The 72,089-nt window shown below is 38.4% G+C and overlaps 2 protein-coding genes and 1 pseudogene across 2 annotated transcripts; all 3 read left to right on the forward strand.

The window, feature by feature from the left end:
• The first annotated feature begins 22,489 nt into the window (after positions 1 to 22,489).
• Positions 22,490 to 23,671, forward strand: LOC149223350 (phenylalanine ammonia-lyase-like). The gene has a single exon (XM_089387878.1). It carries the CDS (start codon positions 22,691 to 22,693, stop codon positions 23,669 to 23,671), a length of 981 nt encoding a protein of 326 aa, XP_089244004.1. The 5' UTR covers positions 22,490 to 22,690.
• Positions 23,672 to 23,811: 140 nt separating this feature from the next.
• On the forward strand, positions 23,812 to 25,007 carry LOC149223351 (phenylalanine ammonia-lyase-like). Its single transcript, XM_089387879.1, has one exon. It carries the CDS (start codon positions 24,027 to 24,029, stop codon positions 25,005 to 25,007), a length of 981 nt encoding a protein of 326 aa, XP_089244005.1. The 5' UTR covers positions 23,812 to 24,026.
• A 48-nt stretch (positions 25,008 to 25,055) lies between these two features.
• On the forward strand, positions 25,056 to 27,098 carry LOC149223352 (phenylalanine ammonia-lyase pseudogene; annotated as a pseudogene).
• The last annotated feature ends 44,991 nt before the right edge of the window (positions 27,099 to 72,089 follow it).

A 72,089-nucleotide genomic window follows, 5' to 3' on the forward strand; every position in this document is an offset into this window, starting at 1 on the left:
CTAGGGCTGCAGCAGCTGCGGAGGTAGCTCAGAAATCGGGTACATCTTCTTCTTCCCCTTTGATATCTCCTACATTCTCTAATTCCGTTGATGCTCCTTCGGTAGCTTTTGTTTCTCTGGTTACTTGTTCCATTTCTCCCCCCTGCCCATCATTGCTCCATCCTCTCCTTCGGTCCATTCCACTTCACTTCCTTCTGAGGTAGAGGCCTCGTCATACCAGATACTGCCTCACCCTTACAACCTGCGGTCAAGGCCCTCACAGGGTTCCGACTCTCAATCTGGGCTGGGGGTGGTCTACCCGGGACCCCCTGCCCTTACAACCCGGGGTCGCAAATCTAATCTATCCAAAGCTATTCAGAAAGCTGGAGTTGAGGTAGTAACTGGCAAACAATCCACTATGGAAGGGGTCCTTAGAGCACTGAAAGCCCCAGAAGGGGTTCCACCATGAAGTGCCTTTCCTTTAACTGCAGAGGTTTGGCTAGTACCTCCAAGAAACTAGCCATGCGGAGGTTGATTGAAAATGAACCTATTGATATCCTTATGTTGCAAGAGACCTTGGGCAGTGCTGAAGCCATTAAGCACTCCCTCGCCGGCCTGCGACCTAGATGGCATCACCATGCGCTGGATGCCATTGGTAGGGCTGGAGGATTAGCCATCGGATACAATCCTCGGACAATAAATGTATCTGCCACCTGGGGGGGAGTGGGATACATAGGCATGGATTTCTTCTCGGCGGAGTTAGGGGAGACCTTGAGGATCATCAATGTATATGGTCCATGCCAGAGGAGGGAGGAATTCTGGCAGAATTTTCTTGGTACAAACTTGACATCTATTGACCAGCTAATCATCGGGGGTGATCTCAACTTCTCAATAGGATTCGGGGAATCCTGGGGTTCGCTCGCACAGATAGACCCCTTGTCCAATTTCTTTAAAGACATCCTGGAACAGCATCATTTGGCTGATATTCCCATGAACAAGCCGATGCCTACTTGGAGGAACCGGAGGATAGGAGAGGCTGCCCTGGCTAGGAGACTTGACAGATTCATGATCAAGATCCCCCTTCTCCAGAGACTGTCCAGATACAGACAATGGGTAGGGGCAGGGGGTAAATCCGACCACTCCCCTATATATTTGGAAATTATGGGACCTGAAGCCAAGCCAAGGGCTCCATTTAAATTCAATCATGTTTGGCTACAAGATGAAGAATATATTAAGCTGATCAAAGACTACTGGGTGTCCCATCCTATAACGAATCACAGGACGACAGTAGAGGGTTTCTGTCATAATCTTTCAAAGCTTAAACAAATAACCATGACTTGGGCCAAAGAGAAGAAGGTCAAAGATGATCGGAAGATTCTGGACATAGAATCAGAGCTGGAAACCCTGATGGATGATAGGAATCTTGGATTTTCCTCAGCTGAAGGAAAAAACAGATTGATAGAGCTTGAGATGCAGAAAGACAAGATCCTTAAGGAAAGGGAGGAAGCATGGAGATTGAAGAGCAGGGCCGTATGGTTGAAGGCAGGAGATGACAATACCAGATTTTTCCAGAATTATGCCAAAGGAAGGAAGGTCACCAATACGATCTGGAAGCTGCCCCTTCCCAATGGTGAATCGACAGACAATTTCCAAAAACTCTCCAGACTGGGTACATCACATTTTCGGAATTTATTCAAAGTTCCCCAAGAAGCCAACCTAGCAGATATTATTGATGTGGTTGGACTCTTTCCCTGGTTTGTAAGTGAAGAAGAAGCAAATGAATTAAGCGCACCAGTTACCCTGGAGGAGCTGGAGGGTGTATTTAAGTGGTTCAAGAAGGATAAAAGCCCAGGACCAGATGGGTGGTCTATTGAATTTTATTTGGCTTTCTATGACATAATGGCCTCGGATCTCCTCCAGGTCATGGAGGAATGTCGCTCATCTGGAAGGATGTACAATGCTATCAATACCACCTTCATAGCCCTTATTCCTAAGAATGATTCCCCTGGCTCTTTTGATGAGTTCCGTCCCATATCTCTCTGCAATTGCCTCTATAAGATTATTTCAAAAATCATTGCCAATCGTATCAAACCTATTCTTTCTTAGCACATACTCCCTGAACAATTTGCTTTTCTCGAAGATCACCAAATTCATGAAGCGATTGGTACTGCACAAGAAGCCATACATTCTATCTGAGCTCGTCGTCTAAAAGGTATCATTCTCAAGATTGACTTAGCGAAGGCTTTTGATCGGGTGGACTGGACTTATATTAAAATGTTGCTTATCCATCTGGGCTTTCCTCTGCCCTTCACAAACTGGATAATGGCATGTATAACCTCTCCCACTTACAGTCTGCTCATTAATGGTTCTGCCTCCCCTTTTTTCCATGCCGAAAGGGGTCTCAGACAGGGATGCCCTCTCTCTCCGCTTCTTTTCCTTCTTGTAATGGAAGGGCTGAGCAGACTCATCTATCATGAAAAGCAGAATGGTAGATTATCAGGGTTGAAGATTACTGATCAGTGTTTCTTAACACACCTACTATTTGTAGATGATGTTATCATATTTTTGGATGGGAGTGTTCGGGATTCGACTACTTTTGACAAGATTCTTGCCTCTTTCTTCAAGGCAACAGGCATGATGGCCAACCACACAAAATCAACTATTTCCCAGGTCTTCACATCAGCTCAAGAATCCGAACTAGCCTTGCAGTGTTTCCCGTATAATCCTCGACCGTTGGATTAGGGGTTCAAATATTTGGGTTATTGGATCAAACCGACGGGTCACAAGATTGCAGATTGGACTTGGCTGATCACAAAATTAGAAAATCGGATATCGCACTGGAGCCACCACTTCCTATCAAGAGCAGGGAGGTTAGTTCTCATTAAATCAATCTTGGAGGCCACACCTGTTTTCTGGATGGCTTTAGCCTGGATACCCAGAGGTATTCTTTCTCGTCTCAGGAAAATTTGTTGTAGATATCTCTGGAATGGGAAACAGGACAAAATAGTTTTTGCTTGGATCAGTTGGGATAACATCTCTCTGCCAAAAAAGTGGGGAGGATGGGGCCTAAAGGACCTCACACACTTTGCTCACGCTCTGGCTGCGAAATTGGGATGGACTTTGCTTACGAAGCAAAATCTCTGGACAACAATCTCATACCACAAGTACATATGGCCACTACATCTCATGGATTGGATCTGATTACCTGGTTGGAATAGAACAGGTATATCTACAGTATGGAAAGCTTTATTGTACTCCCTTCCTCTCATTCGCAGCCATCTAACTTGGAGAATAAATGATGGATCCAGGGCTCGTATTGGTATGGATCCATGGACAGGAGGTGGCGGGAGGTGTTATCTCCCACATGAGCTCGTTCAAATACTTGAGCAGCAGAATACTAGAGTTATAGCCCACATAGCAGATCAGGAGAACTCTTCCATATTTACACAGGCATGGAAATCAGCAACACAGCTAAATCTGCCTCCGGAATGGCATCAAAATTGGGAGGATTACACTAATGCATTAAGTGAGTCTCATATCCGCATTAAAGACGGTCCAGACGAGCTTATGTGGGATAAGGCAGAATCTGGATTTTATACCCCCAAGGAAGGGTACCTGTGTTTGATTAGGAACAAAAAGCCGGAAATAGTGCAGAGCTGGTGGAAGATCATCTGGCAATTAAAGACCCCTCCCAGAACTAAACTCTTTTTCTGGTGCTTACTCCGGAACAAGATCCCCACTGGGGAAGCGCTCATGCACAGATCTGTGCATGGCCCCACTTGGTGCATTCTCTGTAAGCAGCAGTCAGAATCGACCACTCATCTTTTTCTTGCATGTGGAATTACTAAACAGATATGGAAGATGGTGACAGAGGAGCTCGGTATTGTGAGTAACTGGGAGAGTGAAAACATCACTATAGCATGGGAGAATTGGTATCATGCACACTCCGGAACAAACCGTGCGTGTCTTCCCCTTATCATTAGCTGGGCAATTTGGTTGGCAAGGAACAAAATGATTTTCGAAAATGGCTCGATTCGCTGGCAAACTGTCACCGCCAAAATCATCGCAGCATACCATGAACTGCCGGCAATTACCCCTCCTCGCACCCGCAGACCAACCGCCCCGGACCCCATTGACCAATCTATACCATGGGCCTTTTTCGATGGAGCTGCACAACAGCATGGATGTGGCGGGGGGTTCATTCTATATTTAACAGCGAATCATCATTTCAAAGTGAAGATGGGCTTAGGCATGGGAACAAACAATTTCGTTGAACTCATAACCATCAGACACCTTATGCATTTTGCATTAAATCATGACTGCAAAGATTTACAGATTTTTGGGGATTCAAACATTATCATTAACTGGATCAATCTGAAATCTAGATTCCATGCACACACACTCTTAAATATATTGGATGAAGTGATGCACCTCAAAGCACAATTTAACATCATCATTGTTCGTCATATTTACAGGGAACACAATCACTGTGCCGACGGATTATCCAAGGAAGCCACGCACATACCAGGAGGACAGTGGATAATCAACGAACAGAGGGGCAACACTCAGTATCAATACTACCACAGGCCCTACATAGATCAAGTCTACCCTCGGGTGGACGACCATTGATTTTGCTATGTATATAAGCTGATAAAAAGAAATCTAGTAACTTATGAGCAGCATCCTGCGAGATGCAAGTATATATTTTGCTTACTATACATACATCCTGCGTGGTGTTTATTTTTGACATTTTGATACAGTATCATCCTGCGTGATGATTTTTTGATTATGATATAGACATGTACAGGAAGGACCATAGACTTTTAAGTCATGAAGGAATCCGCATATGCTGAATAGCATTTACTACATGTAATTTTTCACCATATAATGAAAGATTACGATTTTTCCTTTGGAAAAAAAATATTATTATTTGAATTGGTAAATAAATTATTTTTAATATTATCACTAACTAATTCTTTACATACCCGGATGCGGGTGATTAAGACAAGCAAGAGTGGCACGGGCCATCACGTGGCCGGTGTCAAGACCTCAAGGTGGGACGGTACCACGTTGCAAGAAATTCAAGGGGAGTAAATAAGGCGGAGGCTGGCAAGGGGATGGCATTAATGCCAGTCCTCTCGGCTCGAGGGAAGCAGGTAAGCATGCGAGGGAGGAAGGAGGTTAAGTGGAAGAGTATGGCGGGTTTGCAGGTTACAAGCGCGTCTGGTTCTGTGACCCTCCTCTGTGCTCGCCGCAAGGTGAAAGCATAGCCGAGGTGGGAACCTGGCAAAGGTGAGACGGCGGAGAGCACAGGGAAAACGACGGTGAGTTCTCTGTTGAACGTTTGGTTGACATTCCTTGCTGTTAGCGAGGTGAATTTGCAGGGTCATTGGGTACGCCAGATGCATTTGCTTTGTCACTGGGTTGGTAAGGTCTGTGAGGAAGATTTAGGAATTAGGAGTGCGTTCTGGCAAGGGGCACTGGTCGCCCGCTCGTGGAACGAGCCCTCAGGACTGGTTCTGGTTCCTGAGCGAGATCGGAGGCCGCATTCGGACCTGCCACTGGGAGCAGCGTTGATTTGGGCGACTATCCAGAGCATTGACGGTGACAGCATGCCGCGAGACAGGCTGCGAATGGGTAGCAGGAGAGGAGGAATTCAGGGACGCGCTCCGCCGAGAGATGACCATCACTCCCCCTCTTCCTCAATTGAGGTCACCTCCCATCCTCGTTGGTTTCAGGACAGCAACGACGAAGTGGGAGGGCAGAGGGAGAGTAGCCCAGCTGAGGGAGACAGTCGCAGGGAGCTTCCAATTCTCAGGTATCGCCTCCCCTGTCCGCATGTTAATTCCTCTCTGATTGTGACAATTGAAGTTGAACATGATTTGGAGCCTCAGCAACAAAAGCAGCACAACAGCAGGGATGAATCCCCTATTGCCTGCCTGCCCATGGGTGGAGAGAGCGGAGGAGTTCAGCCTGTGCTTGTACCGGGGATGGGATGGTCTGTTCCGTATACTGCAGGAGAGAGGAAACTGGAAAGACCAGGCCTCCATATGAATCCAGACGCAGGCCCCTCGGTTCCCGTAAACCTTCATCCGCCGGATTTGAGCAAAGGAAAACAGAAAATGGAGGACTTAGATTTCAATTTGGATTATGTTGCTGATTCCCTGGTGCATGCGGCTCCCTGGCCAGGTCCAAGGGAACTTGCCAGAAATGACAGTCCTCACAAAATCATCCAGCTCTCGGATTCTGAGAACACGCTTCACTTCGGATGCCGAATTAAAGAGCAGCTCCAGTCTACGAATGAAGAATGATGTTGCTATGGTATTTTTGGATTTTTGTCTCAATTTCCATATGTCGGCCTTCCTGTCCAAGTGTCCAATGTATGTGTTCAGTGTTATATGTCTGTGTCCAAGTGTCAATATGTTTATGTGTTTCTTCTGTTCAGTCCAGCCATGGACAGTTTATCAGTGTCATGTAATAGAGCTCGCGGGTGCTGCAATGTGGGCAAGGCCAAAGAGACTGAGAAATCTTAAACCTTGCCCTATGTAATCTTTTTGTATATATGTTTTACACAGTTAATAGAAGTAGTCATATTCAGAAAAAAAAAAACTAATTCTTTACATAACAACTAATCTTCAACCAAATATTATTTTAGTTTTTAATAGTATTAATAGTATATCTTAGATAATATTAGCAATTTAATATATTACTTAACTTTAAGATTATTATATCATGACAATTGCTAATCTTCTACCTAACTCTCATCTTATAGGTCAACCCTAATAATATTATATAAGTTAAATTATTTTATTTTCTAAAATGATAAATTATTTACATATTCGATATTAAATAATTAATTATTACATAACAACTATTTTCTAACTAAATTTTAGTTAATGTAATAAACTTCTTATCACATATTCCTAAATAATTTTATTTCACCCACGGCTAATTTTGAATGGCTTACCCTGAACATTGATGCATCCCTGCTATTTATTTTCTCAGATAGATTGATTTCTCACCTTGTCCTGAGGATGAACCACATTAGTTGGTTCGAAACGTTGACCCAATCCTTACAATGTAATTAATCTTAAAAAACTATTCTCTACCTCATAGATCACAAAAGTCTTAAATCTAACAAAATTAACTTCAAAAATATTATAAAAAAATAATATGAAAAGCACAATTTTGTCACAAAGTAACCCCATGTTAATTTCTAAAACCCTGAAGGACTAGCATCAGTGAACTGTGGTAATACCGTGGCAAGTAGAAAATAATATGGAGGATGTTGCAACCTTTTGGAGTAAAAGAAATAACAAATTCAAAACCCTTCCTCCGTTTTGATATGAAAACAAAGAAAATTATTAATGTGGTTTCGATATCTCCTAAATATAGTCTCATTTTTATATAGTAAAGGTAATGACAGTTACAATGAGGTGAGAAAAGAAACCACATGCCATGAATAAAGTCGAAGTGTTGAAGTTTGATGCGTAGAACATTACAAGGAGACTAGTTAACATTAGATAAATATACCATAATGTTGGCATACCAACAAATGCTTTATTATATTTTTGTGATGTAGGGGGCTAAAACATGTATTTGGTAAACGAATAATGAATTGTTCAATATAGCTTTAAAACTAGTTTTCTTAATAAAATTAAGAGGGAATTATGATAGAGACTTTTGTATTATCAATAACATGAATGCAATAAGAGTAAATTATCAAGCATTTGGACCATTCATTATTAATTAAGAGAGATGGTGGAAATTTATTAAAACAAAAAATGGTATTATGAGGATCTTTATAGTGAATATGAGCATAATATGGGAAAGAAAAAAAAATATATATGATTTTTCATTTCATGGGTCATAGTCGAGGAATATGGTATAATGACCCCTGGCTCCTAACAATTCTATTTCATGGGAATTAGCAAGGGTAAATAATCAATGCTTATATACAAAGTTGCCTGCCATCAATTTTTCTTGTATATATGTACATGTTTTAGATATATATGAATTCTCTATCAACTAAATGTTCAGAAGAATCAAATCCTTCAAAGTGCATAAATTATGATATTCTTCAATATGTATAAGTAAATAGATGTGAAGTCTTAATATAGAAATTTGTCTGTGAAATTGATACTTTTAAAGACTTAAATAATCGACGAAGATTGATTATGAAATGAGATCTACTAACCATTTCATTCAAAGTTATAAAATTGCATTTTCCACATGTTTTTTGCAACTTTTGCCTAGGTAAAAACCTTGAATTAAACATTCCAAAGGTTTAAAAAATAATTTATTCAACATGCTTTATACATCAACATATCATATTGTATTGTATGCAGAGATAAAACAAAGTGAAACTTTACTATGACCAAATATTATTATATAAAATAAAATGTGTTTACGCTCAAGAGAATCTATTTCAACCTTCACAATTATGTTCAATATAGTCCTTTAATGTGTATAATTTTCCTTCAAGCATGACTCTAAGATCTCGTCAATTTTCATTCTTTTAGTGAAAATCATTATCTATGTTGTTTTCTAATTAGTGAAATTCCTTTCATGCGGATAACTCTCTCTCAAGCATGGTTTTAAGGTTCTAGAACCTTGATCACTTTTCTAGACACTACTCTTAGTAGTTGTGATGCTTCTATATCCTTGCAATCTACTTAAGTTTATCTATGCACCAAATATTAACTACAAAAATGATATAAAAAGTTGGTAAAAATGTATACCTTCCTAATTTAGGGTCTCATGATATTGAATGTAAACATAGAGTAACATTTCAAAATAACAACACAACATAATGAATTTGATACAAGTTTGCCACTTCAACACCAAAAAGATACAAGTATGCCACTTTGAATTTATTTTGATTGTCACAATCTTGTAAACAAATTTCAAGGTTTTTATAACAACCTCCAAGGAAATCAGAAACTATGTAAAATAAATTATTCTATCAAACTATATTTGTAAAAAATTATATCTTGGAGTCTTAATGAGAGCAATACTTGAGTCAGGGTCTCATAAACAACGTAGAATCAGAAACTATAATCAACAAAGATTGGAGGCCTTCACTTTTAAATTTAACCAAAAAATTAGAAGTGCGATAACAATAATAATGACAAGCATCTAACAAAAAAAAAAATTGGCATAAACCGAATTCCTTCACACTCAGAGATGGGAACAAGTGGAAAAGGGCACCCTATCTCAAACAAAAATTGGTAGATATGCACAATTCTACTGAACAAGGAAACTTTCGCTTAAAATGATAGTAAGACCAAGCCTTAATCAAGAGCTCATTTTCCCTGCACTAGTTTATGTTTTCAATAGGTGACTAACTATCAAGTTTAGATGAATCACAGTAGATATCACTGGTTAAAGAAAACAAGGTTTAGCAATGGTCTGCATCCCTACTTACGGTTTGAATCTATCTGCATTCTTGTTTAACATGAAATGACCAATCTTCTTTGCAAAACCATGCACATTAAAAAGGAAGTTGGTCTTGATTCACTAGATGCAAAATTGGTTTTATTGTTATCACCTTGTCTAATTCCATTTCTTTCCCTTTTCCATGCTTCCCGGTCTAGTAGACCAATGTTCAAATAACTCTTACATACGTAGCAGTTGGTGCAAACTTCTTGCTTTGATGGGTGAGAGAAACAATGATAACTATACTCAAAAATATCGATATTTATCGTAGAGAATAACTCCTTGGCATGTGGAACAAGATGAGATTCTTAATATGCTTCTTCAACCGGACCGATCAAAACTAGTGTTACCTTAGTGGCTTGCTTAGATGCTTTATTGCTTCCTTGTGAAGTGTTGTGCGGGAGGTGCCGAAGGTGTAGAAGTGCAGATGTCTCTTCCACATGTTCCTCCTTATGCACATATCCCCACTTCTGCACCGATCCATGATTTAACGTCAATAATTGTATTGAACATGGAAACTTTTGCTTAAAATGATAGTAAGATCAACCCTTAATCAAGAGCTCATTTACCCCATGCTAGTTTATGTTTTCAATAGGTGACTAGCTTAAATGAATCACAACTGACATCACTGGTTAAAGCTAGCAAGGTTTAGTAATGGTCATTTCCCCTACTTACCATCTGAATCTATATGCAGTATAGTTTAATAGGAAATGAATTATCTTCCTTGCAAAACTATGCACATTAAGAAGGAACCTGGTCTGGATCCACTATATGTAGAACCGATTTGATAGCTATCACATTGTCTAATTCCATTTCTTTCCTTTTCCATTCTTCTCCATCTAGTAGACCAATGTTCACATAACTCTTACATACATAATGACTTACACAAATTGCTTGCTTTGATGAGTGACAACAATTATGATAACTAGACTCAACAATATCAGTATCTTTCGCAGAGAAGAACTCCTTGGCATGTGGAATAAGATGAGATGCTTACTTTTCTTCTTCAACCGGACCAATAAAAAATGGTGCTACCTTAGTAGCTTTCTTAGATGTTTTTTTGCTTTCTTGTGAAGTGTTGTGCGAGAGGTGTGAAAGGTTTGGAAGTGCAAATGTCTCTTTCGTATGTTCCTCCTTTTGCACACATCCCCACTTCCACATCAATATTTGATTTAACGTAAATTTCAAGTCTTGGATTGACATGAATAGTTGATCCAATAACTACCAAAAGAGATGGGGACTATGTTGCTTTGCAACTATCCCACTTGTTTTATTTATTGACATTATATTTTATACTTCATAGTGAACATAATGATCTTGCATGTCATTTCATACTTCTCTTTTATTCAGTGACATACTGCTATTATATTGCATGCTTCAAAGTGTACATAATGATAATTCATGTCATGCTTTTGAATGACTCTAAATTATAATTAAAGGGCTAACCTAATTTTTATAATAAAATTGTTAAAAAAAACTATGTGAAAAGTTATTTTTTCTTATTTTTTTTAATTATATATATATATATATATGAGATTTTATCCACCAAGGAGGGTGTTCAGGAGTGGGCGTCTCCCCTTCCCTCCATCTTGTTATGATGCTACCTCACACAAAAGGGGGTTGTGGTTCACACTATGTTATGCTTCTTATCCTGCAAAGCGAGACCCAGACATAGAAATAGCGAAGAAAAGATACCGAGACACAAAATATGCGAAGAAAATATACCCAGAGCACAGAATAGCAAAGATTTTATTATCCAGAGAGAAATGTTCACAGGCCTCTTCGAGGGGGCAACCTCCAATAGAGCAGAGCTCGATTACCAAACAAGACACAATACTCCTCGCAGGGAGTCTCTATCCTTTATATATGACTCATACATGCAATACCACGAGCCAATATCGTGGATTTTATTAATACCACCTATCTAATACTACCGCCTATTTACCATCTAACTAATACTTCCGCCCATTTGCAACTAACTGTGGTCCCGTCACTAATTGCGGGTTAACCACTTACAATTATTAATATGGGCTTTATTGACTCTTGACTATGACGTGATCCCATGGCATAAATAAGGGGGTTAGGGTGGGACCCTAACATGCCCTCCCCCTTAAGACTAGCCTTGTCCTCAAGGCTGAAGCTGTGGAAACTGCTGAAGAATAGCGGCTGGTTCCCAAGTTGCATCTTCTGGCGAGGTGTCTTTCCATTTGACTAGGACCTCCTTAATCACGCGGCCACGCAGGTGCTTGTCTCGTGTGTCTAGAACTTGTTCAGGTTGAAGCCAGATTGATCCTTCTTCATCCAATTCAGGTAGACTGGTTTGAACTCGGCAATTGGTCCCAATCACTTTCTTGAGGCACGATACATGGAAAACTGGGTGGATTTTTGCTGTAGGTGGTAAAGCCAGCTTGTAAGCCACTTCTCCAATGCGCTGCAGTACTTGATATGGTCCGTAGAATTTTGGAGAGAGCTTTTGACAGCCCTTGTCTTTGAGTGATGTTTGCTTATATGGTTGCAGCTTCAAAAAGACCTGATCCCCTTCTTGAAATTGGCGCTCTGAGCGATGTTGGTCAGCCTGTTGCTTCATACGGTTCTGAGCTTGATGAAGATTCTCGCGCAAGTGGGCCATCATGGTTGCACGGTGTTGTAAGAGTTGATCCACTGCTTGTACTTTGGAGCACCCCGTGAGATAAGAAGTAGGGGACGGCGGAAGTTGTCCATAGACTGCTTCATAGGGAGTCATTTTGGTGGTGGCATGATAGTTGGTGTTATACCACCATTCCGCTAGAGGTAACCACTGTGCCCAAAGGTGTTGTTTTTCTGAAGTGAAACACCTAAGGTAAGTTTCTAGGCATTTGTTGACGGCTTCGGTTTGACCATCTGTTTGCGGATGATATGAAGTACTGAGTTTGAGTTGAGTGCCTTGTATTCTGAAGAGTTCCTGCCAAAAATTACTGGTGAAGATTGGGTCGCGGTCGGACACAATCGAAGTGGGCATGCCATGCAATTTGAAGATTTGATCCATGAAAGTTTGAGCAACCAAGGTAGGTGTGAATGGTTGTGGTAGAGCGCAGAAATGAGCATACTTTGATAGTCGGTCCACCACCACCATGATGACGGATTTGTTCCCAGATTTCGGAAGACCTGTAATGAAATCCATGGAGACCTCCATCCAAATTGACGCCGGAATGGGCAATGGTTGTAATGTACCTGGTGTGTTGACTGTTTCCCCCTTGTGGCGTTGACAGACGTCACATTCTGCTACAAAAGTAAGGATGTCCTGTTTCATGCCAGTCCAAAAAAATGATCTTCTGGTGCGAGCGTATGTCTTCTGAAAGCCCGAATGTCCTGCAATGGGAGAGGAGTGCAATTCTGCCAAAATGCGAGTTTTGAGGGTGGATGTTGGTGAGATGACCACTCTGTCCTTGTAGCGAAGAATATCATTCTGCCATGAGTAGCCCTTGCTGGAATTAGGATCTGCCTGTAATTGAGAGATGAGTTGAGAGAGCTCAGGATGTGAAAACCATTCCCTGCGAACCTCTTCAATCCAGTCTGGAATGGGGAGGGATATTGCAAGCAGAGTACTTTCCTCCTCAAATTGGCGTGACAAGGCATCTGCTACCCTGTTGTCTTTCCCTTTCTTGTAAATGATCTCATAATCATAACCCAACATTTTGGCTAACCATCTATTTTGTTGGGGGGAAGAGAGGCGTTGCTCCAAAAAATATTTAAGACTGTGATGATCTGTGCAGATTTGGAAGCGTCGCCCCAACAAGTAAGGTCGCCAGGTCTCAACTGCATGTAAGATGGCCATCATTTCCTTCTCATAGGTGGATAGGCCCAAGTTCTTCCCACTTAGTTGTTGGCTAGTGAAGGCCAATGGTCGCCCTTCCTGCATTAAGACTGCTCCAATACCTGTTCCCGAAGCATCAGATTCAATGACAAATGTTTTTGTGAAGTCCGGTAGTGCTAAGACCGGAGTGGAACACATGGCGGTTTTGAGAGCAGTAAATGCCTGTTGTGCTGCTTCGTTCCAGAAGAAGGAATTTTTCTTGAGAAGTTGTGTCAGGGGCTTCGCTATGCGGCCATAGTTGCGGACAAATTTACGATAGTAGCCTGTAAGGCCCAAAAATCCTCTCAAGCTTTTCAAGGTCTTAGGTTGAGGCCATTCTTGCATTGCCTGGATCTTTTTGGGATCAACCTTGACACCTTCCCGGCCCACAATGTGGCCTAAATACTCCACGTCTTCCCTGCCAAACGCACACTTAGACATTTTGACAAATAGTTTATGCTTGCTGAGCAGTTGCAAGAGGATATCTACATGCTTAAGATGTGCCGCCCAATTGCCACTATAGATGAGGATGTCATCGAAGAAGACCAGGACAAATTTTCTGAGATATGGTTTGAGGAGGTGATTCATAAGGCTCTGAAAAGTAGAGGGGGCATTACAGAGACCAAATGGCATGACCAAGAACTCATAATGGCCTTCATGAGTTCTGAAAGCTGTCTTGGGGATGTCAACTTCCTTCATGCGAATTTGGTGGTAGCCTGAGCGAAGATCTAATTTGGTGAAGAACTGGGCCCCATTGAGTTCGTCCAGCAAATCGTCCACCACTGGAATGGGGAATTTATCCTTGACTGTTAACTTATTGAGGGCCCTGAAGTCGGGACACATTCGCCACTCCCCATCTTTCTTGAGGACCATGACGACTGGAGATGAGTAAGGACTAATACTAGGACGAATGACACCTGCTTCCAGCAATTCCTTGATGATTTTTTCGATTTCATTCTTTTGGGTGAACGGATGTCTGTACGGCCGCACATTTGGGGGTTGGGCCCCTGGGACCAATGTGATGCTATGGTCATGTTCCCCTCGCGAGGGTGGAAGTTCATGAGGTTTGTCGAAGATCGTCCGATGTTTATTCAAAATCTGTTGCATCTCTGGATGAATTGGTGAAGACATGGTATCTACCACCTGGATGGCATTAAATTGAGCTACTACTCCATGATGGCCCTTTTTTAACAATTTTTCCATACGATGTGAGCTTATGATCGAAGGGTCTCCCGCTTGTAGCCCACGGAGAGTATGTGTGTAGTCGTTCTGCTTAAAACTCATATATAACTCCTTGAAATCCATTGTGATTGGCCCAAGAGTGCGGAGCCATTCCGCACCTAGGACAATGTCGCAACCCCCCATGTGTATTGCAAACAAGTGGGTTTTCAAGTGATAATCCCCCATTTGAATTTTGACATTGTCACAGCGACCTGCACATTTCATTGTGCCTCCATCTGCAATCTGGACTTGAAAGTTAGAAACTGCTCGGACATAACAATGTGCTGCTTCAGCGATCTTTTGGTGGATGAAATTATGGGTGCTTCCACTATCAATCAAAACTATTAGTGGCCGATGTTTAAGATAACCCCTGATTTTGAGAGTTTGAGGTGAAGAAATTCCTGCCAGTGCATGTAGCGAAATCATGGGTTCATCAGATACCATCTCCTGTTGGTTATCTTCGTCGGTCTCCTCTGGTTCCTCAAGTGGTGGATCTTCCTCGGTTTGGCTGGAGTCAGTGGCATCTATTTGAAAAAACTTGTGCTCTTTGCATTTATGACCCGGGAATATTTTTCATCACAGTAGTAACATAGTCCCTGCTTCCTTCTTTCGGCCATTTCTGCAGGTGTCACCTTTTGAATCTTGAGTGTTTGGGTCATATTGGGGGCTTGTAGGGAACGCCCTTTAGCGGGAAAGTTGGGGCGGCTGGATTGAGCAGCTAAGGATCGTTCCACTTTACGGGCTACCTGGCAAGCCTCGTTCCATGTGGGGGGGTGGTGGAGTAAAACCTGAGCTTTGATGGCTTCTTTAAGACCACTGACAAAGCATTCCATGTAGAATTCATCTGTGAGACCCTTAGTGCGGAAAGCTAATGCTTCAAAAGCTGTAATATATTCATCCACTGAACCTGTTTGTCGGAGCTTAGTGAGACGACCCAAAAAAGAGTCTTCCTGTTCAAAGCGATTTCGAAGAGCTTTGGTAAATTGGCCCCAATTCTTAAATTGTCCATTGCAACGCTCATACCATTCCTTCCATTGCCAACGTTCACTGTCCAAGTACATGGTGCCCACCATAAGTTTAGTCCCCTCCTCTATGATATGATTCAAAAAAAAATACTGCTCCATTTGTGCTAGCCATGCAGACGTGTGAGATCCGTCAAATTTAGGCATATCCAACTTGGGAGGTCTCTGATTGGGTGGTGGATGGGTGTGCCAGAGGTGAGGAGAGTGGCTAGACTCCCCCTCATGGTATTCATGACCCTTATACGCCTCATCGTGTGCTGGCTCCTTGTCCTTCAGATCGTTCATCATGCCTTCGAATCCTCTAAGATGCTTTTCGAGGGTTGCCACTGTAGAGTGTAGGTGGTCCAGCTTTGCTTCTAGTTGGTCTATCTTTTCATTGGCCATTGCTTGAGCACGAGTTTCTACCATACACCCGTCTGATGAAAATTTGGGACCGCCGAAAAATTTCACTTAAAATTGAATGGTACCACCTTGCTCAGCTCGTCGTCCCGATTCTGATGGGCTAGGTTACCAATAAGCGCCCTGGAAGATCTCAGACTTTTTTTTTTTTTTTTTTTTTTTTTTTTTTTTTTTTTTTTTTTTTTTTGGAAAACTCCTAACGGAGTTTTACTCCTTTCTGATCAATACTGCAGTCACCAAATCCTCAAAATGTCAATGCCACCAAAAGTCCTGCGAAAATCATATGCAGGTACAGGAACCCTTCGCAACTACTCCGATCTGATGGATCTGAGATATCTGAATGGTGGAACACTGCTGCTGCTGATCTGAAATATCCGATCTAAGAGATCTGAATGGTTGAACAACTGCCGCTCCTGACTGTAATAGATAATGTGTGATCCCCCAATAGAAAATGGAACTATGGTCTTGGGGAGTGTCAGGTGCTACAGATCGCAATATACATAAGGGTCTGACAGTAGTACTCGGCCCAATGTTTCAGGGCTCTAACTAAGGAGGATCGACCGTACCCTTAGCCGTACCACCCGACTACCCTATCGTACGGGCGAGTAATCTCTCCGAGTGCTGTTCTCGGTGTACTGTAGCAACAAGACGGCCGAAGGATTATCTAAGGCGAGGTTTCAAGGGAGCTAGGGGGCTTCCTATATACCCAGAGGGTACGTGGAAGACAGTCCGTGCGCGGTTCTGTCTAATGCGCTACTACTCGAAGGGGTACCCACAGGGGTTACAAGGGAGTCCAACAGACGTGACCACCTCTTGTATTTCCTGCGTGCATGCCTCCCCAAATCCGCAGGTTTATGCGCTTAACGACAGATCCCGTGGTTTAAAGACGCCGGAACACGTCTCTAGCCTAAAAAAATTTGCTAAAATTTGGCGATCCCACCGAGCCCTGGAAAGTGCTCTGATACCACTTGTTATGCTTCTTATCCTGCAAAGCGAGACCCAGACATAGAAATAGCGAAGAAAAGATACCGAGACACAAAATATGCGAAGAAAATATACCCAGAGCACAGAATAGCAAAGATTTTATTATCCAGAGAGAAATGTTCACAGGCCTCTTCGAGGGGGCAACCTCCAATAGAGCAGAGCTCGATTACCAAACAAGACACAATACTCCTCGCAGGGAGTCTCTATCCTTTATATATGACTCATACATGCAATACCACGAGCCAATATCGTGGATTTTATTAATACCACCTATCTAATACTACCGCCTATTTACCATCTAACTAATACTTCCGCCCATTTGCAACTAACTGTGGTCCCGTCACTAATTGCGGGTTAACCACTTACAATTATTAATATGGGCTTTATTGACTCTTGACTATGACGTGATCCCATGGCATAAATAAGGGGGTTAGGGTGGGACCCTAACACACTATACTTGGTACATTGCAGGTGCTCTCGTCACTTTATCAATCATGGCACAAAGTTGATACAAGGTTAAATGGCATTTGAATATTGCATGCGGCTTAGGAAGGTACAAGGGGACTCAATTCGAGAATTTTATCATATTGGTAGAGTTGGAGGAAAAAATTGACACTATAAACCGCAAACTGGCCATTCTAGCTAGGAGATCACCCAACATCTCCTTCTCCTTGGATGAGGATAGTGACTAGCCACTGTGGATGCCTGGAGATTCTATGATGCAGGAGCATGTGACTCAGAGGGAAAAAGTCTTCCAACTTATTCCAAAAATCCAAAAAAATCTACAGGCAAGGGAGTGGGGTCCTTTAGCCTGCAATTTCCATGTTTTTTAGTTAAAGATAGAATAAAATCTAGAAATAAAACATGCTAATATTATCACAGATGGATAGGATGTAGTAAAGCTTTTACGCTTTAAATCATTCTTGTAAAGCATGCTTTTTTAACGGATAAGGACCGAGAAGGCCTATCCTTTAATTATAAATAAAGAGGCAGCGATACTCTCAACAGAGAAGAGAAGAGCGGTGCCGAAGCATTATTACTTAAAACTTTTCTCTCGGTCTAATGGCCTTCTGTTAATTGAATGGTGTATGCATCTGTTTACTGTGTATCGGAATTGATGGTTCTGTTAAATATGCGTGCATATATCAGATAGTTTATTTCACTGTGTATTAAAAGTGTTGAATTTCCTTATTGTACCCCGCATGATGCTTGATTGAAGATTTTATGGCCGATTCCTTTTTAGTTCAGCGTATGCAGGCTTCATGAGCTATCTTATAAAATATTGTGGCTACTCTGTTTACACAGAGGATTCACGACTTTTCCTTTAAGCGGGCGGACGTGAAAGATTATTAATATTGGTTCTTACCCTTATCGGGTCCGAACCAATATCGCATCGCATCGAGAGGGGCCTTTAAACTCTTAACTGTATGAGCTCCGATATCCCGGAGCCGAGGTATTATAAAGTGCAGCATATAAAAGTGTCGGGTCCGAAAGGAGCCTTTAGTACGACTAAGTGGGAGAGCTCCGACTGACCGGAGCCGAAATATTATACAGAGTTTCATAAGGGGCGTCGGGTCCGCAAGACTTAGAACTGTACGTTCCGATAACCGAACCCGAAATATTATAGAGAACAGTTTGAAGGGGGCGTCGGGTCCGCAGAACCATTACATTGCAAAACCGCCGATAGAGTACCGCCGATAGGCCAGACCCGAAATCCATATAGACAGGAGTATAAAGTACGTCGGGTCTGCGGGTTATCGCATATCGGAGGCATTGAAGTTTGGAGATCCGCCGATAGCGATTGCGATATCGCATCGGGGAATAGGGAAAGGGAAGCATAAGGCCGCAATAGTATTCCAAAGTAATTCTTTTGAATTACTGCCCGATAGCATAAAGCCGTCGATAGAGTGTTGGGCGTATTATCCCTATAAAAGCCTCCGATAGTGTTTTAAAGTAATTCCTTTGGAATTGCTGCCCGATGGAAGAGTAAAGCACTGTTTGTCAATTAAACAAGGTTTGTGGGTTCGGAGAGCAAATGAGGATATCAGTTTAATGACTGATACGCCTGAAGAAGTAGAAAGGGAAATTGAGGCTGATATAGAAGAACTTGTTGCCAGATTGGGGAAGTTATCCCTAACGCCTGCACATGCCTCCATTTCTTTAATGCCTGCACCACTGTGTAGAACTCCTTATCATAAGAAGAATACTTCTTTTTTGCATCAGTTAGCTTTTCACTAAAATATGCTATTGGTCTATCTTCTTGGCTTAAAACTCCTCCAATTGCTTCTGCGCTGGCATCACACTCAAAAACACTTTTGGGTGAAGGCCACTCCATAATTGCTTTGATCTTCTCTGGATCCATCTTCAACCCTTCAGCAATAGTTTTTCTTGCTGTAGCTTCTGTAAGACATAATTTAAATGCCTCAAGTGCTCCTCCTTGGACCTGCTATAGACTAATATATCGTCCAAATATACTATTACAAATTTGCCAATGAACTCTTTAAGAACTTCATTAAATCCCAATAATCCATCGGATCAGATTGATTGTGTTTAAAATCGTATTGCACAGAGAATCATTCCATATCACTATAAATAAATGATGAAAATGGATCTTGGTATAAGCCCAAAATCCCTTTTCATGTAAAAATCTCGAACATGGCCTGTGGGTTATGGGCCCACAAGTCTCGACGGAAGCGTTCTAAATAACTTTAAACCTTTTAATTTTTAAACCGTGGATCTCTTTAAATATCGATCATCCCTGCAAGCATGCAATATAAGTCTAAAACCTCACGACCACATGGTAATACAATACATAGCCATAGATGGATTTTAAAATATAATATGGACACCTCTATATACGTCGGCAGATCTGCCGGTCCACCCAAGTCCGATCCAACGCCGATGTAATTCTCCACTGCTCCGATCTGAAGTTCCCGGATCCGACTTGATTTCCAACCTGGCTTATAGAAATTTGCGTCCGATTTATTGTGGTATGGGTTACCTTTGGGTTTCGATGCGAAGTTCGACTGAGGCAATTCGACATTAAACCTAACCGCATTATACACACACAATTATATTTGGCCAACATATATATAACAGTTACGCAATAATTCATATTGCCATTGATCCTGTAAGTGATCAATGTCGATCAACAAACTCGCACACAGAAATTAACTCATAGATTTAAACTACAAAATCCATAGCTCAACACACAGGAAATCAACAGAATGTATTATTTTGATTATATACAAAAATCACTTACATCTAAGGCATTGCAGCCTTAGAACAAGCTCGCTCTCGGTTACATCCTGCCCACTCACAAATGCCTCACAAATCAGATATCTCACACCCTATCACATTACATTTATATAAGACACATTAGATAGGAAGGATCGATCAGATCCTCTCCTTATCTTTCTCCAACGAAAGCTCTCCAAAAAGTGTGCATGGTTGTTAACAATAGGAAGTCTATTGAGACATATCCGCTTTAAATCCACTTTAAATCTGTTTTTTTGCTTTAAAACAGAGTTTCCTCTGTTTTGCTCCCATGGCCCACGTTTGCTTGCTTTGGATTCCTCCCTTTGTACAAGGGTGCTGGATGCTCCTGCATCAGACTCCCGAGGCACAAAAGTTTATGACCTCCTGGTCATATGCTTCTCCTTGTCCTTAGCAATTCTACCCACTTCATATCTTCAGTGGAACTGCCTTCATGGTCTTCTGTGAGCTGCAATCAACCTCTGCAGTAACAGTCTCCTCTGTTACACGATACCTCACCAAGCCCTCCGCACTCGGTCTTTTGGCATCCTTCTGGTTCTCTTTTCTGGAACCAATTGAGCACACCTTGCTCTAGGTTGCTGCAAATCTTCTCACCTTCCGCTACCGCCATCTGCACGACAGTAAGACCACAACCTCTCCAGCTTTAACACAACTGTACCTCTTTCCCCTTCTACTTGCATTCTTCTTCCTCTCTGGAATCCTTCTCCTCGCAGGAGACTTTCCCTGCTCTGATACCAAAATAATGAAAATGGATCTTGGTATAAGCCCAAAAATCCCTTTTCATGTAAAAATCTCGAACATGGCCTGTGGGTTATGGGTCCACAAGTCTCGACGGAAGCGTTCTAAATAACTTTAAACCTTTTAATTTTAAACCGTGGATCTCTTTAAATATCGATCATCCCTGTAAGCATGCAATATAAGTCTAAAACCTCACGACCACATGGTAATACAATACATAGCAATAGATGGATTTTAAAATATAATATGGACGCCTCTATATACATCGGCAGATCCGCCGGTCCACCCAAGTCCGATCCAACGCCGATGTAATTCTCCACTGCTCTGATCCGAAGTTCCTGGATCCGACTTGATTTCCAACCTGACTTATAGCAATTTGCGTCCGATCTATTGTGATATGGGTTACCTTTGGGTTCCGATGCGAAGTTCGACTGAGGCAATTCGACATTAAACCGAACCGCATTATACACACACAATTATATTCAGCCAACATATATATAACAGTTACGCAATAATTCAGATTGCCATTGATCCTGTAAGTGATCAATGTCGATCAACAAACTCGCACACAGAAATTAACTCATAGATTTAAACTACAAAATCCATAGCTCAACACGCAGGAAATCAACAGAATGTATTATTTTGATTATATACAAAAATCGCTTACATCTAAGGCATTGCAGCCTTAGAACAAGCTCGCTCTCGGTTACATCCTGCCCACTCACAAATGCCTCACAAATCAGAGATCTCACGCCCTATCACATTACATTTATATAAGACGCATTAGATAGGAAGGATCGATCAGATCCTCTCCTTATCTTTCTCCAACAAAAGCTCTCCAAAAAGCGTGCATGGTTGTTAACAATAGGAAGTCTATCGAGACATATCCGCTTTAAATCCACTTTAAATCTGTTTTTCTGCTTTAAAACAGACTTTCCTCTGTTTTGCTCCCGTGATCCACGTTCGCTTGCTTTGGATTCCTCCCTTTGTACAAGGGTGTTGGATGCTCCTGCATCATTCTACCCAATAGTTATTATGACTCACTGATTCTTTGCTTGCGGCACTAGTAGTATTTGTGTCTTCTCATGTCGATATATGTCAAGGTCTAGCACAACCAACCTATTTTTATAAGTTTTCATTTACAATATGCTCTAGTCAGACAAGGCCTTAGCAAACTCAAGAATTTGAACTTATGATACTATTTTGGTTTACCTTCGGGCATACTAGTAGCCAAAAAAATTAGTCTATGTAATCCTCATTTAACATAATGCAAAGTGCCCAACTTCAAAAAGAAAAATTAATATTGGAGATTTTAGTATAATTACGCCGTAAGGCGTTCCCTCTGAGAGGAACTCCCCTCTTTGCCGCGGTGTCTCGTTATGGGCCCTTAGATCAATTGTTAGACGATGGAATAAACTCCCACCATTAAATCATCGGTCTTTTTAGAAACCAAGCGTCAGCGAAGAGAGGCCAACCGTCTGTGGATGGATGAGAGAGGACAGCGCCTCGATCCCCTTCAATCTGAACATCAGGGAGCTATATGAAGCCGATCATGTCCCTTGACGAAGATGGCAGGGTGTGGTGAGGAAAGCCGTCCATCCATTCGGCGGTGAAGAAGGTGACAGAAAAGCCATGGTACACAGTCAGCCGAATATTCACACCCTTCGAGCTTAACCGTAAAGAAGGGCTGGCTCTTGTTAATGGAACATCTGTAGGGTCTGCAGTTGCCTGCACTGTGTGCTATGATGCCAATGTTTTGGCTGTGTTTGCAGAAATTGGGTCTGCGTTTTTCTGCGAGGTGATGCAAGGAAAGCCAGAATTTACAGACCCATTAACTCACAGGCTCAAGCACCATCCTGGTCAGATGGAAGCTGGGGCAGTCATGGAGTGGCTTCTGGATGGGAGTTCCTATAGTTTTTTGAAATTGGCAGAAACAGATCCCTTGAAAAAACCCAAACAGGATCGGTATACACTGAGGACTTCTCCACAGTGGTTAGGTCCCCAGATTGAAGTAATCCGCATGTCAACACATGCAATTTCCAGAGAAATCAATTCTGTCAACGACAATCCACTGATAGATGTCGTTAGAGATAGGGCTCTGCATGGAGGCAATTTTCAAGGGACCCCCATAGGGGTATACATGGACAATATTCGTCTAGCTCTGGCTGCCATAGCCAAGCTCATATTTGCTCAGTTTTCTGAGCTTGTCAATGAGTATTACAACAATGGGTTGCCTTCCAATCTCTCTGGAGGGGCTGATCCCAGTCTGGACTATGGTCTCAAGGGTGCAGAGATAGCCATGGCGTCCTATACTTCAGAAATTCTGTTTCTGGCAAATCCTGTGACTAATCATGTTCAGAGTGCAGAGCAACATAATCAGGATGTGAATTCTTTGGGATTGATCTCTGCTCGGAAGACTGCAGAGGCTGTTGATATTCTCAAGCTTATGGTTGCCACTTATCTGATTGCTCTGTGCCAGGCAGTGGATCTTCGTCATCTGGAAGAGAATTTCCATGGTGCTGTTAAACAAATTGTCTGCCAGGCAGTCAGAAGGATTTTGTATTCAACAACAGAACAGGGAATATTGGTATTGCCATTCGGATTCTATGAGAATAAACTCCTGCAGGTTGTTGATTGCCTGCCAGTTTTTAGTTACATAGAAAACCCAACGGGCCCTTCTTCTCCATTGACATGTCCTTGCCGCGGTGTCTCGTTATGGGCCCTTAGATCAATTGTTAGACGATGGAATAAACTCCCACCATTAGATCATCGGTCTTTTTAGAAACCAACCGTCAGCGAAGAGAGGCCAACCGTCTGTGGATGGATGAGAGAGGACAGCGCCTCGATCCCCTTCAATCTGAACATCAGGGAGCTATATGAAGCCGATCATGTCCCTTGACGAAGATGGCAGGGTGTGGTGAGGAAAGCCGTCCATCCATTCGGCGGTGAAGAAGGTGACAGAAAAGCCATGGTACACAGTCAGCCGAATATTCACACCCTTCGAGCTTAACCGTAAAGAAGGGCTGGCTCTTGTTAATGGAACAGCTGTAGGGTCTGCAGTTGCCTGCACTGTGTGCTATGATGCCAATGTTTTGGCTGTGTTTGCAGAAATTGGGTCTGCGTTTTTCTGCGAGGTGATGCAAGGAAAGCCAGAATTTACAGACCCATTAACTCACAGGCTCAAGCACCATCCTGGTCAGATGGAAGCTGGGGCAGTCATGGAGTGGCTTCTGGATGGGAGTTCCTATAGTTTTTTGAAATTGGCAGAAACAGATCCCTTGAAAAAACCCAAACAGGATCGGTATACACTGAGGACTTCTCCACAGTGGTTAGGTCCCCAGATTGAAGTAATCCGCATGTCAACACATGCAATTTCCAGAGAAATCAATTCTGTCAACGACAATCCACTGATAGATGTCGTTAGAGATAGGGCTCTGCATGGAGGCAATTTTCAAGGGACCCCCATAGGGGTATACATGGACAATATTCGTCTAGCTCTGGCTGCCATAGCCAAGCTCATATTTGCTCAGTTTTCTGAGCTTGTCAATGAGTATTACAACAATGGGTTGCCTTCCAATCTCTCTGGAGGGGCTGATCCCAGTCTGGACTATGGTCTCAAGGGTGCAGAGATAGCCATGGCGTCCTATACTTCAGAAATTCTGTTTCTGGCAAATCCTGTGACTAATCATGTTCAGAGTGCAGAGCAACATAATCAGGATGTGAATTCTTTGGGATTGATCTCTGCTCGGAAGACTGCAGAGGCTGTTGATATTCTCAAGCTTATGGTTGCCACTTATCTGATTGCTCTGTGCCAGGCAGTGGATCTTCGTCATCTGGAAGAGAATTTCCATGGTGCTGTTAAACAAATTGTCTGCCAGGCAGTCAGAAGGATTTTGTATTCAACAACAGAACAGGGAATATTGGTATTGCCATTCGGATTCTATGAGAATAAACTCCTGCAGGTTGTTGATTGCCTGCCAGTTTTTAGTTACATAGAAAACCCAACGGGCCCTTCTTCTCCATTGACATGTCCTTGCCGCGGTGTCTCGTTATGGGCCCTTAGATCAATTGTTAGACGATGGAATAAACTCCCACCATTAGATCATCGGTCTTTTTAGAAACCAACCGTCAGCGAAGAGAGGCCAACCGTCTGTGGATGGATGAGAGAGGACAGCGCCTCGATCCCCTTCAATCTGAACATCAGGGAGCTATATGAAGCCGATCATGTCCCTTGACGAAGATGGCAGGGTGTGGTGAGGAAAGCCGTCCATCCATTCGGCGGTGAAGAAGGTGACAGAAAAGCCATGGTACACAGTCAGCCGAATATTCACACCCTTCGAGCTTAACCGTAAAGAAGGGCTGGCTCTTGTTAATGGAACAGCTGTAGGGTCTGCAGTTGCCTGCACTGTGTGCTATGATGCCAATGTTTTGGCTGTGTTTGCAGAAATTGGGTCTGCGTTTTTCTGCGAGGTGATGCAAGGAAAGCCAGAATTTACAGACCCATTAACTCACAGGCTCAAGCACCATCCTGGTCAGATGGAAGCTGGGGCAGTCATGGAGTGGCTTCTGGATGGGAGTTCCTATAGTTTTTTGAAATTGGCAGAAACAGATCCCTTGAAAAAACCCAAACAGGATCGGTATACACTGAGGACTTCTCCACAGTGGTTAGGTCCCCAGATTGAAGTAATCCGCATGTCAACACATGCAATTTCCAGAGAAATCAATTCTGTCAACGACAATCCACTGATAGATGTCGTTAGAGATAGGGCTCTGCATGGAGGCAATTTTCAAGGGACCCCCATAGGGGTATACATGGACAATATTCGTCTAGCTCTGGCTGCCATAGCCAAGCTCATATTTGCTCAGTTTTCTGAGCTTGTCAATGAGTATTACAACAATGGGTTGCCTTCCAATCTCTCTGGAGGGGCTGATCCCAGTCTGGACTATGGTCTCAAGGGTGCAGAGATAGCCATGGCGTCCTATACTTCAGAAATTCTGTTTCTGGCAAATCCTGTGACTAATCATGTTCAGAGTGCAGAGCAACATAATCAGGATGTGAATTCTTTGGGATTGATCTCTGCTCGGAAGACTGCAGAGGCTGTTGATATTCTCAAGCTTATGGTTGCCACTTATCTGATTGCTCTGTGCCAGGCAGTGGATCTTCGTCATCTGGAAGAGAATTTCCATGGTGCTGTTAAACAAATTGTCTGCCAGGCAGTCAGAAGGATTTTGTATTCAACAACAGAACAGGGAATATTGGTATTGCCATTCGGATTCTATGAGAATAAACTCCTGCAGGTTGTTGATTGCCTGCCAGTTTTTAGTTACATAGAAAACCCAACGGGCCCTTCTTCTCCATTGACGTTGCAACTCAGACATGTCCTTGTCGAACAGGCATTGAAGGCTGACAGCGAGCAATATTCTTTGCTCAGTAAAATCCCCATTTTTGAAGAAGAGGTGAGAAGGAAATTAGCCATCGAGGTTCCTCTTCTTCGCCAAAGATATGAGAGGGGAGATTTCGATCTTCCAAACAAAATTCGAGAGTGCAGAACTTATCCCCTCTATAAATTTGTTCGAGAGGAACTTGGGACGAGCTTGTTATCAGGGCCGAGAGGAAGAACGCCTGGTGAGGACATTGACAAGGTTTTTATTGCAATCACTGAAGGTAAGTTGGAAGGCCGCTTGATGGAATGCTTGGATGGATGGAATGAATCTCCTGGACCTTTCAATGATCTGAAGAAGAATGCTAATAATTATGATATTTTGAAGTCTCACAATAACAATTCTTGTGTCTGGAGCTGGTTCCAGCAGATTGGAGGCCCTCAAGTTAATGGAGGAAAGGGCTACTGGCTTCTGACCATTGCCTGATGACGTTAAATTTTTTGTTTTTGCTCAGAGTTTTAGAACTGAAAAATCTAATATATGTACCGTGGCTGCACTGAACGATACGGTTGCCAAAGGAGTGAGTTATCTGGAATAATGCAGAATGGAAACATACTTCTTTTCTAAAATGTTTTGGATAATAACATCCCGTCTTCCAGTGGAAGGGGAAGACCATATATAGTTTTGTTTGTATTAGTGTGAAAAGTTCAGGTTTGGACTCGGGAAGATGTGAAGGACATTGTATGAGTTTTGGACTGTATCATGACACAGGTAACTACTGTCTATGTATGGGGCCAAATTAATCATTTATTTTGCTTTCTGCTAGATGTTCATGTGTAACAACCAAAACTGTTTATGAAGAATTTTCTTCTTTTTTTGGCACTACTTTTAATGGTGAAGGGTTGCACTCTATTTAGAGTCCAACTGATAGGATTTTACCGTTCACCTCCTTTTTGGTGGAGGGATTGATTGGGAAAGTTCATTAGGTCACACAACCACGGAGACACTTAAATCCCAAGCATTGCAGCTTAAAATCAAAATCATGTTACAGGAAATTGTTTGCTTGAATGCATACTCTTACCTTGTTTTAGAATCAAAATGATATCATTTGTTTTCATTTTGAATTTATAGTATAGCTCCAGAAGCCCTTGTACTGGAACAGTTTGCACTCTATTTAGAGTCCAGCTGATAGGATTTTACCGTTCACCTCCTTTTTGGTGGAGGGATTGATTGGGAAAGTTCATTAGGTCACACAACCACAGGGACACTTAAATCCCAAGCATTGCAGATTAAAATCAAAATCATGTTACAGGAAATTGTTTGCTTGAATGCATACTCTTACCTTGTTTTAGAATCAAAATGATATCATTTGTTTTCATATAAGATTCAAACCCTGAGCTTTGCCAGTGCAAAATCAAAATCATAACATTGTAATTCCTTCTTACAGAGAAATATGTGTTATGGAAAAATTTTGGGCAACTTTCAAAGGATGGTACTGACAGTAAATCTTAAATTCTTCTGTCTATGGGATAGATGGGAATGAAATGGGTGCCGAGGAGGGTTTGAGATTGGCAGGCATTGATAAGCCCTTCGAGCTTAACCCTAAAGAAGGGTTGGCTCTTGTTAATGGAACAGCTGTAGGGTCTGCAGTTGCCTGCACTGTGTGCTATGATGCCAATGTTTTGGCTGTGTTTGCAGAAATTGGGTCTGCGTTTTTCTGTGAGGTGATGCAAGGAAAGCCAGAATTTACAGACCCATTAACTCACAGGCTCAAGCACCATCCTGGTCAGATGGAAGCTGGGGCAGTCATGGATGGATGGAATGAATCTCCTAGACCTTTCAATGATCTGAAGAAGAATGCTAATAATTATGATATTTTGAAGTCTCACAATAACAATTCTTGTGTCTGGAGCTGGTTCCAGCAGATTGGAGGCCCTCAAGTTAATGGAGGAAAGGGCTACTGGCTTCTGACCATTGCCTGATGACCTTAAATTTTTTGTTTTTGCTCAGAGTTTTAGAACTGAAAAATCTAATATATGTACCGTGGCTGCACTGAACGATACGGTTGCCAAAGGAGTGAGTTATCTGGAATAATGCAGAATGGCAACATACTTCTTTTCTAAAATGTTTTGGATAATAACATCCCGTCTTCCAGTGGAAGGGGAAGACCATATATAGTTTTGTTTGTATTAGTGTGAAAAGTTCAGGTTTGGACTCGGGAAGATGTGAAGGACATTGTATGAGTTTTGGACTGTATCATGACACAGGTAACTACTGTCTATGTATGGGGCCAAATTAATCATTTATTTTGCTTTCTGCTAGATGTTCATGTGTAACAACCAAAACTGTTTATGAAGAATTTTCTTCTTTTTTTGGCACTACTTTTAATGGTGAAGGGTTGCACTCTATTTAGAGTCCAGCTGATAGGATTTTACCGTTCACCTCCTTTTTGGTGGAGGGATTGATTGGGAAAGTTCATTAGGTCACACAACCACGGAGACACTTAAATCCCAAGCATTGTAGCTTAAAATCAAAATCATGTTACAGGAAATTGTTTGCTTGAATGCATACTCTTACCTTGTTTTAGAATCAAAATGATATCATTTGTTTTCATTTTGAATTTATAGCATAGCTCCAGAAGCCCTTGTACTGGAAGAGTTTGCACTCTATTTAGAGTCCAGCTGATAGGATTTTACCGTTCACCTCCTTTTTGGTGGAGGGATTGATTGGGAAAGTTCATTAGGTCACACAACCACAGAGACACTTAAATCCCAAGCATTGCAGCTTAAAATCAAAATCATGTTACAGGAAATTGTTTGCTTGAATGCATACTCTTACCTTGTTTTAGAATCAAAATGATATCATTTGTTTTCATTTTGAATTTATAGCATAGCTCCAGAAGCCCTTGTATTGGAAGAGTTTGCACTCTATTTAGAGTCCAGCTGATAGGATTTTACCGTTCACCTCCTTTTTGGTGGAGGGATTGATTGGGAAAGTTCATTAGGTCACACAACCACAGGGACACTTAAATCCCAAGCATTGCAGCTTAAAATCAAAATCATGTTACAGGAAATTGTTTGCTTGAATGCATACTCTTACCTTGTTTTAGAATCAAAATGATATCATTTGTTTTCATATAAGATTCAAACCCTGAGCTTTGCCAGTGCAAAATCAAAATCATAACATTGTAATTCCTTCTTACAGAGAAATATGTGTTATGGAAAAATTTTGGGCAACTTTCAAAGGATGGTACTGACAGTAAATCTTAAATTCTTCTGTCTATGGGATAGATGGGAATGAAATGGGTGCCGAGGAGGGTTTGAGATTGGCAGGCATTTATAAGCCCTTCGAGCTTAACCCTAAAGAAGGGTTGGCTCTTGTTAATGGAACAGCTGTAGGGTCTGCAGTTGCCTGCACTGTGTGCTATGATGCCAATGTTTTGGCTGTGTTTGCAGAAATTGGGTCTGCGTTTTTCTGCGAGGTGATGCAAGGAAAGCCAGAATTTACAGACCCATTAACTCACAGGCTCAAGCACCATCCTGGTCAGATGGAAGCTGGGGCAGTCATGGATGGATGGAATGAATCTCCTAGACCTTTCAATGATCTGAAGAAGAATGCTAATAATTATGATATTTTGAAGTCTCACAATAACAATTCTTGTGTCTGGAGCTGGTTCCAGCAGATTGGAGGCCCTCAAGTTAATGGAGGAAAGGGCTACTGGCTTCTGACCATTGCCTGATGACGTTAAACTTTTTGTTTTTGCTCAGAGTTTTAGAACTGAAAAATCTAATATATGTACCGTGGCTGCACTGAACGATACGGTTGCCAAAGGAGTGAGTTATCTGGAATAATGCAGAATGGCAACATACTTCTTTTCTAAAATGTTTTGGATAATAACATCCCGTCTTCCAGTGGAAGGGGAAGACCATATATAGTTTTGTTTGTATTAGTGTGAAAAGTTCAGGTTTGGACTCGGGAAGATGTGAAGGACATTGTATGAGTTTTGGACTGTATCATGACACAGGTAACTACTGTCTATGTATGGGGCCAAATTAATCATTTATTTTGCTTTCTGCTAGATGTTCATGTGTAACAACCAAAACTGTTTATGAAGAATTTTCTTCTTTTTTTGGCACTACTTTTAATGGTGAAGGGTTGCACTCTATTTAGAGTCCAGCTGATAGGATTTAACCGTTCACCTCCTTTTTGGTGGAGGGATTGATTGGGAAAGTTCATTAGGTCACACAACCACGGAGACACTTAAATCCCAAGCATTGTAGCTTAAAATCAAAATCATGTTACAGGAAATTGTTTGCTTGAATGCATACTCTTACCTTGTTTTAGAATCAAAATGATATCATTTGTTTTCATTTTGAATTTATAGCATAGCTCCAGAAGCCCTTATACTGGAAGAGTTTGCACTCTATTTAGAGTCCAGCTGATAGGATTTTACCGTTCACCTCCTTTTTGGTGGAGGGATTGATTGGGAAAGTTCATTAGGTCACACAACCACAGAGACACTTAAATCCCAAGCATTGCAGCTTAAAATCAAAATCATGTTACAGGAAATTGTTTGCTTGAATGCATACTCTTACCTTGTTTTAGAATCAAAATGATATCATTTGTTTTCATTTTGAATTTATAGAATAGCTCCAGAAGCCCTTGTACTGGAAGAGTTTGCACTCTATTTAGAGTCCAGCTGATAGGATTTTACCGTTCACCTCCTTTTTGGTGGAGGGATTGATTGGGAAAGTTCATTAGGTCACACAACCACGGAGACACTTAAATCCCAAGCATTGCAGCTTAAAATCAAAATCATGTTACAGGAAATTGTTTGCTTGAATGCATACTCTTACCTTGTTTTAGAATCAAAATGATATCATTTGTTTTCATATAAGATTCAAACCCTGAGCTTTGCCAGTGCAAAATCAAAATCATAACATTGTAATTCCTTCTTACAGAGAAATATGTGTTATGGCAAAATTTTGGGCAACTTTCAAAGGATGGTACTGACAGTAAATCTTAAATTCTTCTGTCTATAAGATTGGCATTGTCTACGAGGCAACAGTTTTGCCCTGACTGTAATGTAAATTTCTGGAATCTTGTGATGAAATTTTCAAATTTTCAAAAAATTTGATTGCTGGAGTTTTGGAATCACTTTTTTTAAGGTGAAAATGGATTTAGTAGCATTAAAAACCTTAAAACACCCAAAATCTTAAAGCTATCGCAGATTTTCAAAAAATTCAATAAATTTTTATCAAAATGCCGAAATTTCCATTATTTTCAAATTAAAATTGTGGTCTTTTTTAAACTACCCTGTATAAGATTGATTAATACCCTGTATAAGATTGAGTAATAAAAAGGCTCAAAATGATCCCATATATTCATTAAAAACTTATTTGTACTTAAAATTATTGTAACAATATATTCATTAAAAACTCGTAAAATTTTAATTGGAGTGGGGAGGACAACTCCTCTTCTCAACCACTCAGATTAAAGTCTACTGATTAATACCCTGTATAAGATTGAGTAATAAAAAGGCTCAAAATGATCCCATATATTCATTAAAAACTTATTTGTACTTAAAATTATTGTAACAATATATTCATTAAAAACTCGTAAAATTTTAATTGGAGTGGGGAGGACAACTCCTCTTCTCAACCACTCAGATTAAAGTCTACTAACAGTAAATTGTTTGGATGAATGAATAATACAATTAACTGTACTTTGGATGAAGATGGCAGGGTGTGGTGAGGAGAGCCATCCATCCATTCGGCGGTGAAGAAGGTGACAGAAAAGCCATGGTACACAGTCAGCCGAATATTCACACCAGTTCTTCACTTGATCGCTCTACTTTGTGGTCACCCATTTCATGCCATGGCTGCTCCTCGGCATTCTCGTTCTCTGTTGGCGAAAGCTTTCTTATTCTTTATTCTTATTCTTTCCACTACAGCTACCTGGGTGTTTTCAACAGCCACAGCCAAATCAGTGCCCTTGCCCCCTCTCCGGTTTAAGAACACTAATGGGCAGTTCAAAATTTTGCAAGTATACCTACTGCTATGCCATGTTGTTGTTGCAACCATTCTGAAATGTTTACACATTCCTTTTTATTGTTTAATAGGTGTTCAAACAGAAACGCTGTAACATTTCGTATCTCGCTCTCTTTCTTTGATGTATGAATTGCAGTCTGAATTTGGGATATGAATTCCTTTGGGTTTTTTTGGCAGGTGGCAGACATGCATTATGCAGACGGTCAAAGCACGAAATGCTTGGACGTGTTTCCCAGTCAAGTTTCCACATGTTCAGACCTCAATACTACTGCTTTTGTCAAGAGGATGATTAAAGCAGAGCAGCCAGATCTTATTGTTTTCACAAGTATTGATTTTAAATTTTGAATTTATAGCATAGCTCCAGAAGCCCTTGTACTAGAAGAGTTTGCACTCTATTTAGAGTCCAGCTGATAGGATTTTGCCGTTCACCTCCTTTTTGGTGGAGGGATTGATTGGGAAAGTTCATTAGGTCACACAACCATGGAGACACTTAAATCCCAAGCATTGCAGCTTAAAATCAAAATCATGTTACAGGAAATTGTTTGCTTGAATGCATACTCTTACCTTGTTTTAGAATCAAAATGATATCATTTGTTTTCATTTTGAATTTATATCATAGCTCCAGAAGCCCTTGTACTGGAAGAGTTTGCACTCTATTTAGAGTCCAGCTGATAGGATTTAACCGTTCACCTCCTTTTTGGTGGAGGGATTTATTGGGAAAGTTCATTAGGTCACACAACCACGGAGACACTTAAATCCCAAGCATTGCAGCTTAAAATCAAAATCATGTTACAGGAAATTGTTTGCTTGAATGCATACTCTTACCTTGTTTTAGAATCAAAATGATATCATTTGTTTTCATATAAGATTCAAACCCTGACCTTTGCCAGTGTAAAATCAAAATCATAACATTGTAATTCCTTCTTACAGAGAAATATGTGTTATGGCAAAATTTTGGGCAACTTGCAAAGGATGGTACTGACAGTAAATCTTAAATTCTTCTGTCTATAAGATTGGCGTTGTCTACGAGGCAACAGTTTTGCCCTAACTGTAATGTAAATTTCTGGAATCTTGTGATGAAATTTTCAAATTTTCAAAAAATTTGATTGCTGGAGTTTTGGAATCACTTTTTCTAAGGTGAAAATGGATTTAGTAGCATTAAAAACCTTAAAACACCCAAAATCTTAAAGCTATCGCAGATTTTCAAAAATTCAGTAATTTTTTATCAAAATGCCGAAATTTCCATTATTTTCAAATTAAAATTGTGGTCTTTTTTAAACTACCCTGTATAAGATTGATTAATACCCTGTATAAGATTGAGTAATAAAAAGGCTCAAAACGATCCCATATATTCATTAAAAACTTATTTGTACTTAAAATGGCAAGGTGTGGTGAGGAGAGCCGTCCATCCATTCGGCGGTGAAGAAGGTGATAGAAAAGCCATGGTACACAGTCAGCCGCTTTGCAAGCTCGAGCAGTGGGATGTGATGGCCCGACCCAAACCCAGGGAAGATTGCGACATGAGGCTTTTGGCTCTGCTCTTGCGACTCCATGAATGTCTCTATATTCCGACAAGCAAATGCCAATATTTGAAGGGTGGGTTCTGTAATGATGAAGCAGAATTTATAGTTATAAAACAAATGTATGACATTCACCCATTTTTAGCACAACTTATCATCTCATTTCAGGCCAAAAGTTTGGAGGTTTAATACGAACTTGCAGGAGACTAGGAGGACGAAGAGGAGCACCAGGAGGACGAAGAGAAGCATTGAGGTCCATGGCGTCTGATTCATTTGCAACCTTCAAGCCTTTTGGAGTTCTCTTTGTTTGCCTTGGTGAGTACCATCCATCTAATGATTCAACGAGTGAGTTCGGTATAACGTCTACCATTATTGTCAGCCATCCAATTGTAGAAGCTTATAGTATATTGTACACTAAAGATCCAAAGCCTGAAGCCAAGCATAATTCTCTGTATCATGCCTGACTTGAGCGAACTAAATTTTTGTAGTTCTATTCAATTCAACTAAAGGAGCTAGGTTTTTCGTAGCTTCTATATTATTAAAAACCCTGACCCAATTTCTCATCTATGTTTCTATTAGAACAAATCATAATAAACTCGCACTGGAGATTTTTACAGTCATATAATGCACCCAATGATTGCAGAGAGCAAATTTTAGTAATGCTTGAATACCAGCGAGCGTCCGGTTAGGACATAGAATTTTCTTCTACCCTTTTGAGCGTTTCAAGAAGAAACATGATGTGAGGGGCTGCATCCTCCGACTGAGGTGCCGGGTATATTTGTATATTTCAGAAACGAAGACTGCTCCACGGATGGACTCTGGTCTATTATAATTGAACTAGCCTGTATCAGTGTCACTGTTCAGACTACTTACAATAACAGATTAGTCAACAGAAAACTCATTAATTTTGTCTTATAGTGTATTAGTATTTTCTTTCGAATACATCAAACCCTCCCTTTACTTTTCTAGAAAATATAGATTTCTTGACAGAAAGATTTTCCCTTTCTTTCATCATAATTCAAATACAATATTTTTAATGAAAGAGGAAAATAATGTTTTTTTTTAAATAAGTCCACTGCAGATTTCTTAGCATTCTATTCTTTCCTTGTAAACCATTCCCTCTGCATATCACAAAATTTTACAAGAAACAATAACAGTGTCTTCTTTTCATTTTTCAAAGAAACAATTACATAATCTTCTTTGTTCTGGAAAAAAACAACTCAAAGTACTTATATGCTCAGGTTTAGGCTTCCTTGGGAGATTACAAGGGGATTCAATCACTCCTCTCCCCCGCGTGCTTTCCATGCAAAATGAAACAATTACATAATCTTCTTTGTTCTGGAAAAAAACAACTCAAAGTACTTATATGCTCAGGTTTAGGCTTCCTTGGGAGATTACAAGGGGATTCAATCACTCCTCTCCCCCGCGTGCTTTCCCGTGTGGAAGTGGACGTTTTCCACTTCCAGAACAACAATACACAGATCTCACCAAGGCTATCCATAGGCATCAAGGCCAGGCCAAGAACTGACTGACGTAGGAATTACACTAGCTATTCACCAACTCAAGAATATTAGACTCACTGACATAGGAATTATAGTGGCTACCCACCAACTGAAGAATATCAGACTCATTGACGTAGGAATTACACTTGCTACCCACCAACTCAAGAATATCTTACAACGTCTTGCCCTTCCCCAACAAATACTTCTATCTCCCTTATGAGATGTCTTAAGTATCTTCCTCCCATACTTTCTTTGCCTCTTTTTATTCTTGTTCTTGGAAGGCAACACTTGTCGGAGTCTCACTGCAGAGGCTGTATTTCGTGATGCTATGCAGAAAAGGGGATTGACATCAGCATTCAAAATTGACTCTGCTAGAACTATTGACTACCATGAAGTAGGTTCCAACTTATCATTGGTCAAGGCTAATTGAATTGGTATTTTAAATTTTTGTCTATTATACTGCAGTAAATAGGTATCACGCATTAATATGTTGAAATTATTTGAAAGGCGATCCTGCAAATCCCAAGATGAAGAATGCAGCCAAGAAACGTGGAATAGAGATAACTTCTATATCACCTACAGACTTTAAAGAGTTTGATCTAATACTTGCAATGCACAAGCAGAACAAAGATAAATAAAAAGCATAAATGGCATATAAAACTCCCAAAATTTTCAGTTTCATTTGCTAAGTTGTTCCAAATAGAATCTAATAAGCCAATACTAGTGTTAAATTCAGCAAAATGTACATTAAATCACATGTTTGAATCAGCCATTTTTAATACAATAACAAATGAATATCAACATTCATACAACGTCAATCGAAGCATTTTCAAAGAGCCTCCTTTGGCCCTGCAAATTTCTTTGGTTTATGAATCCAGAGCCTGCAAATTGTATTTGGACAGAATGTGGGCTACATATTCTGTTTGATTGTATTAATTCATTTCAAATTTGATTGGCTGCTAATATTACAACGTCCAGAAAATATCAATTTTTTAAACTGTGAAGGGTCATGAAATAGCAAGAAATAGCAAAATATGGGAGGATCCATACCTGCAAATTTAACCAATCCATGATGTTGATGGATGCCATGAGTGTTAATTTTGTGCTAGATTGGCTTAGATGACTGATTTACTTCTCAATAATTGAAATCATTTTTACTGCTTCTGCCAACATGAGATGATAGAGACTCTGCACCTATATCTAATATGTGTATTACTCCTCAATTTATGCCTTACGGCGTTTCTTTTGCAACATTTGGTGCAAATGCTAGTATAAAAGTTGTGATTGAAATTCAATATAGTGAAGTATAACGAAAGAGACACTAGGTGTCTTGCCCCTGAGGGGAGATTAAACAAAATATTCTTTGTTTTACTAAACCAAAAAATTCTCATTTTGACCAAAGTACATGGCTATGGAATGTCTTCATAATATTGATGTCCATCAAGGTGTAGACCAATTGATTTTAGTGATATTTAGTCCCCACGAGGTCTCAAGTTCAAACCTCTTAGGGAGGGGTTGAGGATGGAAGCCACTTTTGGGGAATTAAACTATCCCAAGGGTCGTCCAAGCTCAAACAAACTTTTCACAATCCTGGTGATAGCATCCCACTGTAGGTAGATCATTCTTCCATTCAATAATGGGCTAGACCTGACCTAGGCTCACCCTAGTTACAAAAAAAATATTGATGTCCACCAACTATTAATTGCCCCAAATTTTTATATGTGCCAAGATTCACTTGTGTGCTTGCCCATTCATTATTAACACATAGGACATGAAGCCATTGCATTGATTCAAACCTTCTTTTGAGGGTTCTAATTTGAAAGAGAACCTAAGCCAACTTATTGTCCTTTGGAGTTGTACTATGAATCATATGCTTGATAATAATTGTGGAACCCTCAATTACCAATAACTTTTGTATGTATCATTGGTGTGCCAATGATAAACCTTGGAGCATGGCATATGTTTTTACCTAGTTGTCTGTTGTATGAATGAGGCTCCATGCAAAACTATGCTTGGGATTCCTCCACACAAGAAATAAACCCCCCACACCTACCACCCCCTATAAATTATGTTTCAAACATATAAATATAAATAAATATTTTAATAAAATACAATAAAAACACATTAACTTAGCCATATAAATTAAATGACTTATAAATACCTATATGCATCCATCCATAATCAGAATCAAGATGCTTACCTCATGATACATCTCACATTGCCAAGTTAAACAAAAAAAAATCATAAAAATTAATGAATTTAAAACTTTATTTTATTTTGGTCTAACAGGAGCGGGAGGTGTCATCCTTTGCCCCGATAGTCAAATAGAGGCACAATTCGCTTGGGGATTGGGCATATCAACGAACAACTGGGCTAAATATTTGGCCCTCTAGAGAGGACTAGAATTAGCCATTACCAAAAGTATAAGGAGATTATTGGTTTTCAGAGACGCAATGCTGGTAATAAATCAAGTTACTAAGATAAAGGTTGGGGGAGTCATTGCCAACACCACAACACTCCACAGGATAGATTTCCCATTTAGGAAATTCGAAGAGATAGAATTATACAATGTTTACAGGCAATTGAACTCAGAAGCATACAATCTAGCTAATAAAGGAGCAATCTTGAATCAGCGCTTGAATCAACGTGTAATGGAGCTAGATCAATCACAAATCTTATTTACCCCTTTGCCATGATGAGATAAAAAAAACGCTTTAGTTAAAAAATCTGGCCATTCTGGTCATCAAAATGGTGAAATAATGCATCAAGAAATTAGTGGGGGTCCGAAAAATCTGACACTCCATGCCCCAGAACTACAACCTGTGGCTCGCTTCAAGGTAGGCATAGATATTTAATTATGCATGAAGGGTATGTGTACTATAGCCACATTGATACCGCTTCAAAGAATGAAGGGTGAACCAGTGTACCAAATGGTGGAGGAAAGGAAAAACGTGGAGAACGACAAAGAATGAATAACATTATCCATTAAATGCAAGGAACAGAGCCTTAAGATCTCACACAATGGATTTAAATATGATCAAATTTAGAATAGCTTGTGAATTTAAATCCCTGTCAGGAATGGATTGCCTTCGCGGTGAGTTGATATGGGAAAATGTGGTAATAAATTCCACATACAGGCAACATCGCCTCAGGAGTCAAGTCTCGCCTGATTATATAGAGTATGCACCTGCGAGCGCAATGCCAATCATATTTTGGAATTGGTTTATCTTTCTATCGGGAGCTTTGAGTCGCAGGTGGATGGAAACAGAAACTACAGAGGCACATTCGAGCGAGCAAGACCAAGAGTGATTGTGCCAGTCAGTAGACAACCTATCGAAGGTGGTTGTGTCAATGATGGAGTTGATGAATAGGAGAAGTGAAATGGAAAAGCAGGAGAAAGAGCCAAAGATGGAATTGTCGGAGAAAAAATGTGAGTGTTTGCAAAAGAAATTAGACAAGAAGTTGGCAATTATGGAGGCAGAGATTGCATTATGAAACTTAGAATGAATGGAATGGAGGCATTCCGAGACAAAGAGATCAAGATCAGGCAAAAGGATATGGAATTTAGTGAGGACCACCAAGACAAAGGGTCATAAAATCAGTTTAGCAATGAGCAAGGGTGCACAATGCAATAGAGGAAAAAATAGACCCAACAACATAAGTTGGGCTATCTAGATCATGTTAAATCTCAAACTTGAAATATGTTCTGCAAGTATGTTTTATATTTAGGAGTTTTTTCTAAAGATTATGGTAGATGTCAGTGTAGAATTGTAGTTAGAAGATCCCATGAATATAAGAAAAAACTCTTCTCGATATATTGGAATAGTGAAACCTCCGAAAACACTGAAAGATGTAAAAGGTAGTGAAACCTCCGAAAACACTGAAAGATGTAAAAGGTAGTGAAACCTCCAAAAACGCTGAAAGATGTAAAAGGTTTTGGTCTTGTATCCAACCTCTCTTTTAATCCAAAAAGATATTAAAAAAACACTTTATTTTATTATTAACAACCTATATCCATCTTAACTACGGATCTATCCAGCATCGAGAGGGATCAAATAAATTTTCACCGCAAAAGAGGTTTGCTTGTCAAGAGATTTGATCCTTGGATAAATCAAATTTTGCATCTTTGTCTTGATGATGAACCACATTAGTTGGTTGGAAACATCACCCAAAAGCTAATGATGTGATTAATCTTAAAGAACGATCTCAAAACAATATGAATCATAGAAGTTTGAACTCCCTCAACGCTTGGTATATCCGAAGTTAAGATGGATCTAGGTTGGTTTAATTTCCACCTTTAAATAGGCTATAATCTACATGAATGTCATGGGTTCTCAATACCATGGGTCATTTTTATTTTTAATATAATTTTATTTTTATAGGGTTATTTTTATTTTATTTGGACCGAGTTAAAATGTTTACATTACAACATCCCTACCACACTGGGCTGGATAGCGTCTCTCAACACAATTATTAATTAATAAAAAAAAAAAATATGAGTTACACATATATACATTTAAGAAAACATGTTAAAAAAGCATGTATCTGACAATGTGGACATGACGTTTTTTTAATTAAATTGAATCTAAAAGGAGCATAACTACCTTTGAGATAAATCATAACCCTCTATTTATGACTATTTTTAAAAATATTCTATAGATATGAAGATTACATCTCTACTATCTATCTGATAATTATTGATATTATCAGATAGATAATAGCATTTTGGACCATAAGCCCATTAAACTAGAGCTTCTAGCTCATCTTGATTACATCTATAGATATGAAGATTACATCTCTACTAACCAAGAATGCATATTCTTCCTAATAGCATTTTGGACCATAAGCCCATTAAACTAGAGCTTCTAGCTCATCTTGATTTGGGGCCTATCCCATTTCGTTTTAGCCCGCTCTGGATAAAGGAGCCAGACTTCATGCAAATTGTCAAGGATTGCTGGAATCAGTCGGTCAAAGGCTCGCCTTTCTATATTTGGGAAGAAAAGCTCAGAAGGGTAAAAGGAGCTCTCAAAAGATGGGCTAAAACTTTGTCTAATCCAGTTATAGACAGAAAATTCATGAAAGCCTCGCTTGACTCCCACCAAAAGAGCATGGAGAAGGACACAATCACTAAGGAGGTGCTAGAACAGGAATCTCATCTGCAGCAGTGCTACCACAAGGCTTGCTTAGCTGAAGAAGAATATTGGAGATTAAAATCCCGCAATCTCTGGCTCAAAGCAGGGGATAGGAACACTGCCTACTTTCACAAACAAGCCCAGGCAAGGAAATGTTTTAACACTATCTCGGAGATCAAAGAGGATAATGACATTCATAAGGATTTTGAGTATATAAAGAAAGCAACCTTTTTACACTTTCAAAGCTTGTATAGTGAGGACAAGGATCCGAATCAATATTCAGATCTGCTAGATGTTATACCCTCTGTAATATCTCAGCGAACAAAGGAAACTCTTGAGGCCAAAATCACTAAAGAGGAAGTGGAAAAAGCCCTCTTTGATATGGACCCGGATAAGGCCCCTGGGCTGGATGGCTTCTCGGCCAGATTTCTCCAATCTTGCTGGCTGATTATAGAAAAGGATCTGCTCAAAATGGTGCAAAAATCTCAGAATACTCAGAAAATAGGAGGCAGCACAAACTCTGCCTTCTTAGCCCTTATCCCCAAGGAGAAAGGCGCCAACATCTTCAGCAGATTTCGTCTGATCTCCCTATGTAACACTGGATACAAATTAATCACCAAAATAATCGCAAACAGATTGAAGCCCATCCTTCCCAAAATAATCCCTGAGAACCAAGGAGGCTTCATCCAAGGAAGGCAGATCGTGGACAACTTCATTCTCGTCCAAGAGGCAATTCACTCAAGTCTTCTCCGAAAAGAGCAAGGTATGGCAATTAAACTTGATTTAGCCAATGCATTTGATCGAGTAAATCATAGCTTTCTTTTAAATGTTATGAGCAAATTTGGGTTTGGAGAAAATTTCATTAAATGGATTTGGGCATGCATCTTGGAGCCATGGATCGCCCCTCTAGTGAATGGAAGAGCCACTGACTTTTTCAAAGCTTCGAGAGGACTTAGACAGGGGTGTCCTCTATCCCCTTTGCTATTTGTCATTCAAGCTTCTGTCCTCAGCTTCCTGTTAAACAAAAAGTTTCAAGATCAAGACATCAATGGATTGTGCATTACAAGAGGGGTAAAAAACATAAATCATGCCTTGTTTGCGGACGACACACTGTTACTGGGACCTGCCACACTCACCTCTGCATCAAAATTCAAAGTGGTTTTGGATGACTTCAGTAAGGCCTCAGGCAGTGCTGTAAATAAGAGAAAATGCCACATATACAGTTGGAACATTACACCAAGGGTGTTATCTGATATTTCTAGATGTTTGGGCTTCGCAGCCTCTTCGTCCTGGTCTTCTTTTAAATACTTGGGACTACCTGTACACCATAAGAGACCTACAAGCAAAGACTGGCTCCCACAGTTGGAAAAATTCAAGTCAAAAATACAATCCTGGGGCTACTCTTGGCTAAATACTGCTGGAAAATCAGTGCTTCTTAATCTCCCGTTATTCCAATTCACTGGGCTCCTTGCTCTAGCAATCGTCATCAAAAAAATGGAAGAATATATTCGGAGGTTCTTCTCAAAGGGAGGAAAACAAAATGAAAATAAAATTCCTCTTATCAGCTGGGAAACCATTACCAAGCCTTTGTGGGAGGGTGGCTTAAAGTTTAAAAATCTCTGCCAGCAAAATGTGGCAATGGCAGCAAAGATCATATGGAAAATCTTTGCACCCAATCCGGGTTGGGCTCAAGTCGCTCTCTAGAAAAAATATTTCAGGGGATCCCGCACCAGATGTTTGGATAATGTTATTCAAAGGCCTAACTCGGCATTCCTGAAGTTGTATGCTAAAGCTGCCCCTCTAATAACAGCGCACTCCTATTGGATTCCAGGTAATGGTAAAAAGGTCAGCATTTGGACTGACAGAATCATGAATAAAGATCCAGTTGAAAACAGAGCCTCCATCAACACGCTGCGTAGTTGGATGGACAGAGAGGGTCTGTGCACGTTGTGGGATATTTCACTATGGAACAACGATACCTGGGCAGGTTGGAAACGCATCGAGGTGCCGGAGCAACTGTCAAATGAATGGGCCACGTTACTGGATTGTTTGCACGGAATGGCACCCACGCATATGAGGAAAAGAGATCAGAAAGGATGGGGAACGAGCATCAGAGGCTACGCAGTCTCCCTGGGGTATATCAAATTGAATGAGCGACCATATGTTCCCCCAATCCAGCTCCATGGCGAGGTGTATGGCGCACTCCTTCATTGCCCAAAATCGACTTCTTTGCCTGGCAGCTCTGTCACAGCAAAATCTTAACCTATGACATTCTACAGAAGAAAGGTTTCTACAGTCCCTCCATCTGCTCATTGTGCAGTGAGAACGCAGAGTCAGCAATTCATTTGTTCCTTGAGTGTAACTTCTCCAAGCAGGTATGGACTTCACTTATTCAAAATCCGGATCCAAATTTCAAGCTCCCTGGCACCATGGCGGATCTCTTTTCAAACTGGGCAACCAGTTACCCTGGCCCAACTCCTAAAAATCAGACCATTAAAATAGCGTGGGCAGTCCTCCCAAAGATCATAAGCTGGCAGATATGGCTTGAACGCAAGAGAAGAATCTTCAGAAATACACAGCAGAACCACATGATCTTAGAAAACAAAATCAAATGCCAAATCAAGGAGTGCTTGGCTGATATAAAAGATGATTCCAACCTCAGTCAACAGGACATCATTTGGGGATCGATTCTAGGCCTTCAATTCCAACCAGCAGTCAGAAACGCCCCTATCATTAAAGACTGGCAGATAAGGAAGTCTGAAAGTGATTTTCAAGACTGGATCAAAACTCAAGCAAGACACTCCCTCTTCTTTGACGGGGCAGCAAAGGGTAACCCGGGCAAAGCTGGAGCAGGAGGTGTTGTTTTAAATTCAAGAGGAGAAAAATTATGTTCCTATGCCTGGGGTCTCGGATATTGTTCCAGCATTCAAGCGGAGGCCTTAGCCCTCCGTCAAGGTCTCAAGAGCCTCAAATAATTAAACATAAAAGAAGCCAACGTTATAGGAGATTCCCAGATCATCATAAATGCAATGGCTTCCAAATCCCCAGCTCTGGATCTTAATCTAGCAAGACTGATAACCAGAATCAAAGGCTTGGAAAGCTACTTTCAGGATTTGAGATATTATCATGTGCTGAGAACCCATAATAAAGAGGCGGACATAGAAGCCAACAAAGTTGTCCTCCTCTCTGCCGGAACCAAGATGAAAGACGGAAAAGAAACATGGGAACCCATTCCATAATCTGATCGCTGCCATGTTCTACTGCTTGATATTAAATAAATTTGTCTGCATCTTCAAGTGGGGGAAAATCTCTGAAATTGATTCAATGGACTCTTTAGCAAGAAAAAATTCTACAAGCTCCAGCTGCATACTTAGTCATTGCAGTGAGTGGAAACAAGGCAAAGAGATTTCCAATGTAATCAGATTTTCGGCATTCAGGCCAAGTTGAATACAAACAATCCATAACCGTTTCTGTTAAAAAAAATAATAATAATGACAAGAATCTAACAAAAAAAAAAAAAAATGGCATAAACTGAATTCCTTCACACTCAGAGATGGGAACAAGTGGAAAAGGGCACCCTATCTCAAACAAAAATTGGTAGATATGCACAATTCTACTGAACAAGGAAACTTTCGCTTAAAATGATAGTAAGACCAAGCCTTAATCAAGAACTCATTTTCCCCACACCAGTGTATGTTTTCAATAGGTGACTAACTATCAGGTTTAGATGAATCACAGTAGATATCACTAGTTAAAGAAAACAAAGTTTAGCAATGGTTTGCATCCCTACTTATCGTTTGAATCTATCTGCATTCTATTTTAACATGTAATGACCAATCTTCTTTGCAAAACCATGCACATTAAAAAGGAAGTTGGTCTTGATTCACTAGATGCAAAATCGGTTTTATAATTATCACCTTGTCTAATTCCATTTCTTTCCCTTTTCCATTCTTCCCTGTCTAGTAGACCAATGTTCACATAACTCTTACATACATAGCAGTTGGTGCAAACTTCTTGCTTTGATGGGTGAGAGAAACAGTGATAACTATACTCAACAATATTTGTATTTATCGTAGAGAATAACTCCTTGGCGTGTGGAACAAGATGAGATTCTTAATATGCTTCTTCAACCAGACCGATCAAAACTAGTGTTACCTTAGTGGCTTGCTTAGATGCTTTCTTGCTTCCTTGTGAAGTGTTGTGCGGGAGGTGCAGAAGGTGTAGAAGTGCAGATGTCTCTTCCACATGTTCCTCCTTCCACATTATCCCCACTTCTGCACCTATCCATGATTTAACGTCAATAATTCTATTGAACATGGAAACTTTTGCTTAAAATTAGTAAGATCAACCCTTAATCAAGAGCTCATTTACCCCATGCTAGTTTATGTTTTCAATAGGTGACTAGTTTAAATGAATCACAACTGACATCACTGGTTAAAGCTAGCAAGGTTTAGTAATGGTCATTTCCCCTACTTACCATCTGAATCTATATGTAGTATAGTTTAATAGGCAATGAATAATCTTCCTTGCAAAACTATGCGCATTAAGAAGGAACTTGGTCTGGATCCACTATATGTAGAACCGATTTGATAGCTATCACATTGTCTAATTCCATTTCTTTCCTTTTCCATTCTTCTCCATCTAGTAGACCAATGTTCACATAACTCTTACATACATAATGACTGACACAAATTGATTGCTTTGATGAGTGACAACAATTATGATAACTAGACTCATAATATCCCCTCGTCCTTTAGACCCCTTAACACCATTCGTAAGTCCCTCAAATCTGTGAAGGATCCTATCAACCCGAAGGACATGAAAGGGGTTTATATTATTCCTTGTTCCTGTGGGACCCCCTATATTGGTGAGACGGGTCACTCCATTAATCAAAGGATTAGTGAGCACGCAGTTGACCTTAAGCATAGAAGAACCAAGTCTTCTGCTTTAGCAGAGCATGTGGAGAAAACCAATCATCATGTCTGTATCGAGGAGGCTAGTGTTATTGCTAAAGTTTCGCATTTCCATCACCGGAAATTTAGGGAAGCCCTTGAGATTGAAAAAAGGCCGATCAATCTCAATAGAGAGGATGGCTGGAAGATCAGTAGTTGTTGGGTCCCAGCCCTCTCCTCCTAGTCGTTTTCTTCCTTTCTTCCCCTCCCTAGGTGTAGCTTGATCTTGTTGTCTTTTAAGTAAATTCCCCTTGCTTCCCGTATCCTGTGGCCGTTATTCTTTAGGGTGTGGTTGTTAAGATTTGAGGTATTTTAGTAGCACTTAATTTATGCTATTAGGTTTATTCTAATAATTTTAATTAACAATAAAAATAATCTTGAAATTAATCTATGATAAGATGCTATTTTTAACCCTTAAATAAAATATTAATTAATTTTAAATATTAAAATATTTTTTCTGACCCTTAAGTTACTCTAATACTTACATATTTAATAACTTTTATAAATAACTATTTTTTTTTATTTTTTTATTTTTTTTTAAAGTCCCTTTAACTCGTATCTTAATAAGAATATAACCAACTATATTACTCTAATATAGTTATGTTTAACAACTTTTATAACTAACTATTAATTCTCTAATATTTATATAGGTAATAACTTTTATAATTAACTATTAATTTATATTAATTTATTTATTTTAATATATATTTATAACTATAAGTTTATAAAATGGTCCCCTTACTTTTATTTTAATTAAAAAATATAACTAATTGAATTAACTTATTTATTTGAATATAGGTTTTGCCCCTAATCCAGTCCATCTAACCGTTTCCCGGTCAAATTTAGCCGTTAGACAATATAGTCGTTACCTGGTCAAGAAATATAGTTGTTGGAAGCTCTGCTCTAACTATTTAATATGCTAAGCTAGATCTGTTTCTTCAACTTGTCCTGATGATGAACCACACTGGTTGGTTCGAAACACGTCGACAAATGAAATATCATGTGATTTACGCCAAAAAATTTCTCATAAAATATCAGTATCTTTCGCAGAGAAGAACTCCTTGGCATGTGGAATAAGATGAGATGCTTACTTTTTTTCAACAACCAGACCAATAAAAAATGGTGCTACCTTAGTAGCTTTCTTAGATGTTTTTTTGCTTTCTTGTGAAGTGTTGTGCGAGAGGTGTGAAAGGTGTGGAAGTGCAAATGTCTCTTTCGTATGTTCCTCCTTCTGCACACATCCCCACTTCCACTTCAATATTTGATTTAACGTAAATTTCAAGACTTGGATTGACATGAATAGTTGATCCAACAACTACCAAAAGAGATGGGGACTATGTTGCTTTGCAACTATCCCACTTGTTTTATTTATTGACATAATGCTCTTATATTGTATACTTCATAGTGAACATAATGACCTTGCATGTCATTTCATACTTCTCTTTTATTCAGTGACATACTGCTATTATATTGCATGCTTCAAAGTGTACATAATGATATTTCATGTCATGCTTTTGAATGACTCTAAATTATAATTAAAGGGCTAACCTAATATTTATAATAAAATTGTTAAAAAAAAACTATGTGAAAAGTTATTTTTTCCTACTTTTTTAATTATATATATATATATGAGATTTTATCCACCAAGGAGGGTGTTCAGGAGTGGGCGTCTCCCCTTCCCTCCATCTTGTTATGATGCTAGCTCACACAAAAGGGGGTTGTGGTTCACACTATACTTGGTACATTGCAGGTGCTCTCGTCACTTTATCAATCATGGTACAAAGTTGATACAAGGTTAAACATCATTTGAATATTGCATGCGGCTTAGGGAGGTACAAGGGGACTCAATATGAGAATTTTATCATATTGGTAGAGTTGGAGGAAAAAATTGACAGTATAAACCGCAAACTAGCCATTCTAGCTAGGAGATCACCCAACATCTCCTTCTCCTCGGATGAGGATAGTGACTAGCCAGTGTGGATGCCTGGAGATTCTACCCAATAGTTATTATGACTCACTGATTCTTTGCTTGCGGCACTAGTAGTATTTGTGTCTTCTCATGTCGATATATGTCAAGGTCTAGCACAACCAACCTATTTTTATAAGTTTTCATTTACAATATGCTCTAGTTAGACAAGGCCTTAGCAACCTCAAGACTTTGAACTTATAATACTAGTTTGGTTTACCTTTGGGCATACTAGTAGCAACAAAAATTAGTCTATGTAATCCTCATTTAACATAATGCAAAGTGCCCAACTTCAAAAAGAAAAATTAATATTGGAGATTTTAGTATAATATAAAAGTTGTGATTGAAAGTCAATATAGTGAAGTATAACGAAAGAGACACTAGGTGTCTTGCCCCTGAGGGGAGATTAAACAAAATATTCTTTGTTTTACTAAACCAAAAAATTATCATTTTGACCAAAGTACATGGCTATGGAATGTCTTCATAATATTGATGTCCATCAAGGTGTAGACCAATTGATTTTAGTGATATTTAGTCCCCGCGAGGTCTCAAGTTCAAACCTCTTAGGTAGGGGTTGAGGATGGAAGCCACTTTTGGGGGAATTAAACTATCCCAAGGGTCGTCCAAGATCAAACAAACTTATCACAATCCTGGTGATAGCATCCCACTGTAGGTAGATCATTCTTCCATTCAATAATGGGCTAGCCCTGACCTAGGCTCACCCTAGTTACAAAAAAAATATTGATGTCCACCAACTATTAATTGCCCCAAATTTTTATATGTGCCAAGATTGACTTGTGTGATTGCCTATTCATTATTAACACATAGGACATGAAGCCATTGCATTGATTCAAAGCTTCTTTTGAGGGTTCTAATTTGAAAGAGAACCTAAGCCAACTTATTGTCCTTTGGAGTTGTACTATGAATCATATGCTTGATAATAATTGTGGAACCCTCAATTACTAATAACTTTTGTATGTATCATTGGTGTGCCAATGATAAACCTTGGAGCATGGCATGTGTTTTTACCTAGTTGTTTGTTGTATGAATGAGGCTCCATGAAAAACTATGCTCGGGATTCCTCCATGCAAGAAATAAACCCCCCCACACCTACCACCCCCTATAAATTATGTTTCAAACATATAAATATAAATAAATATTTTAATAAAATACAATAAAAGCACATTAACTTAGCCATATAAATTAAATGACTTATAAATACCTATATGCATCCATCCATAATCAGAATCAAGATGCTTACCTCATGATACATCCCACATTGCCAAGTTAAACAAAAAAAATCATAAAAATTAACGAATTTAAAACTTTATTTTATTTTGGGCTAGCAGGAGCGGGAGGTGTCATCCTTTGCCCCAATGGTCAAATAGAGGCACAATTCGCTTGGGGATTGGGCATATCAACAAACAACTGGGCTAAATATTTGGCCCTCTAGAGGACTTGAATTAGCCATTACCAAAAGTATAAGGAGATTATTGGTTTTCAGAGATGCAATGCTTGTAATAAATCAAGTTACTAAGATAAAGGTTAGGGGAGTCATTGCCAACACCACAATACTCCAAAGGATAGATTTCCCATTTAGGAAATTCGAAGAGATAGAATTATACAATGTTTACAGGCAATTGAACTCAGAAGCATACAATCTAGCTAATAAAGGAGCAATCTTGAATCAACGTGTAATGGAGCTAGATCAATCACAAATCTTATTTACCCCTTTGCCATGATGAGTTCAAAAACGCTTTAGTTAAAAAATCTGGCCATTCTGGTCATCTAAATGGTGAAATAATGCATCAAGAAATTAGTGGGGTCTGAAAAATCTGACACTCCATGCCCCAGAACTGCAACCTGTGGCTCGCTTCAAGGTAGGCATAGATATTTAATTATGCATGAAGGGTATGTGTACTATAGCCACATTGATACCGCTTCAAAGAATGAAGGGTGAACCAGTGTACCAAATGGTGGAGGAAAGGGAAAACGTGGAGAATGACAAAGAATGAATAACATTATCCATTAAATGCATGGAACAGAGCCTTAAGATCTCACACAATGGATTTAAATATGATCAAATTTAGAATAGCTTGTGAATTTAAATCCCTGTCAGGAATGGATTGCCTTCGCGGTGAGTTGATATGGGAAAATGTGGTAATAAATTCCACATACAGGTGACATCGCCTCAGGAATCAAGTCTCGCCTGATTATATAGAGTATGCACCTGCGAGCGCAATGCCAATCATATTTTGGAATTGGTTTATCTTTCTATCGGGAGCTTTGGGTCGCAGGTGGATGGACACACAAACTACAGAGACACATTCGAGCCAGCAAGACCAAGAGTGATTGTGCCAGTTGATAGACAACCTATCGAAGGCGGTTGTGTCAACGATGGAGTTGACGAATAGGAGAAGTGAAATGGAAAAGCAGGAGAAAGAGCCAAAGATGGAATTGTTGGAGAAAAAATGTGAGTGTTTGCAAAAGAAATTAGACAAGAAGTTGGCAATTATGGAGGCAGAGATTGCATTATGAAACTTAGAATGAATGGAATGGAGGCATTCCGAGACAAAGAGATCAAGATCAGGCAAAAGGATATGGAATTTAGTGAGGACCACCAATACAAAGGGTCATAAAATCAGTTTATCAATGAGCAAGGGTGCACAATGCAACAGAGGAAAAAATAGACCCAACAACATAAGTTGGACTATTTAGATCATGTTAAATCTCAAACTTGAAATATGTTCTGCAAGTATGTTTTATATTTAGGAGTTTTTTTTAAAGATTATGGTAGATGTCAATGTAGAATTGTAGTTAGAAGATCCCACGAATATAAGAAACCTCCGAAAACACTGAAAGATGTAAAAGGTAGTGAAACTTCCAAAAACACTGAAAGATGTAAAAGGTTTTGGTCTTGTATCCAACCTCTCTTTTAATCCAAAAAGATATTAAAAACAAACACTTTATTTTATTATTAACAACCTCTATCCATCTTAACTACGGATCTATCAAGCATCGAGAGGGATCAAATAAATTTTCACCCTAAAAGAGGTTTGCTTGTCAAGAGATTTGATCCTTGGATAAATCAAATTCTGCGGCTTTGTCCTGATGATGAACCACATTAGTTGGTTGGAAACATCACCCAAAAACTAATGATGTGATTAATTTGAAAGAACAATCTCAAAACAATATGAATCATAAAAGTTTGAACTCGAATATTTGAACTCTCTCAAGGCTTGGTATATCCGAAGTTAAGATGGATCTGGGTTGGTTTAATTTCCACCTTTAAATAGGCTATAATCTACATGAATGTCATGGGTTCTCAATACCATGGGTCATTTTTATTTTTAATATTATTTTATTTTTATAGGGTTATTTTAATTTTATTTGGACCCAGTTAAAATGTTTACATTACAACATCTCTACCACATTGGGCTAGATAGCATCTCTCAACACAATTATTAATTAATAAAAAAAAAATGAGTTACACATATATACATTTAAGAAAACATGTTAAAAAAGCATGTATCTGAAAATGTGGACATGACCTTTTTTTAATTAAATTGAATGTAAAAGGAGCATAACTACCTTTGAGATAAATCATAACCCTCTATTTATGACTATTTTTAAAAATATTTTATGGATATGAAGATTACATCTCTACTATCTATCTGATAATTATTGATATTTAAATTAAATTTTTGAAAATCATATTTTGAAAAAATTATATTTACTAATATTATTTATATATATATATATATATAATTGAAGAAATCTCACCTGAAACAACTCTCAAACATACATAATTTGACCCAAAATAAAACTACAAATTTAAATAACTATTAAATAAATAAATAAATTCACTTACTAAATAACCTTTTTATGGAAATCATTATTTATTGGAATCTTAAAACACATGAGTGAATATATTTGATCATACCCTGGTGGTGGTTGAGAGTCTTAGTCATGAGATTATCTTTATGATTTAAGTAACCATAAAAATTGACAAGGTGGTTGAGAGTTTTAGTCATGAGATTATCTTTATGATTTAAGTAACCATACAAATTGACAAGAAATCTTAAAGTATATGTTAATAAATTTGATTATGCTTTGGTAGTTGAGAAGCTTAGTCATGGGATCACAATGAATAAATAACCATAAATTTTGTAATAACTTGTCGTGGTTGACTTATTAAATAACCTCCTTCACTAAAATCCTATTGCATGTGCCTGAATATATTTGATGGTTAAGACTCTCAATCATGAGATGGCAATAGATTAGTTTTAGAAATGTCAAGTGATATATATATATATATAAAACTTGAAAATCACTCAACTTCCTATACTCCATAAAGAAATAAATATAAAATATTAATGAATGATGGATATAACTCTAAAATCACTCAATTTCCGGTAACTTTTCTATTTTCCTTATTAATTATTTTTCCCCTTACACATTCAACATCTCGTTTGACCAAACATATTATTGTCTCCTTGTTTGCCATCAACCCATAGTTATTAATTTCTATTATTATTTTAAAATAGATGTTTGGAATTAAAAATGTTTCATAATTAAATTATAATGTGGAAATTTAATTATATATGGATTTATATAATTTTAATTATAAACATCGTTTATATATATGAATTTAGGGTAGTATGATGGGAAAGATATTTTATAGTTGCGAAGAAGTTAAAGTTGTAAAATATTTATGAGGCTTAGGATACATGACAAACAACCATGCTAAAGTTTAAGCTTTTTACCAAAGAATTTAATTAACCAAAAAAAATCAGGTATTTTCTCTCATTGCTTTGGGAGACTCTCTCTTTATTTAACATTTCGTAAAGGACTCATTTCTAAGGAACAAAATATTAGAAAAGTTTTATGAAAAGAATTAAAAAATAGTGAAAGGGTTCTCTTCAATAGCATATTTCCATGTTTTATGTGATCTCAATAAAAATGAAGACTTATCTGTTAATGAAGGGTGTAAATTAAGATTAGGAGGTTTAAAAATCAATGGTCGAATTAAGCCCTATCCTATTTCTTACAGCTAAATTTCTTGGCATTGCACAATTACAAAGGATTGCATTAATAATCATTTATATTATGACATGTAAATTTTGTTTTTTGGTAGGTCAATTTTGTAAAATATATACCTACACAATCCTATTATCTATTGCCCAATTCAAAATCTTTCTAGAAAAAAATTTGTGATTTTACTTGGTGAAAAAACTCGCAAAATATTTTTAAAATATATCTATGTACTACTTGATATATTCACTACCATCTAAATACAAACTTATATTACCTAATATATTAGTTATCATCTAAATACAAACTTATATATAAATACAAAATTCTCATTCTAGTTTAAAAATAAATAAATTAAAATTTAAAAAAATAACAAATTTACATTACCAATTAACCCAATTATCATTAGGAATTTTTTAACTTTAATCAATTACACTTCTATTATATTCTACCATCTTAAAGTCCTTTGAAAATAGACTACGAAGAAGCAAAGCATTAGGTAGGAAACATCCAAATTTCCACCTGATAGATAGCATGTGCATGCCCATTTCCATGAACATAAACTTCACTATTAATATTAATTGCCAATGTTACATAGAGATTACCAAAGCTATTCCAGGTCCACATCTAGAGGTGGCCACACAACTATAGAAAGTCAATACTAGAAGTGCGTGACCATGTTGAGAAAGCAATTAAATTAATTTAGTCATGAGATTGGCTTGACTATAATCAATTTAATAATTTAAAATGGGTTTTAAATTAAAATTTAATAATATGTTATTATTATATTTAACTTTTGGGATAAAGAAAAGTTTTCAACCTTTTGTAATATTATTATTTAAATAAGTAGTTTTTAAGATGATTTTTTTAGAAAAAATTTCAATTTATTTTATGATTTAATTTGGTTAGAATTAGCAAGAATTTAATGAAATCATAAATTTGATAGGTGAACTCTTCACAATCAAAGTGCCTTAGGGATTTTTGAGGGTGTTGAATCCATATATGCTGTCAAAAAATAGTTTAAACAGCACGCAATCAAAAAAATAGTTTAAAAACAAAAACCAATATTTGGCCACAATTTTTTTCATCAGATTTCAACCAGAAATCTGCCGGAAACTCCAAAAAATTACACTTAAAGACTACTCCTTATTTTAATTATTTGTTTGGAGTATTTATTATTCAATTATTTATTATAATTAAATTTTCTTAGTGTTATTTAAATAAGTTATAAAGTGATTATTTTTAACTACTTAAAATGATGTGAAAGGAAGTTAAGATTTTTGGTTTGGAATTTATCGAGAATCATTTTGGATTGAGGAAATTGCAAATATCATATGTTAATATTACATATGTTGGTTTTAGTATGGGTCTTAAAGTGTAACGATTCGCTGCATAGTTCGCCGATAATTTTTGTCCATTATGGATGGTAGTATGAAGGTAGATGGTCGTCATGCTTCACGGTGGTGGTTATCAACATCTATACTCACAACTTGTTTAAAGACACACCTTGTTAGATGGTTTCCTTAGTATGGATTGTTATATGTTGTTTTCTTATTTCTTATTCAATTGGTAGAGGAATCCTTATGTCGGTTTCATTGCTTTGTTTTAGTCTATTTCTATTTTAGAAAGTTTACTCTACAAGTCAGAAAGTTAGTATGGATTTTCCTTTGTTGCATGGGTTGCAATGCCTTATGTAATCTACTTAAATTTTGGATCTTTGGTGAGAGAAGAGTTACCTCAGTGTTTGTGTGTCCCTAGGAAATTGGTTATTTTCTTGTATGTCTAGTTTGGTGGTCAGGTGATTCTTTCTCCAAGGGTTTGGCTGCTGTCTACAGGTTGGGTAGCTCTTCTTCCAATTTCAGGGTCTTGGCTCTTTGGTTGGGTCTTTACCTTTCCATTTTTTAGGAGTTTATTTATTGTTGAATTGGTGCTCTCACATAATTTTGGACTTCCTTCAATTGTTGGGGGTGTTATCCTCTCCGCAAGGAGTTTCAAGGGGATTATAGGGAATTTTCCTTCTCTATTTCATTCAGGGCCCCTTCTTGCTACTACCTCCTCCTTGAAGGCCTTTGTGGAACATTTGACAAGGTTGGAGAAACTTTATTTTGATTTGTTTGGTCTGTTTCTAGTCTCTTGTGACTTTACTTCTCCTCTTTTACAAGTTCTCCTTTTGGGTTTGGTTTCATTCCATATTGCAAGAGAGGAAGCCACTCTTTAGTTTTCCCTCTTGATCAATATGGTGCATTGTAGAGTTCCCTCTAGGAGGCATAGTACCAAGCGGGGTCAACCCTCTTCGTAGCCATGGGCCAAATGTTAGTGTGTTTTCATGTCACACATCAAATGAAGTAATTCTAAAACAACATGTTTTAGTCAATTCCAACGTTGCAAAGATTCTTCATGTAAGTACAATATGGATGGTTTCTCTTTTGAAAAGAGAGAAGACAAAAAAGGATATCATAAAGGAAGAAATTTATCATGTTATTTTTCCCATTGGATATCCATATGTCTTAACTTCATCCAACATTTTATGGAATAAAAGAAAAAGGTCATATGCCAAAGATATAATTGATTTCTTCACATATCTCCATGATTTCCTTTTTTATCATTATTTTCATTATTCATGTCATTTATCCGTTTTTCATTTTATCAAGTATTATTTCCATGAGGAATTACCTTACCTCTTCTCTTTTTTAATTAGTAATTTACATTAATATTTTCCATAGGCATTTTCCAAGTTGTACAGAACATTACCTCACTTTATATTCTTCCTCACAACCCATTCCTTTATACGCATGTTCCTCCCCACTTCATATTCCTCTACGCATTCCTTTCGTCCACACACCTCACACCCCATTCTTTATTGCTTAGTCATTTTTACCTTTTTAATTTTCTAAACTCTCGTATCTCAATTTCATATTATATCATTCCTCATATTATTTTTATCCAAAGTATCTGTAACATATCTCACTATGACACATGGTATCCAATTGGACATATCATAGGATGACACTTGGAAGGTATTGGTTGGACACAGATGATTGGGCAATGACTTAGCATGATGACTAGAAAATGAGATGATAACCAAGAACTACACTATGTGTAAGTTACACAAGATTCCATGTAACTTTCTGCTTCATATATAAATAATATGAGAAGCCCATTTCTTTAGAAATAATTATAAATTCCCTCCCATAATGCATGTAGGATGAGTAGGGTATATTTATAAACCAAAAGGCCCATATTCATTTGGAATAGATCAATGCTTATTGTGCCACTTCGTGTAGATCAACGATGGCTAAGCCATGAATTTATAGAGGCCATAACTTGAGTTCATGATGTCCAAGTTAGGCAAATGAGAACGCGCTCAATAGTTTGAAGCATGAAGAATACATTTGGAGTGGTTTCTAAGCCTAAAATTATAGATATACATTCAGAAAATTAAAATAATAGTCGTGACAAATTTTGGGCCTATCACCAAATTATTTTTTTAAATTATTTACAAAAAGGGAAATCTGGAATATTTGAAATAGGGCCCAACTTGGAGGATGGATTCATAACTTCATTTTTCAAAATGGATCTTTATTCAGTTAGCATAAAGAAGAAAAACCTGTCTATCATGGAGTTGCAAAGGTGAAGACAAGATTATAAAGGAAGAACATCACAATCAGAAGGGGGTTGGTCAGAGAGAGGATTCATTCCACCAATTGTCCTTCTGCAATTTTGTGAGTGTCCTTTATCCCATTTTGAAGCAATTTCCTTTCTTTCTCCCCAGTCTTTCATCATCCATCTTTATGAATTGTCTTATACATTTCTAAAGCCTATCCCTTATTGCAATTTCTCTTTTTCTTCTAGGTAACCTCATATTATTTGGTCCATGGAAACTCAATCCCAATCCCTTAGGGATGAACACTTTTATTTTTTATGCTTAAGTATCATTAGGCTCTTAATTTATTCAAAACTCGAAATCTGTAAATTTTTATTCTTTGACTCTCATGGAGAGATATGTTCGGGAGTGCATTTCATTTATGGTTTTGAGACTTTTGTATGAGCAATGAAATCTCATGAATGTTATCCTATGACGCTTTATGATCTTTGAATGCATGAAATTATTTTATAGTTCTCTAAATATCTGGACCATTTCTCTACTTTCTAACTATTGATTTGCTTTAGATGTGTTTTCCTCATAATGTATGAATGGATGTGTACTATGGAATGAATTGTTGGATCATATTTATTTCTAATATTATTATGTTATTTTCCTTTTAAAACACTTGGTCCACTCACAGGTAAATGTGTGAAATGATCATATTTCTATGCTTTGAGTTATTTTGAATATTTGAGTGAATGAAAGAGGAGTACCACCATGTAGAGGGAACATGAACAAGATCTTGAGAAGATGACTATTTTCCTTGACTGGGAGAGACATTAAGACCTAGGCAGAGTCTTGACATTTCATTTCTAATTACAATGAGTCATACCCAGTGGAAATTCACAGGTTAATATATGGAAGACGAAGTGTGCTTTAATAGAACATTCATCCCAAACCTACATGTGGAAATTAAAACTAGCAATTGGATTATGGAAACTAGCAATACTAGGTCTCCATGGGCTCAATAAATGTAAAAAATTGGTCTCTATTACAAAATAAAAACTCTATTGGGATGGGTTCTTATGGAGTGTTGAGAGGCTCAACGAGCGCTACTATTGTGCATTGATGAGGTTCTGCAAAAAGTACAGAAATTGGATGACAAAATCTCAATCCTGGTAAAGAGGTTAGCTACCTCACACTCTCTCCATTACATGATGATACTAATTCTTGTATGATTATTCTAGTGAATTCTCCTTCCATTTGATATGGTTCACAACAATATGTATGTTATGTAGCTATTGGCCAAGAGGCTAGTTTTTTCAAATATGATAGGTTTTCACATATTATTTGCATATTAGTCTGATCTAGTCTACTTTTTTTCCAAGAGCAATAGATTAATAGTTTTTTGACATACAATTTGTAGACTTTTATAGGAATTTACAGGGTAAGTTCCTCAGATAGAACACCAAAGGACACCGCTCACAAATAGATCATAGATCACAGATCAATACACTAGTATTCTTGACGTGGTTAAAACCCTCAAAGAGGGAAACAGTCCACAGCCTTAGCCAATGCGGCCACCTCAAGCAATTTATTAATAAAATAAATAAAATTTACATAAGCTTCTCTCATGAACGGTCACCCTACAAATGAACCTCCATGATCTTTAAATAGAAATCATGGATCACTCGGGTGTTAATCCATGGATCAAGTGTCGGTAATACCGAGGAGAGAATGAACCGTTGGATCACTTCATGTCTAGAACATATCGTGACTGTTGGATTGTAAGTTACAAAAGTACATAGTAAAGAAACACACTTTACCTAACTCTACACGAGACCAAGTTATACTTAACTATTTCCTATGTGTCGGAATATCCTAATATCCCCCCTTAAGAACAACTTGGGATAGGATTGAAGGATGTACAAATATGACACAATAGGAGAAGGAATGAGGCATTAGAGCCTATCCCCCCTTAGTGACAACTTCCTGAACTCCAACCATAAATCGAAGTTTACTAAACTTCGCCTTTGTGAGAGCCTTTGTAAAGATGTCTACAACTTGATCATCTATTGAACAATATTGCACTTCAAATATAACATGGTCATGAATGAGCTTTCTAATGAAGTGCATGTGTAGTTCAATGTGTTTGTTGCGCTGATGTTGGAATGGAACTTTGATTATCACACCAAAGTGTAGTTGGATGTTGCTGCGGAAAGCCAAACTCTGACAGGATCTGATGAAGCCACATGGCATCCTTACTAGCTTCTATGAAACCATGATACTCTGCTTCTGCTGAAGAAAGAGAAATGGTTTTTCTTGCAAGCCCATGTAATAGGAAAAGAACCAAGAGTGAAGACATAACCTGCAGTAGACATGACGTAGCTAGGGCTACTGTAAACCTTTTCGCGTGAAACGAAAGGGGTTCCTCACTAGAACAAATGCTCCTAACACAATAGAGTAGTCCTCTAGGCTTGAAAGCAATCAGAAATAGTAGATCTAGGAAACAACAATCGGATGCAGTTGTACCAGCTTTGGATTTGGATCACTAATGGATGCAGCCCTCAAATAACTCTGATACCATGTAGGGATTTACAGGGTAAGTTCCTCAGATAGAACACCAAAGGACACTGCTCACAAACAGATGACAAATCAATACACCAGTATTATTGACGTGGTTAAAACCCTCAAAGAGAGAAACAGTCCACGGCCTGAGCCAATGCAGCCACTTCAGGCAATTTATTAATAAAAGAAAGAAAATTTACATAAGCTTCTCTCATGAATGATCACCCTACGAATGACCCTCCATGCTCTTTAAATAGAGATCATGGACCAATCGGGTGTTAAGCCACAAATCAAGTGTCGGTAATACTGAGGAGAGAATGAACTGTCGAATCACTTCATGTCTAGAACATATCGTCACTGTCGGATTGTAAGTTACAAAAGTACATAGTAAAGAAACACACTTTGCCTAACTCTACACTAGACCAAGTTATACTTAACTATTTCCTATGTGTCAGAATATCCGAACAACTTTAAATCTATGTCATTGGAATCTCTATTATTGGTCTAGTTTTCCTAGTGGCATACCAATAATAGTTGATGGAATGATATGTACTTTTTTGTGATAATTTAAATCACCCGGCATTACAAAAAAAATGTTTGATTTCCTTTTGAGGTAGGATGACCTCTCACTAAGAAAAACTCCAATTACAACAATATTCGACAAAAACAATTCATGGACTTCTAACTCTTTAAACAGGAAAAAATATAACTACTTGTGGTCCTATCATTAATGAGTACCAACTACCTAGTGGGCCTTATTGATAAAGAGAAGTCTTTTACATTATTTGGCTATCCACTACTTATATAATGGACCTTATTCGAACAAGATGGTTGCATACATTAATTAACTAGCTCTTAAGTACCTTAAAGTATAGAGGTTAATGTAGAGCTTTAACACGCCCCCCCCCATTAAAAGCAACATTGTCCTCGAGAGATAGGTGAGAAACTTACTATAGAATTATTATTAGTTCCCAAGTGGCATCTTTGGGCTACATACATTTCCACTAGATCAATTCTTCTATGATTGTGTGCTAACCAACAATTAATGCTCTCTAGCATCCAAGATTGTTTTGGGTTAAAGCCAAATGGACCTTTTTTCATTAAGTTATGGTAAGTTAGTTTGTGCCATGCAATTCAATCCCACTACCTTATTCAAACAAGATACATGAAACATGTGATGAATATTTGAGTCCACGAGAAGAGCCAATTTGTAGGCAACTCGTCCAATGCATTGGATGATTTTATAATGTCCACGGAAACTTGGTGCTAGTTTCTAGTGGATTTTTTAGGAAGGTTTGGTTATAGCGTTGAAGGTGATGGAACACCTAAGCCCTTTATGAAAAATAACACTTTGAGTTGAACCATTGTGTGATTGGCTAGCCATTCCCAATGCGCTTCCTCTAACCATTCTAGAACATGTAAGGATAAGACAAAGAGGGATCCCTCCCACTCTTATTGCCTTTATAAAGCATCAACCACCACATTTTCTTTACGTTTCTTATATATGATCTCATAATCATATCCAAACATTTCAATGACCCACTTATGATGCTTTGGTGACAAATATTTCTTCTAGAAAATACTTTATACTATGATGATCAATCTTGATCTGGAAATGCCTCCTGAATAGATATGGGTTCCAAGTCTAAAATACATAAAGGATGGCCACATCTCTTTCTTGTAGGTGGATTTTCCAAATTTGCAATCCCACATGAGTTACAAGGATTTATTACATGCTCAATATGGGACTTGTTGTAGATTAATATCTCATTAAAGGGTTGAAAATTCTTATTCATGAAGCTTTAAAAGGTGGATGGAGGAATCCAAAGTCTAAAGGGCATCATTAAAAAACCATAATGACCTTCATATGTGAGGAAAGTTGTCTTAGGGATGTCTACCTCCATTTATATTTAGTGATATCTTGTTTGAATGTCTAATTTAGTGAAGAAATTGCCTCTGTAAAACTCCTCCAAGAGATCATCAATAATTGGCATGGGAAATTTGTCCTTGATGGTCAAATTATTGATAGCTAAAAAATTGAGACACGTGCACCAATTTCATTCTTTCTTGAATATCATGACCACGGGTGAAGAGTAAGGGTTGGTACTATGATGTATGATTCTATCCTTTAATACCTTTTGGATAATCTTTTCTATTTCATTATTTTGGGTAGAAGTATGCATATAAGGACAAAGATTGTGTGATTGACTACTTGGAACCAAGGGGGTGCCATGGTCATGTTCACCATGTGAAGGTGGTAAGCCACATGGTGTTTCAAATACTTATTGATGTTTAGTCAAGAACAATTACAAATAAAAATAAATCTCCTATTGGGGGGTATCCACTACTTATATGGCATAGAACTGAGATATAATACTTGAATGGACTTTCTTCAATAATTTCTCCACATGATGAGAACTAATAATTTCAAGTGAACTAGATATACACCCTTTGAGGGTGTGTTCCTTCGCTTCTTCAATGAAGCTAATATATAAGTCCTTGAAATCAAAGGTGATTGGTCCCAAAGTCTGTAACCATTTGGCACTAATATTTACATCACACATGCCCATTTCAGTAGCAAACATATGATATTTGAGATGGTAATCTCCTATTTGAAGTTTCATGTTTTCACGTTGGCCTGCACATTTTATCGTACAACAAAGTTACCAACTTAACGAGAATTTGATTGAGTTCTCATTTTTTAGAGGTCACATTTAGAGCTAATTTTTATGCTTGTTTTGAAAAGTGGTGATGCAACATCACCCTTTTTTCATTTCAAGGTTAAAATTCCAAGATTTTTCAACCAACACATTAAATATCATGACCATGAATGACATGAAAACCAAGTCAAAATGCAAAAATGTGATGCAACATCACCCTTTATTTTTTAGAGTTAAAGTTCCAACATTTTCCAACCATAGCATTAAAGACCAAATATCATGACTACAAAAAAACCTTAAAAATCAACATACCTATCTTTTCTTTCTTTTCAATTTTTTTTTTCAAGTATTTTTCAAACTTATGAAATTTTTATTTTATTTATTTATTTTTTTTGGGTTGAAATTAAAAATTAATTGACATTATGGCATTGACCACAATACCCTTGAAAATAAAATAAAAACATAAAGTCCTGAAAATAAAAAAATTAACATTACATGATTTTTTTAATCATTCATTCATTACTTTTTTAATAATTTACATTAAAAAAGTAAATTGAGAATAAAAAAGTTGTATTTTTTTTGTTTGTTTAAATAAAGGGGGAAAATTCAATTAAAAAAAACCATATATACAACATTAAATGGTTTCGTGACCCATGCACACATAAGTCAATCAAAGCCCACCCCCATGTCCTCCTTTTTATTTTTTTAATTTTTTTATACCATGGTGAATTGGTAATTCGTTGGAGTAATATGGGCGAGACTCAAGATCAAACCTAGTGACTACTACTATAACACCAAGAGTATATCCAACAACCTCGTAAGTCATATATAATAAGAATTTATGGCATAGAAAAATCCAACACTGCACAAGGGTAGGGGTGCCTACTCATTGAGCCTTATCACAATAGGCCAAATATGTCCCCCTCATGGGATTTGAAACCAACTGGAGGGGATAGCATCCCATTATGTCAACCACTTGGTCATCCAACAAGGAGACCATGTCCTCCTTTCTAAAAGGAGCGAGGTAAGGGGGGATGACCTACCACCTTGAGGATTAATGGAAATACCCCTTCTTCTAAGGTCTAGGAATTGCCGCAAACAACCAAGCAGAAGCCTACATGCTTCTGCAAGGTCTCTCTTTAGCTATGAATATAAACATTCAAGATCCCATTATCATTGGTGACTCTGCTATTCGATTATTCCACCTCATCAATGGCTCTCTTTCGTCTAACATCAAACTCCAAGCTATTGCAAAAAACATATATCATATGCTAGGAAGCTGTCACTCCAAATCATTTATTCATGTCCATAGGCACAATAATAAGAAAGCATACCTCCTTGCAAATGAGGGGGTTCATCTAGAAAAATGGAACCTTAAAGTGGATGGGGTTCTAAGCTTAACCCCAGTTCCTTGAGTCTTCCTATAAACTATGTTTTGTAAGTCTCAATTTTTAGTTAGTCTTTTTTGGAGGATTTATAAGCTAGCATTTTTGGAACACGATAATGCCCCATTGGCTACTCGAGGGCGTAGTTTTCAATTATAGTTTAGAATTTTGTTGCTTGCTACAACGCTGATTAATATTGACCAACGAGAAGCACTTGTAAAGGTTGTGCAACTATGCCCCCATCATAGATTTTATGAAATATAAATATATTTTCAGTTTGGTTAAAAAAAAGAACAAATAAACCACATTTCTGTTCTAGAAAAAATGAAAAACACCATTATTAAAAAAAATGACTTAAAAAAGAAAAGAAAAGAGAAAGTTAAATTTTAACTTTAAAAATCCCAAAAACTTCAAAATTGAAAATAATAACAAAAAAATGAATTTAAAAATTTAAATTTTAGTGGATAGTAACCATCATCACTAAAATTAAATACAAATATAAAATTAAATACTATTTTTTAAAAATATATAAATTAAAAACAACCTATAATAATAATAATAATAATAATAATAATAATAATAATAATAACCAAATATTATTGAATGTTTGTGGGGACAATGCTAAGCATTAGACCTAGTCCACTCCACCAACCTGTAACCAACAGATAGTCGTGTGCTTGTTTTGTCTACCAGTGGTAATCCGGTGGAGTGTGTCAGTCGCTAATAGCCAACATTGCCTCCATACATGATGGGTCACTAAATCGTATACCCAAACATCGTCCCTTTACCCCATACATGATTTTTGGTTATATATATATATATATATATATATATATATATATAATTTTTGTTTTGATTTATTTATTTTAAGTCTTTTATTTATTTTTTAATTAAAAATAATAATATAAGTTTTTATTTTTATTTTTATTTTAACTTTATATGTTTTATTATTTTTTTGGAAATGTATTTTTAATTATATTTTTTCTTTATTTAAAAAAAAATTATGTATTTGTACATGTATATTTCTATAGCCCATAATCATGTTGATAAGTTTCTAGATATATGTTGTGTGTAGGTTTAATGATGTCTTACATTTCAAGTGGTCTCACCACCCATCATCACAGACTCAAGAAAAGCTTAATGGATCATAAAAGAGTGTTGGGATGATTATAAAGGAAGGATTAACCAGTTGAATGTTGATATGAACGTTATAGGGAGAAAGGAATAAGTGAACGTTAACCTAAATTTTAAGGAAAGAGAGAAAAATATATTTTTATTTAAGAGATTTAAGAGTAAAATAATAATACGATAATTTAAATAAATGTGTTTGACCAAATTTGAAGAAAAATATATTTTGACCAAAATTTTAATTTTTTTAATCAAATTTGAAGAAAAAAATTGACCAAAATATTATCGATAATAATAATGAAATGACAATAAAATATAATGTTAACAGAACGATAATAAACTATAAATGATATAAATTTTTTACTTATGACTTGATTAATTGAGTTAAATCAATTAAAATTGAATAAAGATAAAAGGTTTAATAAAAACAATGGTTACAAGCGTTAATAAAATAAATTAGTTAAAAGGGGGGTTAAGCATTTGAAGTGGGGGACCTGGAAAGTCCCTTGTGATTTTGTTATGCTCTATCAAAGAGGAAGGCCCCGAAGAGGGGTGGGCCATCGAGGCCAGGGTGTTGCCCACTCGATTGCTTAGCTTGATGAGGATGAAGGAGTGGTGCAGCTGCAAGAGGCATCTCTGAGGCGTGTGGACCTGCCACCACCCTTTGACTCTTTAGAGGCCCAAATTTGAGTAGTGGCAATGACGATGGAGCAATTAGAAAGAGACAGACAGAATTACCATAATGAGGTTATTAGTTTTTTGCAGGATATACAACACAATCAATGGTAAATCTTGGATCGACAAATCTCCCTTCATAGAGGCCAAAAGTGAATTCAGGAGCAGATGGATGATTTCAAAGGGAGAATGGCTTACATGGAATCACACGTGCATGAATCATTTCGACACTCTTGAGGTGGAGAACCTGAAAACCTAGATTTAGGTAGCATGGCTGGTTAACTATGATTTTGGGACACTTTTTTCTTTTTGGACAGTTCTGGTCACTTTTGGCCATTAATCTTTGGTCTTCTTATTTTTTATGGCTATTATCGATATTCCCCCAATGGGGGTGCTCAAACGGAAGGCCAACTGGCCTCGGGGCTTTCCCCCCTTGGCACATGGCAGACATGCTTTGAGTAAATACAAGCATCATGAGACGAGATGGTCGTCCTCAAATATCTCTAGATGTGGAAGTTATAGTCATTATGTCTCTCAAGCTCCTTTGGAAGGTTGATGTAGAGTGGGAGATGAGCGATGGTTGTAAGGTGGTGAGCCAAAACAAGGGTGGCCATGCGAGCTCCCCCTAAAAGCTGAATAGCCAGTGTTGAGCAACGACATCCCTTGATTCAATAGTTTATGTCTTGAACAACTCTCAAGTGTTCATCTGGGGCCCTAGAGCGCAATTGTCTAGTTTGAGCGTCTTCCTTCTCGGACTTGAGTTGGAAAATAGAAAATTTGGTTTCGACCAATGGAGAAAAACCTTTGTCGGCCTGGTGCTCCATGGATTTCAAGTATCTATAGTGAATTGGGTATGGTTTTGTCTTGAATTTTTCTTTCTAAAGGTGGTGTGCTTCTGGTGTCAATTGCATGTTCTTTTGGGCTCGAGATTTTGGGTGATTAGTTGGTACTCATTCTGGAGGGTTGGGCTTATTTCAGAGACTTATTGTGGCCTTGGTAATTTGAGGACGTAGGAATGTAATTGTCGGTTGTCAGGCGAAGTTTCCTTTGTGTCTCAGGGGCTTTGTCTCTCTTTATTGCTTGGGAATTTAGGGTGTCCCCAGTTTATCCCTCTGTTGGTCCGGACCCTGGGTGGGTCTTGTATGGGAGTGAAGTTCACCTCTCTCCGCTCTCTGTTTGGCAACATAATGTTGTATGTTCCCATCTAGTCAGGGTGGGTACGTAAGTTTCCTTTTAATTTTTGTTTTAGTGATTGGGTGAATTTCCTAGGGGCAACCAAGTCTGTAGGCACCCTTATGTTATATTGGTTCTGCAGTGCTATTGTGAATTTACCCTCACCCTGTTGTTTGGTCTAGGTGTACCCCGTTTGTGGTCATGGGGGAGATTTATCTGGGGAGTCTAGGGTCATATTTGTGTTTTAGGCTCGAGACTACAATGCAACTTCCGCCATGCCTCACCAACGAGTTTAGCTTCGCAGAGGCAATGATCAACAAAGGTAGGTAGACCACTGCGAAGGCAACCTTAGTTCATCGATGGGGGATTCAGTGAGTATGGAACACATGGGGGAGATCGTTCAAGATCAAGGTTGGTCCCTGGGCCTTGTGGTTATTCCCGTTGCTTTGGACTTAATCACAAAGCAGTTGAAAGGAATCCATGCCAACCTAGACATCCTCAGGGAACATAGTTATGAGGATAAGAATGAGTTTGTGGCATACATGCTTGACCTCCAGTTTAGTCAAAATGAGATCTTGGATTAGTTGGCCAATATCCGTCGGAGTTAGCGTCAAACAAATGAGTGCCTACATGAGTTAGAGGCCAGAGTTGAACACATAGACCTTCACATGCATGAGAGATTGGGTGTCATTGTTGTGCCTCCTTTGCACCCTCCTCAACCACCTCCTTGAAATGATGCTCATAGTTTGTGTGATATTTTTGTCTCCCTTTCGGCATGTGAGGCTATTCATCCTAATAGAAATAATGGTTCAATGGGCATATTTTATCTATACTCTAACTCTCCCAGCTAATAAATCTAGTCGGAGTGAAGTTGGGGGAGTTGTTGAGAAACATTTTGTAATCGACATTTTCTTGATAATATAAGAGAAGCTTTTAGATTGACAAAAAAAATGGCTATTATCCTTATTTTTTTGTTTGTGCTTGAGGTCCAATAAATCCAGTAGGAGTGAGGTCTCAAATATTTTGAAATGGCGCAATCCACGATGTAATCTTCTTATGAATTAATACAAAAGGTTGATTCACAAATAATAATAATAATAATAAAATAGAAATAAAATAAATGGCTAGAAATGAAATAAATTGTAAACATAAAAGGATCCTAAGGACAAAATAATGTCAAGTACTATAAATCTATTGTTGACACCTAATCATAGGGATTGGGTGAACAACTGTAATTAGTGTAAATAAATAATAGAGAAAATGGAGAGTCATCGGGAGATGAACTGAACAGTCACTCCCTCTTGTATATAATAATGAACAACCTGAATGAATAATACGATTACATTTGAGGAGTTACCTCCTGGTCTGACATGGTATCAGAGCCAGCACCATTTTTGGCTTCCCTCTCTGCTTTGTAACTCCCTTCTGCCTATGTTCTACCTATTTTGCAGAACTGACCTCTTGCAGGTTTTCCCCTCTCTCGCAATTGTTGCCCCTCTCTGGCAACTGCTGCAGACGTTCGGCTGGTTATGTGAGGCAACTGCTCCACAAGCACAGTTGAGGTATCACTCCCACACTTGCATGCATGCTGCCTATCGATATACCTCTCATGGTTTCATCACTCTCTTGGTTTCATAGTGTTAAACACAGGTGCGATGAATGAAATTCTCTTATGACTGTGTATCAGCATTCTGGACCCTAATCAGGTATTTTTCTCTGTTCATACATTTTATTTATAAATCATAGTCAATTAGTGTTAAGCGTTAATACTGAGTTTAAGCACTAAATATTTCCTTAAGCACCTTTATTAAAAGTATGAATTAAGCACGTGGGTGGTATTGATAAGTGGGAAGCGGTATCTCGCGTGCCCTAAAGGTTGTAAACGGTATTCCTAAAATTCATGCGATTAACCTTAGTGGGCGACATGTAGCACGGGAAAACCACTTTTCTCGCGCACTCTCGACCTGATATCGGTCGTGCAAGATTGCGCGATAGCCGTTCAATTAGATGGGTCACATCGACAGTGGAGATCATCTGGGTTAGTTAGTGAGTGGACGACGCGATATCCGTTGGATCTAGAGAAGTGAGATCAACGTCACGAATTGAAGTGCTTGATAAAAGGAGAATTCAACGAGGGACCGACAGAGATTGGTCATATAAGCGGGACCCTTAGGGGGAAAATCCACGTATAGAACTGGATTTAAGCACAATTGATTGGTTACAAAGTTAACTAGTAGTCAAATTATAGATTTCCACCTCATTTTCGTCAACCTCCTGTGTTATTTTTTTAACCAACAGAAGAGCGATTTTTTTTTACACAGTACATATTTTTAAAATGCACTCATTGATATCTGTTGTGGGAGTGGTTCTCAATGGGAAGGAGAACTATCCTGAGTGGTCTTGAAAAATCAAACACACTCTCATTTATAATGAGTTGTGGAAAGGAGCGTGTGTTGGAAATGGAGACAAAGAGCCAGAACAGCCTACCTCATACAAGGAATTCGCCATTTGGGAAAATAAGAACAGCAAGGCTTATGCATTGATTGCAGCATCAGTAAATGAAGAGGTGAGTCGCCATATTTTTCCATTTTCAAATGCTTTTGAAGCCTTACAAAAACTGAAGGAACTCTATGACTCACACTCTGCACTTGAAGTTGTTCAACTCATGATTAAATTGTTCACCCTTGAATTACAAAATAATGATCCTCTTGCTCTTGCATCAAAAGTGAAATCTATTATGCATGATATCAAAGTCACTAATGTTGAAATGGACATTCCTCTGATAGCTTTTCTCAAGGCACTTTATCCCACTTACTCAAATTATCTTGAGTCGTTGCAAGCAAATGGAAACCTCAAAGATATTACCTTTGACTCCCTTGTGAAAAAAATTGTTGAAAGAGAGAAAGCTTTTGGGAAGAAGACAGCTCCTCAGTCTTCTGAAGAGGTTGTGTGCCTTGCACATAGAGAGAAGAATCTTGCTCAAGATTCTTTGAGAGGAAGAGGTGGTCGAAGAGGAAGAGGAAGAAATTTCAGAGGCAGGGGGGCAGACACTCTCAAGGATAAAAGTCAGATTTGCATCGCATACACTGCAAAAGAGATGGATCACATGATGCATCCACATGCAAGTTGCCTTGGGACAGAATTGAGCATGAAAGAAACCAACCCAAAGGTAAAACTAATGACAAAGAGAAAGGTATAGCACTTGAATCCGCTCACTATGTTGTGGCACACTGTAATATTGGAGTAAATGAAGACTTATTTAATGCTTCACTTGCATCTTGGAAAAATGATTGGTTTCTTGATTCAGGAGCAACTTGCCACATGACTTTTAGAAGATATTTTTTTGAAGAATTTATTGACAATGTTGATGGAACAATATACTTTGCAAACAAATCAAAACTCAAGCCATCAAGGCTTGGTACAATCAGGCTTAAATTACCTGCTCTTCCAGACTTTCTTCTGCATCATGTTTTATATCTCCCACAACTGAGGAGAAACTTGTTATCCTTGGTCCACATCCGCCAACAAGGACACTCCATTCATATGTTTGATGGCAAGCTTGAGGTGAGAAAATCATCATATCACTCACTTGTCATGACGGGGATAGAAGAAGAAAGGCTTCTCAAGCTGCAGGGTACCTCTACTCATGCACAAAAATTTTCATACAATTCTCATTATGAAGAAGGTACATTTCCATCAAGTTTATTATGGCATGCTAGATTTGGACACTTGAGCTATGACAACCTCCACTTGTTGAAGAAAAATGGTGTTACCGGTTTGCCTACAATTCCTAGGAAACTTAAGCAATGTGATGCTTGCATTCTAGGAAAAAATAGCAAACAATCTTTTCATGATTCACATTCCAGAGCACATAGAAAACTTGAACTCATTCATTCAGATTAATGTGGTCCAATGCATGTTCCTTCTGCAAATGGAAATAAATATATGATGACATTTATAATGACTACACCAGAATGTGTTGGGTTTATTTATTGAAGAAAAAATTTGATGCTTTCAAACATTCAAAAACTTTCATACATGGATTGAAAATGATGCACAATCTCATATTAGCTCTATTCACACTGATAATGGAAAAGAATACACTTCAAATGAATTTGAAAACTATCTTTGCCAACATGGGATCAAACATCAAACAACTGTGCCTTATAATCCCCAACAGAACGGAGTAGCTGAAAGAATGAATAGGACAATCTTAAATATGGTGTGCTCCATGATGTTTTTCAAAAATGTAAAAATGATGTTTTGGGTTGATGCAGTTCTATGTGCTATATATATAAAGAATAGATGTCCATCTAATGCTATTAGAAACAAGACTCCTTATGAAATGTGGTATGGGTACATTCCTTCGGTAAAGCATCTCAGGGTCTTTGGTTCCACATGTTATGCCTTGATACCAAAGGTACATAGAAACAAACTTGGTGCAAGAAGTCATAAGTGTATCTTCCTGGGGTATTCAAACACCTCCAAAGCATACCGTCTCTATGATGAAGTCAATAAAAAGTTTGTTGTATCTAGAGTAATCTTTCTTGAATCATCCAAAACTGATAATGTTGTTGAGCGACAACTTGATTGCTTGGATAGATTCGCAAATGCAAAATCATTTCAAGAATTTGATAATTAGATTCCACATCTTGAAGGGGGGATTCCTATACTAGATCAACCTGTGGAATCTTCTTCTGAAGCACTCTCTCCCCTGCATGAAACTCCAACAACGAATGATACTTTGAGTGATGTGATTGACAGAATTGGGAGACTCAATCTTGATTCAGTCCCAACTCAATCAACAGAGCAGCTTGGACCATCTCATAAAGGTCCCACAAAGTGGTTGACAAAGACACTTGAAAGTTTTCATCTCGATGAGGTTGGAAAGACAGGAACTAGAAATTCAAACCAACAAAATGGAGGTGATGTAGATGACTTTGATTCACCTATTGATATGGATGTTTCTTATGATTGTGAATTGAATTTCTCTACAGATTTTAAACCAACTTCCTTCAAAGAAGCTGCTTCTCATGATGAATGGAAAGAATCAATGCAAAAGGAGTATGATGCCTTGACAAAGAATGGAACTTGGAAGCTAGTTGATCCTCCATTGGGAACCAAACCAATTGGCTACAAGTGGGTCTACAAGAACAAGTATAAAGCTGAGGGCTCACTTGAAAAGCACAAATCCAAGCTTGTGGCAAAAGGTTTTTCACAGAAGGAAGGGTCGATTATGAGGAGACTTTTTCCCCCACAACAAAATGGGCTACCATCTGGACACTCTTTTCCCTAGCAGCTCAGAATGGTTGGAAAGTCCATCAAATGGATGTAAAAACCGCTTTCTTGAATGGAGATCTAAAAGAGAATGTTTTTATGTCCCAGCTTGAAGGATTTGTTATAAAAGGACATGAACATAAAGTATGCAAACTTGTGAAATCCTTGTATGGCCTCAAACAAGCACCGCGAGCTTGGTATGAAGAACTAACTGAGCATCTTCTGAAACTCAATTTCAAAGATTATGATCTTGATGATGCAACTTTGTTTGTCAAGAAGGTTGGAAAAAAAGTTGTATATCTTGTGGTATACGTAGATGATCTTTTGATGACAGGAAACAATGGGAGCTACATTGCATCCATAAAGAAGGAATTGAGGAAAGGTTTTGAAATCACTAATTTGGGCTATGTTCATTACTATCTTGGTATTGAAGTAACTCAACATCCAAAGTCCATATTCCTTTCTCAAAAGAAGTACATTGGAGATCTGTTGAATAGGTTTGGCATGACTGAATCCTCCGACTACTCCAATGGAAGAAAACTTAAAGCTCACATCCATTGAAGGAAAAGAATTTTGAGGATGCAACAAAGTATAGACAGCTTGTAGGAAGTCCCAACTACCTAACTACTACCAGACCAGACATTTTATTTGTTGTTGGAATCCTCTCCAGGTTTATGCAAAAGCCTTGTGAGGGATATTGGTCTACTGCAAAAAGAGTTCTAAGGTACTTGAAGTGAACTCAAGGCTTTGGAATCAAGTATACACAAGTGGGCAACTTCAGCTTGATTGAATACTCTGATTCAAACTCCGAAGGAGACAAAGAAACTGGGGTATGTACTTCAGGTTATGATATGAGTTTTGGATTAGGAGCGGTCTCCTGGAGATCAAGCAAACAATCAGTTCCAGCAGATTCCACAACAGAGGCAAAATATGTGGCAGCAGCTGAGGCAACAAAAGAAATTGTGTGGCTCAGGAAAATTCTAGAATATTTGTAGGTAAAACAAGTACAATCGACTCCACTCATGATTGATAATACCTCGGCACTAAAGTTGGCCAAGAACCCAAAGTTCCATGATCAAATGAAGCACATAAATACAAAATATCATCTCATTCGACATCATGTTGAGGCCAAAACAATCCATCTTCGCCATTGTTCCACTAATGAGTAGATTGCAGACATCTTCACCAAAGCGCTTGGAAGAGAAAAGCT

The sequence above is a fragment of the Pinus tabuliformis genome, chromosome Q (genome assembly GCF_031772625.1).
Source record: "Pinus tabuliformis cultivar Carrire ecotype Pingquan chromosome Q, CPIR1, whole genome shotgun sequence".
Lineage (NCBI taxonomy): Eukaryota > Viridiplantae > Streptophyta > Pinopsida > Pinales > Pinaceae > Pinus > Pinus tabuliformis.

What these genes read in the sequence shown, in the direction of transcription:
- LOC149223351 (XM_089387879.1), top strand. Translation starts at nt 24,027, where the DNA reads ATGCAAGGAAAGCCAGAATTTACAGACCCATTAACTCACAGGCTCAAG.
- LOC149223350 (XM_089387878.1), top strand. Translation starts at nt 22,691, where the DNA reads ATGCAAGGAAAGCCAGAATTTACAGACCCATTAACTCACAGGCTCAAG.